General features: G+C 44.5%; 1 protein-coding gene across 1 annotated transcript; it reads right to left on the reverse strand.

The window, feature by feature from the left end:
• Positions 1-14,990: 14,990 nt before the first annotated feature.
• LOC308286154 (uncharacterized protein) lies at positions 14,991-58,602 on the reverse strand (the record flags this gene model as incomplete). Its single annotated transcript, XM_080727110.1, has 12 exons — positions 56,417-58,602; positions 46,802-46,889; positions 41,718-41,819; positions 40,971-41,036; positions 36,297-36,325; positions 34,491-34,628; positions 31,285-31,371; positions 28,016-28,090; positions 23,916-24,022; positions 20,775-20,946; positions 15,860-16,137; positions 14,991-15,531 (listed from the first exon to the last, which is right to left on the reverse strand). The coding sequence occupies exons 1-12, from the start codon at positions 56,612-56,614 to the stop codon at positions 14,991-14,993; spliced, it is 1,881 nt and encodes a 626-aa protein (XP_080583236.1). The 5' UTR covers positions 56,615-58,602.
• Between the last annotated feature and the right edge of the window lie 13,487 nt (positions 58,603-72,089).

Below are 72,089 nucleotides of genomic sequence, written 5' to 3' on the forward strand. Positions count from 1 at the left end.
TTAAATGCTCCCCTTAGTCCCCTATAAATCACTTGTGAAACTTTGCAAGAAAGAAACGTGTGTAAATCCGTTGATAGAAGTGCAGCAGCAGCTCCGACCACAAGGAAGCACAAAGTAGCCTACACTGTGAAAAACGTTGTGCCTTCTCGTTCTGACCACGAGACTGAGTACACTGTCAAAAATATTTTGTGAATTACGTTTTTTTTTTTGTTTTTTATAAATAAATAGGCTACAAATAAAATAAACATGCAGCTGTTAATATTATGGGCTCATTGGGCTGTTTGCAGACAAATACATTTACTGCACCCAGCATTTAGCTTGTCAGAGTGGTCTTGTTGGAGCGCCTCAGCCTCGGCTGCAGAGATCATGTGCAACTTCTTCCAGAGAGATTGATTGATTGATTGATTGATTGATTGATTGAAGACTTTATTAGAAGTTTGCATAGGAAAAAGAGGTTTCATGACAGTACAGTTCACTGGTACAAGATCAACTAAAAGGAGATCCTAGTAAGCTTTTCGCCTTATTTACCCAGGAAACCTTTATGTACCTCATATAACATTGAATGACAGACAGACAGAACTCCATCATCATTTGAAAAAGGGCTCCTGCCCCCATCCTTGCAGGGGGGCCCGCGATTTTCAGGGACGCCACTAATTTTGAATGCCTTCGGCAGACTTAAAATGAGCCATTTTAATCGCGATTAATCGCGATTAACTCCAGGATTGAGTGCGATTAATCGCGATTAAAAAAAATTAATCGTTGCCCACCTCTAATATATATATATCAGTATATATATATCAGTATATATACAGTAGGTATATATATATCAGTATATATATATTAGGTCTGGTCTAACCTGAGCGTCCCCAGCGTGCAGCGTTCCTCCCGGTCCGGTGAACAGCAGCAGGCGGTCTGACCATATATGGTCCAGGAAGTCGAACAGGACCTTCTGGTTCTCCTCGGCTCCGATGAAGCGGTTCCACTTGTCCGTCTTGACGCGCAGCACGCAGAACGCCTGCTCCCGCACGAAGTCCACACGCTCGTCTGCTAGGGCCACGCCCCCCTGGGGGGAGGAAGGAGGGGTCATTTGATTGGTCACGGTAGGGAAACAATAAATTCATCCATCCATCCATCCATCTTCAACCGCTTATCCAGAATCGGGTCGCGGGGGTAACAGTTCCAACTGAGACCTCCAGATTTCCTTATCCTGAGCAACTTCCTCCACTCCCTCAGGGAGTATACCGAGGCGTTCCCAGGCCAGTTTGGAGATATAATCCTTCCATCTGGTCTTTGGTCTGCCACGGGGTCTCCTCCCAGTGGGACGTGCATCGAGGACCTTCCTAGGAAGGCGCTCGGGGGGCATCCGTAATAGATGCCCCAACCACCTAAGCTGACTCCTTTCCAAGTTTAGGAGCAGCGGTTCTACTCCAAGTCTCTCTCGGGTGACTGAACTTCTCACCCTATCTCTAAGGGAGATACCAGCCACCCGTCTGAGAAAACTCATTTCGTCCGCTTGTACCCGAGACCTTATACTTTCGGTCATGACCCACACTTCATGACCATAGGTGAGAGTGGGAACGAAGATTGCTCGAAAGACAGAGAGCTTTGCCTTACGGCTCAACTCTTTTTTCTTCACTAAATTCTGCGAAGTAAATCGTTACCAAGAAATGTCTTCACCAATGTGTTTCTAAAGGTGTGTAATAATAATAATATATAATAATATAATAATAATAATGTAATAATATGTACCATTAAAAAGGTTGAAATTCAACTCCCGGGGGAAACTTACAGGAGCTATTAGTCGACCTTTTTTTTGAAAAACGGATGCTAAAATAAAAATAATGTTTCAAAAATATTTTATGAAAAAATGAGCTTCATATATGTGTTTCTGTTAAAAAATGACCACGCAAAGCGTACAATAATGATAAAATAATCATTTTGGGCATCGTCAGCAGGCTGACACTTTGTTCACATTCTTGTCTATGTTAGACTAGGACTTACTACGGGGCACCCTACACATGCAAGCTCTGGTTAAAGACATTGCGCACGCACGCACGCACGCACGCACGCACGCACGCACGCACACACACACACACACACACACACACACACACACACACACACACACACACACACACACACACACACACACACACACACACACACACACACACACACACACACACACACACACACACACACACACACACAGCTATGTCCAATTCTAAGGCTTGCGAGGCGTTGTGAGCATGTAGATGTGATATTTTCACAATGTTCGCCTCTTGCTTACTTAATATTTGACAGTTTGGCCAGTCCTGTGGAATATTCGACTATTCGAATACTTTGAGGTCAAATAATTTGAATTCTAAATACTTATGGGTACAGATAGCACCTTCTCCTCCAAATGGATGGACTGCCTATAATGGAGGAGATTGAGCAATATGTTGCAAGCTGCTTTCTATCTGCAAAGTGTTTGTTTCATAAAAACCCAGCGTAGACATGTTATGACTATCTGTCAATGTGGCAGAGAGAGTCGCAGCCCCAGCCTGAAGCCTCAAAAGTCTAGTATCTGCCCTCGTTCCATAGGGATATCCCTTAATGGTTAAGATATTGGACTTGAAGCCGGGCTGGGAGGTTCAGATCACCTCCATTACATCAATAAATCCGAGAAGACATGTTTTTTTTTCTAAGTGTTGAACTTCGGAAGCGCTCGTCTTCTATTACGCAGCGTCCCGCTGCCTCCTGCATTATGTGACATTTAGAACCAGCTGGTACACAGGACCGCTGAGTGACTTCCCACGAGCGCTTCCAAACTCCAGCACTTAGAAAGAATAATCACCTGAACTGAATTTCTTGATAGAAAGTAACTCATTACATGTCTATGCTGGGTTTTTATGAAACAAACAATTTGCAGATAGAAAGAGGACACTACCACTAGCCTATGGACATGCCCAGGCTGCCACATATAAAGACAACAAGCTGACAGTTGTAACCCATCTGAGTGATAGATAGATAGATAGATAGATAGATAGATAGATAGATAGATAGATAGATAGATAGATAAAGAGTACTGTAGTGTACAGTCCAAAGAGCAAAAAAAGAAAGAAATATAAACATAAAGTGTTGAAAAGCTATTGCAAAAAAGAAAATATACATAAAGTGACCACGAAACATTCAACGCTCATAAGTGACACGTCACACACACAAAAAAGCTATACTCAAAGCATAACTTAACAAACAGTGCCAAACAAAAAAAGTGCACATAACAGTCACTGCTAGTCAATGCAACACAAGTCCATATCAACAGAGCAATAGTACTCAGTTCAACCAACACAACCCAATAGTGCAGGGCCAGAAAATAAGTGACCAAAGTCAGTGCAAATGGTTTGTACTGCAGCTGATACTTCAGCTGCTTAGTGAGGAGGGCTTCCTCCAGGCTAAAATCTAAAGTACTGCCTATTCCAGTCACACACGCACACACACACACATACACACACACACACACACACACACACACACACACACACACACACACACACACACACACACACACACACACACACACACACACACACAGTAAACAGTTCATTATAACCTGTTAAAGGTGTTCTGATCTCCTCTGCAGGATTGAACTGGCAAACAGACCCAGACTGAACCATTCCACTTAAGTAGGGGTGGAAGGTGCCAAGTAGTGCAGAGGAGGAGGGGTGTTTTACAATGTCACTATTTCTATTGTCTCCAGTGGCGTCAGTTCAGAAAAAGCTAAGGTATGGCAACATGACTGGTGTCTTACCAGTCATGTTGCCATACCTTAGCAACACAGGCATGAGACATTCATTTTAAGAAGTACATACATTTTTCCCCCCGTTTCTATGGCTTCTTAGGCTGGATATGGCAGCCTGGAACGGTTGTTCAAGTGCAACTAAACTTGGCATGTTAGTAAACGTGCCACAATTAACAATAATGCATTGCACCTGTGCAGCTGACCTGTGGAACCTGGGAATATACCATTTTGTCAAGTTATTTTGTAGTTATTTTACTGTCATTTAACTTAAATTTAACGACATAATAACCAGAACAGATAGACAAAGAGATATTCATGGATTTATATTTAAAAAGTAACTTTTATTTTCCCCCCTGGACTCTGGATTGACGCCCCTGCAAATGATGTTGAGTGTAAAATGCTGTATAAATGTTATACAGTGTAGCCTATGACATCTTTTACTTTACAAAACATTTTTTTTTCTCCCAAAAGCAAAACTACACCGCATCAAGGGTTTTATTTGGTAGGCCCTAAAAGTATGTCCTTGAGCGCAGGGTGAATTATTTAGGGTTAAAACTGAATCCGGTTTGATCTTTCCGGACAAATTGTAGTCCTTTGAGAACTACAACCCAGGGGGGTCCAGGGGGGGGAATAAAAGTTACTTTTAAATTGTGTGGTCAAAAATAAAATGAACAACCGTTCCAGGCTGCCATATCCAGCCCAAGAAACAGTAGAAACCTGGGTAAAATTACAAAAGTATTTTTTTTTTCACACATTGTGAAAATTTTCACAATAGAACCGTGTTATCCAAAATGTAATGCCTATTTTCCATAAGGACTCCCATCTTTGCCATAGCTTTTGCTGAACTGATGCCATTGATACAGCCTGACGTTAAGTGGTTTCTGCCCCCGACCGGATCAAACCCTGATAAAAGAGTCATTATTAAACATTCATTCATTCATACCTTTAACGATGGTTCCTGTGTAACTCCTCCTCCTCCTCCTGCACTGCCCGCTCCTCTCCTGGTGGTGGTGCTGTTGAGGCGAGTCTCAGCCATGATGGCTGGGCTGGGGGGGACACAGTACAATGAACAGGTTTTACTGGAGACACACAGTACAATTAACAGGTTTCACTGGAAACATACAGTACAATTAACAGGTTTCACTGGAGACATACAGTACAATTAACAGGTTTCACTGGAGACATACAGTACAATTAACAGGTTTCACTGGAGACACACAGTACAATGAACAGGTTTCACTGGAGACATACGGTACAATTAACAGGTTTCACTGTTAGTATTAACTATAGAGACATACGGTACATTTAACCTTGTACGTCCAAAGCCGTTCGTTTTGTATTTATCATTCATTTATCAGTCATTATGTAGAACTTACCTTGACCGTTAAAACAATGTTTTTAGTAAACAGTAAAAGAGTTTTCTACTTCTACCTTCACAGCAAGGCATAAATATTGGATGGTATTTACTAGGCCTCCATTTAAGGTCACATGCGGGGGGGGGGGGGGGGGGGGTCAACTTACCACACTGGGTCATGTGACCTCGCTGTCTCCTAAATAAGTCATGAGGTGTAAACTGTGTCAAGTGTACAAGTGTACAGGTGAGACTTAAATTCGTGATGTCCCGATACCACTTTTTTTCTGACCAAGTACAAGTACGAGTACTTAATTTGAGTACTTGCCGATACCGAATACCGATACTGTAAGTTACGTTTCTGTACAAGTGCTTAAATAGTGTGTGGCGCTCCAAAATAAAATGCTTTAAATAATGATGTTGTCATGGTTAGAGTGACAGAAGGTGAAAACACTGTTCATTAGTTTAACACACACAAAACCGTGTCTTAGGACTTTTGATATGTTGTTACCAACATATTTATGAAACTAAATGGTATCTGGCGCTGCCCTGAGCAATATGGGACGAGTACAGCAGAATAGGCTGGTATCGGGGCGAGTACCGATACTGCAAGTACCGATACCGCATCCCTAATTTAACCCATTTAGGCCTGAACACATTATGACGCAATATTTTATGCTTTAAATATAAAAAAAATAGCAGGCACCTAGTGCCGCGCTGCGAGCTTGTAGATCTGCTATTTTTTTTAAATCGTGAAAATTAGAATTTTGATCCGATTCTCTAAGTGTCTTTTGAATCCTTCTAAGATTTTTGGAGAAAACCTATGTTTCTTTGTCAGCAATCTGGCCAGCCATCGTCAACGAAAAGGTCCTTTTCGCTTCAACTGGAGCTCAGTTAGTCTGTTCTTGAGAGACTACTGTGTTAGTGGTTCTCAAACCCCCAAAATGATATTTATTTGGCCACGGACCCCCATTTCAAAATATTTAGTCCCAGGGACCACCCAGAAGCAAAATTTGAGTTACAAATCTTCGCTTTGAAAATACATATATTCAAAGATTTGCACACATTTTCAAGACTTTTTTCAAAAATAGCAGATCTACAAGCTCGCAGCGCGGCACTCGGTGCCGCGCTGTGAGCTTGTATATCTGCTATTTTTCAATAGTTACTGGTTTCATTTTATGCTCTCAAGAGTAAAATTATCGTTAATCATGCATTACTTAATTTACAAGAACTATAAGAAATAATTATTTGATAAACGTTTGCCTGTCATCTCTCCTATGGCACCAACATCAATACAATATTACATCAACATCCTACAGCATGGAATTGTGATTAAAATCTTATTCAACAACATCAAAATATTCTAAGTTTTGGGTCTGAGAGGCTAAATGTCATCAAATGGTGAATAAATAATGATGGACTTTGATGTGAAAAGGTAGAAAACCTTTGGATTAGACTGTAGATGATACTGTACATCTACAGTCTAATCCAGGGGTCTGCAACACAAAATGTTGAAAGAGCCATATTGGACCAAAAAAAGAAAAAACAAATCTGTCTGGAGCTGCAAAAAATTAAAAGCCTTATATAAGCCTTATAATGAAGGCAACACATGCTGTAAGTGTCTATATTAGCTATATTAGCCTACTATCAAAATGACTAAGTAGGCTACAAATACATAATGAGCATTCATGATTAAATGTTTATTTTCCCTGCCTGCAGCGCATCCTGGAGAGAATGTTGAAATGTAATATTTATTCCAGACATTTTTACAGCATTGGAAAACGTTAAGAATGTTTGTGTCATGTCTGTCCTCCTACAGAAACCATATTAAAACAAACAAATATATATTTTTCCATTTTCATACATTTTTGAAAAAGCTCCAGGGAGCCACTAGGGTGGCGCTAAAGAGCCGCATGCGGCTCTAGAGCCGCGGGTTGCTGACCCCCGATCTAATCCAATGGTCACTGTGTGATCCTGATGTAGCCTAGCACACCTGAGTGTGCTAGGCTAGTGTGTGTGCGTGTGTGTGTGTGCGCGTGCGTGCGGTGGGTCTTTTTTTCTTCTTTTTTGATTGATCGATTGGAAGAATTTATTAGAAATAGAATAGAAACAAGTACAGTTTCATGACAGTACAAATCACTGGTACAAGGTCAACTAAAAGGAGATCCTAGAAAGCCGAAGCTTATTTCCACAGGAACCACACTTTAAGTATCTCATATAACATTGAAAGACAGACGGATAGAACATAGTACTTTATCGACTAGGATAATATCAGTTTCAAAAGCAGAAAAAGTAACGCAGAAAAGGTTCTCACCGTCTGCCAGGTCAACTCAAAATGTCCAGTTTAAACAACGAGATGTTCTTCTGTAGGATCAGAGCCTGATCACTGGGACAACCAGCATGAGAGGAGATCTACTGGGAGGAGATCCACACAGACAGACGGACAGACGGACAGAGGGGTCACCTGACACCTGCGTGCACAAGGACCCGGGCAGGGACGTGCTGGCCATTGGGAAAAGCGGGACAACTCCCGAACGGCCGGTTCATTCCTGGCAGGTCCAGGACGGGCCATTAGGAAAGAATTTAACTGTTTGCACAAAAGTAGTGAAAACAGCAGATCTACAAGCACACAATGCCTCGCACCGCGAGGCGTTGTGTGCTTGTAGATCGGCTGTTTTCACTAGTTTAAATCATTTTTAAAATGATAAATTCAAAACAAGCGGTTTTGGACATACAAGGTTTCCACCCGACAACAACGAAATATAACTCATGTACAGTAATTGGCCCACTGGCTTGTCACTTGTCATGATCTGAAATGGCAAATCTTTGAGTAGCAGCAGCGCTATAGAGAGAGATCTCTCTCTATAGCGCGCAATGAGGGCCTCTCCAACTCTTTTTCCCGGGCTGAATCAGGGGCCCAGCACGTCCCTGGACCCGGGCATGGATGCCTTCAGTTTCCCTGGATAATAGCTCTGTGTGTGTGTGTGTGTGTGTGTGTGTGTGTGTGTGTGTGTGTGTGTGTGTGTGTGTGTGTGCGTGCGTGCGTGCGTGCGTGCGTGCGTGCGTGCGTGCGTGCGTGCGTGCGCGTGCGTGCGCGTGTGTGCGTGTGTGTGTGTGTGTGTGCGTGCGTGTGCATGGGGCGTCACAAGGGGGGAGAAAGTGGGACAGAGGTGGAGGGGCCCTAGTAACGTTAACTATTGAAAAATAGCAGATATACAAGCTGGTGCCGCGCTGTAGATCTGCTATTTTTGAAAAGTCGTGAAAATGTGTGCAAATTTTTGATATATATTTTTAAGCAACTATTTGTAACTGTTTTGCTTCTGGGTGGTCCCTGGAACTAAATATTTTGAGATGGGGGTCCGTGGCCAAATACATATCATCTTGGGGGTCCTTGACATGAAAACGTTTGAGCACCACTTGACATGGAAACATAGGTTTCTTGCACACATTTTAATTTTTTTCAAAAAATAGCAGATCTTTATCTGCTGTTTTTCAATAGTTAACATTCATGGGGGGCCCGCAGTGAATCCTTGTACCCAGGGCCCAGAATTTGGTGTGACGCCCCTGTGTGTGTGTGTGTGTGTGTGTGTGTGTGTGTGTGTGTGTGTGTGTGTGTGTGTGTGTGTGTGTGTGTGTGTGTGTGTGTGTGTGTGTGTGTGTGTGTCATTGATACCAGGGTGTAACTCTACACAGTGTAACATGATCCTCTGTGCAGAGTTCAGTCACCGTCATCACCATGGTGACCACTGGTCAACATGAACAGACCATAATACCAGGGGTTTTCAAAGTGGGTGACGGGGCACCCTGGGGTGACGGGGCACCCTGGGGTGCTGCGACGGCAGTCCAGGGGTGCCACGAGATCATTTGATAATATTTGGAATTTATTTGGACACTTGGAAAAATATTTAGTGTCATTTTAAACTTGAAGTACAAAGTTAGTTTCAGTCAGTTCTAACCAAAATGGCTGTTATCTCAGCGTTTTCCTCACAACATAATCACTAAAATATCGTCACTGTCGGGCAGAAACCTTGTATCTCCAAGTTTCAAATGTGTACGTACGGTTACTGAGGTAAATTAAAGTCTATGAGTTCAACTATTTCTTAACCTTGTTGCTCGGAGAGGAGATATTAAGAAGCAGAGTAGCAGGCAATCAGGAACGCAGACAGGCAAAGATGGTTTTGAGATGATTGCAGGTTGGTTTATTTGTAGTAGATGCATGGAGCTTAGAGCACAGAGGGCAGCAGCCCTCCGGCGTCTGGCCGGAGAAGACACAAATACATTATTTTGCTCAGGTTTTAAACACTTTCAGAGTTAACTGAGACAGATTCTGTAATTCCATTGGCTCAGAGACCCAGACATGTCGATTCTCCTTTGAGATTAGATTTAGCATATTGTACCCAATTGGCCTTCTGTCTAAACAACAGGTTACCAACACCTCCGTGGGCCACTGGCCCCCCGCTCCTAGATTAACAAAGGGAATGTTAATGATGGCAGGGTTAGGGTTAGGGTTAGGGTTAACCCTAACCCTAACCCTATGCCTCAATAGATGGGACAGGCAGGCAGCTCAACTCCAGACTGTAAAACATCATTTGATGAGGTTGTCGAACAATATACAGTAATTCATGGCCATATTTGGTGAATATGAGTTTGACAGGATACCGCATTACACATTTGCGCCTCGTGTCTACCTACTCCTCTCAGCTAGTGTATATAATACCACGGTAACCACTCGCCTCTTGTGGCTTATTGCTTTATTATACTACCACATTCAGTGGTGCTTTGGGATTTGCTTTTCCGGGCGGACGGTCATTTATTGACGTCACGTGCACGCGCGTGCACGTGCCTCTAGAGGCTATTTAGATAGAAAGGATGTCAGCAGATCTAATGGTGGGAAAACAATAGTTTTCTAGTCTTAATTACATTTGCATTGTTACTTAAGATTTTATGTTCCACTTTCTTTTAATTCATTTAGAAAATACAACGCTGCAGTAGGCTAGAGAAACAAAGTTTGCCTTGAACGAATCTCAAACACTAAATGGAGCCATGTATGAGGACACACACACATCGACACATGCACATGCAGTCACAGCTGTAAACCTAGGTGTTAAAGTAGGCTATATCCATATGAATAGAGGGGGCTTGTTTACGCTCACACATTCACCACTAGAAACCTGTTATGCAAAGTAGTAGCCACTGATTAAAGTATTGCTTGTAGTTATCGCGGGGTGGGGGGGTTGTCGCGGCTCTCGCAGGGGGGGGGGGGGGGGGGTATGCACGCGTTTACACGGTCGTGCACCGTTCGGTGCCGTCCGTGTGGGAATTTTTCGACCACACGGCGTCCGGTTGCGTCCGGCCTCCAAAGCGCTACTGACCACATTACTACCTATTGATCCTATGCACAACATATCTTGATGCACAACATAATAGTCTACTAGATGGAAACCGACACGGCCAACAAACAGCAGGAGGTCATCAACACAAACAGTAGAACGCTGTTGGAAATGACCAATAAATAACAGACTGCACGTAATCAATGTGTATCTTTTTCTTTTTTTATTGAAAAATGATAAAACGTACAGAGAGAGAGAGAGAGGAGAGAGAGAGAGAGAGAGAGAGAGAGAGAGAAAGAGAGAGAGAGAGAAAGAGAGAGAGAGAGAGAGAGAGAGAGAGAGAGAGAGAGAGAGAGAGAGAGAGAGAAAGAGAGAGAGAGAGAAAGAGAGAGAGAGAGAGAGAAAGAGAGAGAGAGAGAGAAGAGAGAGAGAGAGAGAGAGAGAGAGAGAGAGAGAGAGAGAGAGAGAAATGCCAATGAAAAACAAAAGACAGAATTCACACGGTGGATCACAGTTAGAATTTATCAATTCAAAGCTTATTGTTTTTTTTGGACAAATTATTAGATCCATAATAATAATGTTGTAAAACATTCCACAAGCTAAATAATAACTACGCTTCCAAGTGAAATTTCAGAATTACCACCACGTCTCCATTTCTAAAACGGTTGGAAAATAGTTGATCTACAAGCTCTCATGCTTGTAGATCAACTATTCACACTATTTGTTTGTGGGCAGAAAAAGAGAAATGATTGAAAACGTTCGCCTGTAATGTTATTCCCACAACAGGGATGAAAGTGTTTAATAAATGATCGGTTGCATTAAACAATAAAACTGTTATTTAAATTAGAACATGTAGAAGGACGGGCATCGATTGCAGATCAAATCAGATTATTCTGTTATTAACCAGAGTCAATATGCATACAGTAACTGAATGTGAGGTTAAATGTTAACACTTTGGGGCGGTAATTGCCTAAATGAGCTTTGAGTTTCATAACAGTGTCATACCTCATAACGTTACACTGCACTAACCCTAACCCTCATAACGTTACACTGCACTAACCCTAACCCTCATAACGTTACACTGCACTAACCCTAACCCTAACCCTACCTCATAACGTTACACTACTCCACTCTGAACCTCTTCAGCCCTAGCATTCATACTGCTGAGGCTTAACACTCGGGTGACTGAAAAAAAAATCACTTCCACTCTGACTGCATTTATCAGTCAAATTGACAGGTAAATTCTCTCCCTCCCTCCCTGCTGCCAGCGGGGGTTCTATTGTCTTCCAAATGTGAATTAGCATTTCAATTCACCTCTCAAATGGGGAGCGCAAAAAGGTGTGAAATTCTCTCCTTGCTTCTGGGAGGGGGAGGAATGGGTGAGACCTGTCTTTATGACCGATAACTAACAGTCAGAGTGGTATAATGGTATATTATTTCATACTTAGGAAATGTTTCAGAAGGAGGAAAAAAGGGAAATGTCTGAGACCTTCACAGGGAGAGTTATTGCACTTTGCGATCTCAAAATCGGTCAAAATGACCTGTTAGTCACCCATGTGTTAAACCTAGCATTCATCTGCTGAGGGAATGCGTACACATCCATGAAAACAAACCCATCTAGCTTGTAGACGGCCATTTTCAGCCAAGATGTTTAGTCCCAGTGGCCTTCAAGGTTTTATTTTTATTTTTTTCAGGCCAAGAAAGGTCAACTAAGTGTTGTTAGATAAAGCACATGGTTGTGACAGCATGCCCAAGCATCTTCACAGTAGGTCACACGCACCAAAACAAATGGAGTCTGTAACATGAGGACAATGAATCTAAAGTACCTCTTATGTTGACCTCTGTGTGACGCTGTTGTGTGTTTTTATATTTTCTATGTATTTGTGTGTGTGTGTGTGTGTGTGTGTGTGTGTGTGTGTGTGTGTGTGTGTGTGTGTGTGTGTGTGTGTGTGTGTGTGTGTGTGTGTGTGCGTGCGTGCGTGTGTGTGTGTGTGTGTGTGTATTCACACTATTTTTTGATTAGTTGGTGAAATGTTAACACGTTGACCGCCATAGTTTTAATCAAGATTCCAGATAGATATGAATTATGATACATAATTGTATGATTTGTGTATGAGGCTCATATGACCATATAAGTTATATATTATGAACTGAACTTACAGTATAGGAGACCATATTTTTGGTGGTACTGTGAGTTCAGGCTACTGATTACAGGTCATGGCTACGAAATCAGGTTTTGGTTATACTGTATGTCACTAGTGGAAAGTTACCAACACTCTACGTGTCTGTCTTCTTGTTATGATCTGGGAACGAATCAATGAGTCCCACTGTCATGTACTGTATTCCTTATATACTGTATGTTAACTTCCATTTTGGAAGAGAGAGAATTATCAAGCTGCCACTAAGATGGTATGCTCACTGTTTGTCTGACTCTCTTCAAATACAGCCATTTATTGATTGTCCTTTGGCTCGTCTCTGTCTTATTTTGGTTATGGATTTTACCCATATCCATATTTATTTAACTTATTCATAATGTATTCCATCAAGATAACCTGCCAAGGCTTTTTTCCTATAGTTTTGATGAGGGTTGCTGGTCGCGTCCGACGAACCAGAAATACAACCGCGATTATCCGTGCGTAAGTTATGGTCCATAGGATCGCATGTTTTGACCAAACATGCGATGTATGAAAAATAATCTGAGACCCAGATATATCCATGTTTCTGTTGCCATGATGAATACCAGTGAATGGACTGCTGGATATCCTCCTGACTACATTATTTAGCGAGGCATCATGGAACCAAATGGACCCTCTGTTTCCTCTCACCCGCGGTAGATCGCTGGCTATTGGTTACCATGGTAACCAGTTAACACGTTCCTGGACGTGTTAGCGGCCCTGTGGCACTCGATCCACGGGGGGGGGAATCGTTAAAAAGATCTGTGAACATCTTAGACATGTCTTCATACCAGGTTAAAAGGATCTGTGAACATCTTAGGCAGGTTAAAACATCAATGTCATCTTCTTCGGCATGTCATGAATCATCTTAGGCATGTCTTCATACCAGGTTAAAACGATCTGTGAACATCTTAGACATGTCTTAATACCAGGTTAAAACATCAATGCAAATCAGCCGCATCGTCAGCATGCCTTGGTGAAGCCTAGCAGAGCTCCACACAGGGGCGTCACAAAGGGTAGGAAAGTGGGACTGAGTCACCAGGGCCCAAGGTGGAGGGGCCCTAGTAACTTTAGCTATTGAGAAATAGCAGATATACAAGCTCACAGCGCGGCACCGAGTGCCGCGCTGCGAGCTTGTAGATCTGCTATTTTTGAAAAGTCGTGACAATTTGCACAAATCTTTGAATGTATGTATTTTTTAAGTGAACTTTTGTAACTCAAATTTTGCTTCTGGGGGGTCCCTGGAACTAAATATTTTGAGATGGGGGGTCCTTCACATGAAAAAGTTTGAGCATCACTGACATGAAAACATAGGTTTCTTGGCACACATTTTCACATTTTCAAAAATAGCAGATCTACAAGCTCGCAGCGTGGCACTCGGTGCCGCGCTGTGAGCTTGTATATCTGCTATTTTTCAATAGTTAACATTCATGGGGGGCCCGCAGTGAATCCTTGTACCCAGGGCCCAGAACTTAGTGTGACGCCCCTGGCACCACAACCCTTGTAGCGGCTCTGGTAGCCACTAGGCTGGTAGCCACTGCCACTCTGGTAGCCACTCCCACTCCGCTAGGCTCCGCCCAGGACTCTATGGGGCCTTTTCCACCTGCAAAGAACAAGGTTCAGGTTCTTCCTCCCGCCTATGGGATGAACCAGAGGTTCTTCCTCCCGCCTATGGGATGAACCAGAGGTTCTTCCTCCCGCCTATGGGATGAACCAGAGGTGAGCTTTCCCACCAAGAACCGGAGTTGGTTCTGAACCGTAAAAGTTGGTTCAGAACAGGAACCACAAAATCCTTGGTTCCTCTGGATCAATCTGGTTCAATCTGGTTCAATCTGGTTCAATCTGGTTCAATCTGGTTCAATCTGGTGGAAACTCAAGCCGGTTCGCAAGAGCGAAACAAGGTTCCAAGAAAGTTGAACCGGCACTGGTTCTTTGCCGGTGGAAAATGCCCCAAAGTGAAACCAAACTTTACGGTAAAGAGCTGTTAATTATACATAGTGTGTGATGTCATTCCCCGCTAATGGTTTTTAACTCGTCAAATTGTCCAAGGTCGAGTGACTCGACACATCTCGTGATTCCAACAAAAACAAAATGGTTTACTCGTGTTTAATCATCGGTAATAACGCCAAAGTAATCTAAAATGAGTTACTTTTCTCAGAAGGTAATCCTGTACGGTAACCAGTTACTTTTCAGAGTAGCGTCACCATGGTAACCACTCTGTGTCCTCCTAGTCGGTGTCATCAGACCAGCCCATCTCCATGGTAACCAAGGTTACCATGGTAACAACTCCTAGTCGCTGTCATCAGACCAGCCCATCTCCAAGGTTACCAAGGTTACCATGGTAACAACTCCTAGTCGCTGTCATCAGACCAGCCCATCTCCATGGCCTCCAAGGCCGCTGCCACCTTGACCTTGGCTCCCATTCGCTGCGTGACGCTCCGGCTGCTCTGCTGCGTGGAGTTCTGATTGGACGAGGCCCGCAGCACGCTCACCTGGACCCCGCCCACCTGACCCTGACCTCGGCTGACCTTCTGGCTGACCACCTCGGCGCTGAGGTCGCGACCCCTGGAGGTCGAGGTGGAGGAGGTCATCGATGACGACGACCCCTGGACCACCTGATGACCCCTGACCTGCTGAACTTGACCCCTGAACTTGTCCATGTCCAGGTCCGCCCCCATGTCCCCCAACGAGGTCATCATGTCCCCGAAGCCCCCCAACGGGGACAGACCGCTCTGGAGACCCTTCAGCATGTTGTTGAAGGGTCCCTCCGTGTCCCCCTCCTCCTCCTCATCCTCTTGTTCGTCGTCCTCGTCTTCATCGTCCGGCCCGAAGCCCCCCGGGAACCCCTTGGTCCTGAAAGGGTTCTCAGGGTGGGGGTCCTCTGTGAACCCCCTCAGGACAAGGGCGTTCTGGGGGTTGTCTTGGGAGAAGCCCCCTCCCCTTAGGATGGTGGTCACCCTGCTCCTCTGGACGCCCCGCCCCCGCCCCCCCGACCACCCCCTCCCCTTGGTGGTGGGCGGGAACCTCCCAGGAGGTGCTCTCCTGGCGCTCCACCACCCCCCCTCCCCCCGGGAAGCTGTGCAGGGTCACCTGGACCCTCCTCCCCCGGCCGTCGTTGGCGTTGTCCAGCTGGTGGAAGCCTCCTCCTCCTCCTCCTCCTCCTCCTCCTTCATCTTCTTCTTTTTCTTCTTCCTCCTCCTCCTCTTCGTCGTCGTCTTGCTGCTCGTGTCCGAAGCCCCCCTGGAAGCCCCCCCCTCCCCTCAGCATGAGGTGGAGCCCCCCCGCCCCCATGGAGCCCCCCCCCCGGTCGGTGCAGGAGGTGCCGCCGCCGCTCGTCCCCCGCTGCTCGGTGTCGCCGTTGCTCAGCGTCCGCAGCAGGCAGCTGACCCCCGCGCTGCTCAGACCCGCGCTGCTGCTGACCGCTGTGGAGCTGTTGGACTCCTGGGAGTGGGAGCGGAAGAACGAACCGCTAGAACCAATGGACATGGGCGAGAAGAACTGAGGGAGGGAGAGAGAGAGGGAGAGAGAGAGAGAGAGAGAGAGAGAGAGAGAGAGAGAGAGAGAGAGTTATGTGTCTTTTTACATTTAACAATTCCTTTTATTTGTCGTCAGTGGTCTAAGCCCAGAAACCAAGTTTAAAGTCAGGTTTGCTATGTTAAGAAATGTTTATTCGTTGGCTTTTTTTGGAGATTAGTAAAACTATACATTTTTGAAATCTTCAGAGCATGGGGAATCCAAAAATCTTTGTTGGCATTTGCACAGACGCCTGCAAAGCCGCCATTTCGGACATTCAAAATGGCCGACATAAAATACACAATTTGTGCTATCTTGGCCTCTAGACAACATAGAAACTTAATTAAACATGCCAATCCTATGTTTTCTGGGTCAAGGAATCGAATGATAAATGATGTGTGTAAAATATTTTGGACCCCCACCCCCTTTTTGGGGGTTATCTATTTTGGGACCTCCCAGAACAGTACGCCAGCCAGTTAATGTCAGAGTTTTATAATAGTAGAGTTGTTTTGTAGGTTTTAAAACATCCTGAGTTCATTTATTATACATTTAAAGCAGCCAGAATAACCTTTCTGATGTTTGGTTGGGGTCTTTCCTCACATGGGACCCCCAGATGGACCCCTGAGCCTATCTCAGTATTCGCTCTCCTGCTCCAGAACAATGTTAAATTAGATCATAACTGAACCATAAAAGTTGTTGTAGCTGGGCTTTGAAAACAAAAATGAGTAGTAGCAAATACCAGGGGTCTTCCACGGGGGTCCGGGACCCCTGGGGGATCCTCAGAGTTACTACAGGGGGCCTGCCAAATCTTAATGGGATCTTTTTTTTTTGTAACATTTGAAACTTTGAATGTTTTTTATGTATCCAGGGTTTATGTATTGTACTTTGTTGGTTTATTAGTATTCTCAGTATTATTTATAAAATGTTTGTGTTACAGTTATGGTTGATAGCTGTTACAGGGATTGCAATAATGAAAGTATTGCAACTTCTCACTTTGAGTTTGCAGAACAACGTGTCCATTTATTGCCCTGCACTCACACAACACCCCATCGTCACCCCAAAAGCTGCACCCTATCTTCCTAAAGAGCTCATGGTCAATTATGCCCAGAGATTCACTACAATACATGTCCTCCTCCCTAATAATGTTGACAGTCTCCACCATAGCATTTGCAGGGAGGAGTGCAAGGCAGGTTATTGAGCAGCTGCACTGCCCTTGCAACCTGCTTCTTGCAGCCACATTTGATGAGCTCAAGTACTTCCTATATTTATGAGTTAAAGAGAAGGATCTCAACGGAAATAAGCCTTGCCTTACCCAAGTTTCCTTTTAGTTGACCTTGTATCAGTGAACTGTACTGTCATGTACAACCTCTAACCTCTAATAAATACTTCAATCAATCAACAAAAAAAGGAGCAGGGGGAGGGCAAGCCTCCCATAACCTCCACTCTCTAAATTCCATTTCTTCAATTGATGGAAGCTCAGGGCAATGTTTCAGGTATGACAAAGTAGGCATCTTAATACAATACCTGGGACATGAACATGATTTTGAGGAAATGCACACATATGAAGAGGCTGATACCCTGATTCCTCATCAAGTCCTTGCCTCTGCTGCTTATGGTGCTTTGCGAGACATATGTGTTTGGTCAACCGACACTGATGTCCCCCTGCTGTTACTGAAATTTGCAACAGTCAAAGGTACAAAAAAAAAAGAAAAAGGAAATAGATATATTCAAGCAAGTTCGAGTTATTGGATGTCACAAATGTCAAGGGTTCCTTGGCTTACAGTATACAATTTTCTGGTGCCAGTCATTGGAGCATTTTGCATGCCATGTTTACAATTCAAAAGGTCCAACAACAACCCTGCGATTACTCGGATGGGAACTATTTCTGTCATAGTACTTGGAGGGTGAGATGCTACCTCCAACTCATGCTGCACTGATAACATATATCCCCCTTGTCAGCAAGTCACAATGCAGGATGAATCATACCTGACAAATAGCCCTGAGCTTCCACCAATCGAAGAAAATAGGTGGAATTTAGAGAGTGGAGGGTGTGTCCCAGTCAGGGGTATTGCTCTCCCTGCTCAAAAAAGCCTGCCTTTCACTATATGCTATGGTGGAGACTGTGTCAACACTATTAGGTTGGACATTGAAGAGGACAATGATGAAGACGAATAGATCCTGCATTTCTGAAATTACTGTATTGTAGTGAATCTCTTTGGGCATAATTGACCATGGGCTCTTTAAGAGGATAGGGTGAGGGTTCTGGGGTGACAATAACAAAGAGTTGTGTGTGTGTTGTGTTGTAAGTGCGAGTCCATTGCAATAAATGGACACGTTGTTCTGCAGTGAGAAGTTGTAATACTTTCATTATTGCAATCCCTGCAGTAACAGCTATCAACCATAACACAAATGTTATAAATAATACTGAGAATACTAATAAACCATCAAAGAACAATACATAAACCCAGGATACATAAAAAAAACATTCAAAGTTTCAAATGCAAAAAAAAAGATCCCATCAAGATTTGGCAGGCACCCTGTAGTAACTCTGAGGATCCCCCAGGGGTCCCGGACCCCCGTGGAAGACCCCTGGTATGTGCTACAACTCATTTTTGTTTTCAGAGCCCAGCTACAACAATCTTTATGGTTCAGTTATGATCTAATTTAACATTGTTCTGGAGCAGAGCGATTACTGAGATAGGCTCAGGGGTCCATCTGGGGGTCCCATATGAGGAACTCCGGTTGTTTTAAAACCTACAAAACAACTCTAATATCATGAAAATCCGACATTAACTGGCTGGCGTACTGTTCTGGGAGGTCCCAAAATAGATAACCCCCAGAAAGGGGGTGGGGGTTCAAAATATTTTACACCCATCATTTACTCATTCGATTGCTTGACCCAGAAAACATAGGATTGGCATGTTTAATTAAGTTTCTATGTTGTCTAGAAGCCAAGATAGCACAAATTGTGTATTTTATGTTGGCCATTTTGAACGTCCAAAATGGCGGCTTTACAGGTGTCTGTGCAAATGCCAACAAAGATTTTTTGGATTCCCCATGCTCTGAAGATTTCAAAAATGTATAGTTTTACTAATCTCCAAAAAAAGCCAACAAAAATACATAGTGAAACTGACTAACAGTAGCATGCTGTGAACTGGAATTATGGATGTTTAAAGCCCAAAAAAATGGGCAGCAATTAAAGCCTGTCCCTATTGATGGTCTAAGTCCAGAAACCAAGTTTGGAGACGGTAGCATGCTGCAAACTGGAATTATGGCTGTTTAAAGCCCAGCCAATAGAAAGACAGAGGGGGTGGGGCTTCAGCAATTACAGCTCCTCCCTTTTGGTGGTATATGTCTAGAAACCAAATTTGGAGATGGTACCATGCTGCATACTTGACTTATCGGTGTTTAAAGCCCAGCCAATAGGAAGACAGAGGGGGCGGGGCTTCAGCAATTACAGCTTGTCCCTATTGGTATTCTAAGTCCAGAAACCAAGTTTGGAGACGGTAGCATGCTGTGAACTGGAGTTATGGATGTTTAAAGCCCAGCCAATAGGAAGACAGAGGGGACAGGGCTTCAGCAATTACAGCTCCTCCCTATTGGTGGTGTAAGTCTAGAAACCAAGTTGGGAGATGGTACCATGCTGTGTACTTGAGTTATGGATGTTTAAAGCCCAGCCAATAGGAAGACAGAGGGGGCGGGGCTTCAGAAATTAAAGCTTGTCCCTATTGGTATAATAAAGTTATACCATGTAACTTTTTTTATAAAACAAATCTTAAAATTGTCCTAACTGTTAAATCGCTAACGTTTTAGAACACCCACTCCGTTATTTTCAGCTTCTAAAGCCTTCTCTTTATATGTTTTCTATGATCCTTGCCGGGGTCCGGATTTCGCGGTAAAATTACGTCATCACACTACCGGCCAATCACAGCGAGGGTTATACACTGCCGGCCAATCACAGCGCATCTTGAAGTGGGGTCGCTATGGCGGCCATATTTGTAGTCGCCCGTGTGTCTCTATACTCAAAAGGTAATCTCGCCGACCAGGCAGGGTGAAGTAGTCCGTTTCTCCGGAATGCCTGAACGCACAGGCATTCCGGAACCAGGGTTTGCTATAGGGCTACTGACCACCAGTTGAACATCTTACACAGTATAGCTTTAAGTCCAGAAACCAAGTTTGGAAACGGTACCATGCTGCGTACTTGAGTTATGGATGTTTAAAGCCCAGCCAATAGGAAGACAGAGGGGGCGGGGCTTCAGCAATTACAGCTCCTCCCTATTGGTGGTCTAAGTCCAGTAACCAAGTTTGGAGACGGTAGCATGCTGTGAACTGGAGTTATGGATGTTTAAAGCCCAGCCAATAGGAAGACAGGACTGGAACAACTCTGGTTGGGAACAACGTTTGAGACATTCTACTCACAGGGGACATGTTGGAGGACATGTTGGGGACATGTTGGAGGACATGTTGGGGACATGTTGGAGGACATGTTGGGGACATGTTGGAGGACATGGTGGGGACATGTTGGAGACATTCTACTCACAGGGGACATGGTGGAGGACATGTTGGGGACATTGTACTCACAGGGGACATGGTGGAGGACATGTTGGGGACATTGTACTCACAGGGGACATGGTGGAGGACATGTTGGACCTGAAGGAGGAGGGAGTCTCTCTCTCCATCAGTCTCTCCTCCCAGAGTTTCAGCCTCCTCTCCCTCTCCTCCAGCTCCTTCTCCTTGGAGTACAGCTCTCTCTCCAACCTCCGCAGGCGCTCCAGGGTGGCCTCGATCTCACACCTGCACACGGGAGACACACACATGCATGCTTGGGGTGGGCAATATAATGGACATGGCAATGCATCACGATAGTTTATTTGCCAATCCTGTATCGATACTTCAGGCTGTAGTATCGTGATACTTTGGGGAAAATAAAATATGTTCCCATGCATAGGAACCAATGGTAGAAGTCCGGTCCTGACACTTCCGCTGCCTCTAGATGTCGCTGTACTATAGTAGCTACTTCCCCTTCCCACGGTTCAGTGAGTGAGGTCTCTCGCTCGAACGACAAAAACAATATTAGAGCAGCGCCTTCAGCTTCTAAAGCTGATATTTCGCAATAGTATCACAATAGTATCGTATCGCAAAGATTCACAATATATTGTGATACTACTATAGTCTGGTAGGACTTGCCTTGAAACATGGCTCTGCAGATTGTTGTAGTTTGTTGTTTGGTTTCTATTCCAAATGTTTTGAAGGGGGGAGTGGTATCCAATTCATTCCCTTTGGTTTCATGCCTCTAGCAAGCAAGCCAGCTTGTGATTTCCATGGGGAATGAATTGGACAACGTTCTCCTCCCCTGATCCCTCAAGGACAAGGAGAGGGCAGGTGATTCTAATGTGTGAAGGAAGCCTCAGATTCTGGGCTGGGACAGCTTCTGGCCCGTGGGGATATCAAGGTTTTTACATAGACTGTAAAAAATATGGATGGTGGGAAGCCACTGGTTTCTATGCTGTGCAAATGAAGCTTTTTTTGGCCCTTGTATGGGTGGGTGACGCCATCATTGTAAAAATCAACATTCATTCATTGGTAGAAATGATACCATCTCGAATGCTAATGTCTGCCAACGGTCACGTGGAACCGCAGGGATACATGGGACATTGTTTGAGCTTGCCGAAAATAAAGCACACGAAGAAGAATCATCACAAGCCTATGATCACAAGCCCCTCCTACAGCATACCCTGCCATAACATCAATTATAACATAAATGACACAAAATGCATAATGGTGATTGAAACGTGGCTTTAAACTAGCGTCAGGAACCATAAAGTATTTATGACAATGTTTATTAAGGTAAGAAAATCAAATGTAAAAGTTGGGGGAAATGAATGGAATCCTATGGAGAACATGTTGCTTCTGGTGCCAGAACAACACAACTAGCGGCCAATCATAGGAACTTTTAGTTCTGTGTTTGATTCATATTAAATCGGGACAACTGGGTTTTTTATCAAGTTCTTCTCGCCCCACTTAATGAGGGGGGAGTAGAGCATTTGGAACTTCTAGGAACTCAGATTAGATCAGACCCATAGTAGTCTGATCTAATCTGGGGTGGCATAGCTCAGGGGTAGAGAAACCGTTATCAGAGCACGAAGGGTCCCCAGTTCGAATCCGGGCTTCCTCTGAGTTAATGTGGAAGAGTCCTTGAGCAAGACTCTGAACCCCACATGTGAAGGAAGTTTCCCCATAGACTTTTACAAAAATATTTATAACAATTATGTTAAGCCTCGAACCAAGCCATCCAGGATGGAGGTGAATCATGACCACACAACCTTTGATCCTATGTGAAAACATATGTTAATATTACATTATTTGATAAACTACTTTTAATAACTACCCTTTGTTTAGCGATTTTCAAAATGTTCTTTTCATAGAAACAAAGGTCTCATGTTCATGATTCACTGCCATCCTGGATGGCTTGGTTCGAGGCTTAACATAAATGTTATAAACATTTTAGTAAAAGTCTATGGGGAAAAAGAATGGTGACCCCAGTAAACCACTTCCACTGCTCTATATGGCTGCTGAAAATCATTGAAAATAATTATACTTTTCATCACCACCAGAGGGCTCTGCTGAGTCACTTACTATGCCATCAGCCCAGAAAGTCAACTCTACACTCTCTCTCTCTCTCTCTCTCTCTCTCTCTCTCTCTCTCTCTCTCTCTCTCTCTCTCTCTCTCTCTCTCGTCCAAGACTTTCCACAGACTCTCACAGAAAGTGTCTTCAGAATTGATTGCCTTGTTGTACCCATGTTAAACATACATAGAATGTCTCACCCCCCCCCCCCCCCCCTCTCTCTCTCTCTCTCTCTCTCTATCTCCAGTGGTGTCAGTTCAGAAAAAGGTATGGCAACATGACTGGTGTCTTGCACGCGCGCCTTCATGTTGCCATACATGATGATACATTTATTTTAAGAATTACATTTTATTTTTTCCCCCCGTTTCTACGGTTTCTTGGGCTGGATATGGCAGGCTGGAACGGTTGTTCAAGTGCAGCTAAATTGCAAAATGTTAGTAAACGTGAGCATGTTGTAAAATTTAACAACATAATAACCAGCACAGATAGACAAAGCGACATTCATAGATTTATATTTAAAAGTAACTTTTATTTTCCCCCCAGGGTATGGCAGCTGCATACCCCTGCCATACCCAATTGACGCCCCTGTCTATCTCTCTCTCTCTCTCTCTCTCTCTCTCTCTCTCTCTCTCTCTCTCTCTCTCTCTCTCTCTCTCTCTCTCTCTCAGTATATTTCACATCCACGCAGCACATATCTGTTATGACTCTCCTCTCCTCAAATCCTCTTTTTATCCTTTCTATTCACCCCCATGAACTTTATACCAGGGGTCTTCAATAAGGGGGTCCGGGACCCCTAGGGGGTCCTCAGAGTTACTACAGGGGGTCCTTCAAATCTTTGTTTGATAGAAACTTTTTTTCTCCTTTTTTTATATTAACCACTTGAACCCTAACGTCCATATTCTGAGAACTTTAGCCAAAAATAGCAGATCTACAATGCGGTGTGAGCTTGTAGATTGGATATTTTTGGCAAAAAAGGTTTGGTGTAGAGGGGGAAAAGAGCAGACTAAGTACAGAGTGAAAGGTCAAGTTTATTAAGTATTGACGGTTCAAGTGGTTAAATATCTGAAAACACAAAGTGCGTGTGTGTGTGTGTGTGTGTGTGTGTGTGTGTGTGTGTGTGTGTGTGTGTGTGTGTACCTCCACTGGTCCTTGTGGTGAAGGAAGGAATTACACTGGTCAGGCAGTCTGCTGTCGTTGCTCATGGCTTCTAGAGTGGACAGGACCTGTTTGAACTGAGGACGCTCCTACACACACACACACACACACACACACACACGCGCACACACGCACACACGGACACACGCACACACGCTCACACGCGCACGCACGCACGCATGCACGCACGCACGCACGCACGCACGCACGCACGCACACACGCACACATACACACATACACACACACACGCACATTTAATCATTTTTGTAAGTCCACATAAGAGATACAATACAAGGACACAAATATTACAAGGTGTTGTAAATAATGTACAGTCAGCAAATCCTGGACAAATATCCAATAACCACACACCCTTCAAGGGTACAAGTAACAGCCTCTCCGCCAGTGGCGTCAGTTCAGAAAAAGCTAAGGTGTGGCAACATGACTGGTGTCTGGCGCCTTTGCGCGCGTGCAAGACACCAGTCATGTTGCCATACCTTAGCAACAGGCATGATACATTTATTTCAAGAAGTACATTTCATTTTTTTCCCCCGTTTCTATGGTTTCTTAGGCTGGATATGGCAGCCTGGAACGGTTGTTCAAGTGCAACTAAACTTGGCATGTTAGTAAACGTGCCACAATTAACAACAATGCATTGCACCTGTGCAGCTGACCTGCGGAACCTGGGAATATACCATTCTGGCAAGATGGGGAGAATATAATTATAATACCTTGTTAAAGTGACCATTTTGTAAAATGTAGCATTTGTAGTTATTTTTGCTGTAATTTAACACCATAATAACCAGCACAGATAGACAAAGAGACATTCATGGATTTATATTTAAAGGTAACTTTTATTCCCCCCCTGGACCTAATTGACGCCATCTCCACCATAGTTGGCGACTACAGATAGTAGAAGAGATTGCAACCTATGTACAAGTCCTATAACAACTTTACTCCAACATAAAAAAGCCACTAAAGACTAAGCTCAGAACCTCCCAAAACAAACTGATTCCACTACTCTTCGACCTGGGACCCATGACCCATGTTTCTCCCACACATGTTGCTACCCTAAGATGGCTCAGCGTTGAAGACAGGGTTAAACAACTAAAAATGGGATTGACTTTCAAAAATAGTTAACGCAAATCTGCCCTCCATCCCCTCAGTACCAGCATATCTGACCAAACATCTCCAAAAAGTTAGCCACACCCACAGCCACAACACCAGAGGGAGCAACACAACAATCTGATAACACAAACTCATAAGACAAATATGGGTCAATTCTTTCAGTCAGCTCCTATTCGTCATACGCAGACAGAGACAGAGTACAGCATCTTGCAATGGGCGTTGTGTACAAGATACAAGATACACTACACCTCCAAGATACCCATGTACCTGACTAAATACTGGTGTACAAGATACACTACACCACCAAGATACCCATGTACCTGACTAAATACTGGTGTACAAGATACACTACACCACTAAGATACCCATGTACCTGACTAAATACTGGTGTACAAGATACACTACACAACTAAGATACCCATGTACCTGACTAAATACTGGTGTACAAGATACACTACACCACTAAGATACCCATGTACCTGACTAAATACTGGTCTACAAGATACACTACACCTCCAAGATACCCATGTACCTGACTAAATACTGGTCTACAAGATACACTACACCACTAAGATACCCATGTACCTGACTAAATACTGGTCTACAAGATACACTACACCTCCAAGATACCCGTGTCTGACAACCTACTTCCTAAATGTCAAGGATGTTCACGATCACAACACCAGAGGCAGCTCCACTAATCATCATCAACGTAGATTTAACACTAAACAAGGCTATAACTCGTTCTCCTGCTATACCATCAACATGTGGAACGCCCTTCCACGAGCCTTAAAGGAGAGCAAATCCCTAGCCTCCTTCAAAATCGGTATGAAAAGTCACCTTCAGGCGGCTGCTTCTCGTAAATAGACTAAGCCCCCATGCTTCCACACCCCCCACCCCTTTTTTTCTGCCTTTGTATTTGATGTTATGCTTTTTCTGCTTTTGAAACTGATATTATCCTAGATAAAGTACTATGTTCTATCCGTCTGTCTTTCAATGTTAAATGAGATACTTAAAGTGTGGTTCCTGTGGAAATAAGCCCCGGCTTTCTAGGATCTCCTTTTAGTTGACCTTGTACCAGGCCAGTCTGGAGATATAATCCCTCCATCTGGTCTTTGGTTTGCCACGGGGTCTCCTCCCAGTGGGACGTGCATCGAGGACCTTCCTCGGAAGGCGCTCGGGGGGCATCCGTACTAGATGCCCCAACCACCTAAGCTGACTCCTTTCCAAGTGAAGGAGCAGCGGTTCTACTCCAAGTCTCTCTCGGGTGACTGAACTTCTCACCCTATCTCTAAGGGAGATACCAGCCACCCTTCTGAGAAAACTCATTTCGTCCGCTTGTACCCGAGACCTTATACTTTCGGTCATGACCCACACTTCATGACCATAGGTGAGAGTAGGAACACTTTGATTGATTGATTGAAGACTTTATTAGAAGTATAGTAAAAGGTACAGTTTCATGATGGTACAGTTCACTGGTACAAGGTCAACTAAAAGGAGATCCCAGGAAAGCACTTATTTACACAGGAAACCATTGAAGTATCTCATATAACATTGAATGACAGACAGATAGAACACAGTACTATGCAGATAGAGTATGTAGATATAGTAAAAAAATAATAATAATAAAATAAACGGTGCAAAAAATATATACAGTAGTTAAATACAGGGTAGGGTTGGGCTAGGTTTGTTATTGCCAGTTGCGAACGGCTGCTGCCTGTAAGTGTTTTTTCAGGGCGATTTTAAAGGATGCTAGGGAACCACACTCTTTTAAGGCCTTCAGTAGGGCGTTCCACATTGTGGTTGTATAGCAGAAGGTCAGGTGAGAGTAGGAACGAAGGTTGCTCGGTACAAACAGAGAGCTTTGTCTTCCGGCTCAACTCTTTATTCATTTGTTACAATAAATGTGACCCAGCATAGCAGAGGGGCAGTCGATTCGGAAAGCACAGCTTTAGACCAGCCCTGAAATTACTTTTTTTTTTTTCTAAAATGTGATAAAGCCACTAAAGCATTTCATAAATATCAGGCTACATTTCACTTAAACGCCAGAGCTTAACTCTGCATGTAAATAAGACTTTTTTAAATTAATGTGAAGAGAAACCTCACATTTTGCAGGTTACATTTCATCTAAAAGGCTGAATTTCTCAGATCTAGTATTGCTGCATGGCATAACTCTATAAGCTATATCTACAAAACTGTTGGGTCAATCTTCACAACCAATATATCATTTTTTAGCTAGGAATTTTAGCTATTCCCAGCTTTCAAATGAAATGAAAAAATGAAAATGAAAAAAGAAAAAAAAATCAATGTTCGGACACCAATGGTTAAAGCTATACTGTGTAAGTTGCTCAACTAGTGGTCAGTAGCGGTATTGCTTTTTTCGGCCGTTTTTCGGCCGGAGTCGTCGCAGACCACCGCCGCGGACCACCGGAGCGGCGCCAGCAAACCACCGCGACCGATAGTAATCCGTGGAGGGGTAGAACGCATGGTAGAACGTAATTTTCTGGCCAGGATTTGTGGATTAAGAGGTTAAAATCCTTCACCATGGTAAACACTGTAGCCAAGCGGAGGCGCTTCCTGGAGACCAGAGCAGATAAGCTGTGATTGGCCGGTAGTGTACCATGTGTGCATGATCGGCGATGTGATTGGGCAACGTATACACAACGTATACAGATGATGCAGATTACGTCATTTTGGCGCGAAATCCCGCCCCTGTCACTGCTAAGAAGAAAACATATAAAGAGAAGGCTTCAGAAGCTGAAAATAACGGAGTGGGTGTTCTAAAACTTTAGCGATTTAACAGTTAGGACAATTTTAAGATTTGTTTTATAAAGAAAGTTACATGGTACAACTTTAAATCTACTTTGAGGTGAGTTTTCCTGACTGAAACTACAGTGAGAGCTCTGGTAACAACAGTGTTGTCTTACCTTAGGATTAAACTACAGTGTTGTCTTACCTTAGGATCCGCCTGCCAACATTTACGCATGAGTTCTGCAAAACTGGCCGGACAGCTGCTGGGGATGGTCAGCCTCTGCACGCACACACGCACACACACACACACACGCGCGCACGCACGCACGCACACACGCACACACGCACACACGCACACGCACACGCACACGCACACACACACACACGCACACGCACACACACACACACACACGAAAAAGATCAAAATAACATTCTGTATAGCAGGTAAACAATGGGTGTTTGTCAGTAGCATAATGATACTGGGGGTCACTGCCCTAAAACATGCACACTGCTGCTCACCATAGTAAATGGGTATTCAACAGGGGGTCCTGGACCCCTAGGGGGTCCTCAGAGTTACTACAGGGGGTCCTCCAAATCTTTGTGAGATTTGGAGGACCCCTTCCTAAACCACTTCCATACGGAATGGCAAGAAGACTTTTCCCCACTCTTTCCCATTTCAAGTGAGTGTGTCTAATGCAATGCAGTGCAGCAGTTCCAAAGCCCCCTCAAGTACATTTTGTTTTGGGGAGATCCTGTTGAGCTGCTCATTTTAAAAGTAGCTCAGAGTTTACAGTTTACAGTTTAGGCATTTAGCAGACGCTTTTAATCCAAAGCGACTTACACTAAGCAGATAAAATATCACAATAATAAACAAGATAATATGTCAGTACATCAACAGCAATATAACAAATGCAAATGGATATCTATCTAGAAAAACAATATAATCCGTAAAGAAAAAAAAGGTTTCTAAAAAACCTAAAAACAAAATGCTAACTAGCTTCATGTATGGACATTGATTTTTCCAGTAGTGCTAAGGGTTTAGGTGGAGTCTGAAAAGGTGAGTCTTCAGTCCACGGCGCACAAGTCAAAGAAGTGTGGGCAGTCTGGGCACCCCCGCTGTTCTCAACCTTGTTTCTGCATGGGCACACTTTTCATGTCCCAAGAATCCATGGTCACACCAACATGATACGGGAGTGTAAATATCTTCACTGTCGGGAAAAAACCTTGTATCTCCAAGTTTCAAGTTTGTACGTTTCTTCACAAAGTAAAGACCTGCTTCATCACACAAGGCTGTCGCACAACAGTAGTGAAAACAGCAGATCTACAAGCAGATCTGTGTGCTTGTAGATCTGCTGTTTTCACTAGTTTAAATCATTTTTAAAATGATAAATACAGTACTGGCTTTTCAAGCAGTTTCAAGGGGCACACTTGACCCTTCTCAGGGGCACACCAAAGGTCCCCAGGACCAGTGGTTGAGAAACACTGCTATAGTGGACGCTATACAAGTAGTTCACAGCATAGCAGCCATGCTAAAAGGCTAACAGGCTAACAGACACATAGCGCAGTGTGAAGCACAGCCCATGGAAACACTTTTCTCTGGAGATTAAATCCTAAAATATCTGTCTGTGCAACGGAGAGAGAGAGAGAGAGAGAGAGAGAGAGAGAGAGAGAGAGAGAGAGAGAGAGAGAGACAGAGAGAGACAGAGAGAGAGAGAGAGAGAGAGAGAGAGAGAGAGAGAGAGAGAGAGAGAGAGAGAGAACGTTTATTTATAGTGAGAGAATTTGGAGTTTAGCCAAGACACTGTTGTAGGAATCATGTTCTCTCTGTGTGTGTGTGTGTGTGTGTGTGTGTGTGTGTGTGTGTGTGTGTGTGTGTGTGTGTGTGTGTGTGTGTGTGTGTGTGTGCGTGCGTGCGTGCGTGCGTGCGTGCGTGCGTGCGTGCGTGCGTGCGTGCGTGCGTGCGTGCGTTCATTCAGGGGGGATCTGGGCAGGGGTCCACCACACACACACACACACACACACACACACACACACACACACACACGCACACACACACACACACACACACACGCACACGCACACACACACACACACACACACACACACACACACGCACACACACACACACACACACACACACACACACACACACACACACACACACACACACACAGAGCAGAGGACCAGGCCTTACATAGAGAACAGAGTTGACATCATGTGACTATAAATACTGCTTCAGTGGAAAGCATGAGATCACAATGTGTGTGTGTGTGTGTGTGCATGCGCATGCGTGTGTGTGCGCACGTGCATGTGAGTGTGTGTAGATATGAGTGTGTAATCTCTGTGTAGAACAAAAGAAAATGCCTCTGGTGATAAAACCTGCATGCCGCTTATTTGCATACTGATTTGCATACCCGCCCCCCAATACTGATTGGTGCCCCACAACTTCGAAATCCATGGACAGTAGGCCTACCTCTTGTTTCACCAACCACCAGCCAGACAGTGTGTGTGTGTGTGTGGTAGGTTAGGGGGGTAGGTGCAGGCCTACCACTTGTTCAGTGTGTGTGTGTTTTGGGGAAGGGGTGCGACCGCGGTTTTCCCGGTGAACCTGAGCGCAACGGTGGGGGCCGATGAGCAAGGAGGGTTGCGAGCTTATGAGAAACAACTAAAATAAGACCTTAAAACCTGGCGAAAACAGTTGCGTGCATTAGCACAAGATTAGATGAGGATAAAGGAACCGCGATCTTACCACATGTGAATAATTGTGGTTGTAAACGATAACACAGACAATATAAATCCTTAGTCTAGTAAAGGGAAGAAGAGGTTATCATCATGGCCCCAAATAACTTTTAAATATCTTGCAATTGGCGACGAGTCTCTTAAGAAATCAGCAAGAGTGCCTCTCAAATCTCAATACATAAAGCTATATTATAACCTCTCCATCATCTGCAGTAATCAGTGGTGTGTTCCCCACACTCATCGGCCCCCACCGTTGCACTCAGGTTCACCGGAAAAACCGCAGTCGCGGAAGGGGTAGGTTAGGGGGGTTGGGTGTTTGGGTGAAGGGTTAGGTTAGGGCAGGGGTCGACAACCCAAAATGTTGAAAGAGCCATATTGGACAAAAGAAACTAAAAACAAATCTGTCTGGAGCCGCGAAAAATTATAAAAGTCTTATACATCGTCGTTGTCGGGTGGAAACCTTGTATGTCCAAAACTTTGTTTTGAATTAATCATTTTACAAAATGAACTAAACTAGTGAAAACAGCCGATCTACAAGCACACAACGCCTTGCACCGCGAGGCGTTGTGTGCTTGTAGATCTGCTGTTTTCACTACTTTTGTGCGTCAGTCTTGTATGATGAAGCAGGGCTTTACTTTGCACCACCAGCCAGGCAGTGTGTGTGTGTGGTAGGTTAGGGGGGTGGGTGAAGGGTGTAGGGGGTAGGGTGTAGGGGGTAGGGAGGTGTAGGCCTACCTCCTGTTTCTCCACCACCAGCCAGGCCACCTGCAGGCCCTCAAAGCCTTTGAAAGGAACCTCCCTGGTCAGCATCTCCCACAGCACCTGCCAGGGTCACAGGTCAAAGGTCATAAAGGTTATTCCATCTCCCACAGCACCTGCCCGGGGTCAAAGGTCAAAGGTCATAAAGGTTATTCCATCTCCCACATCACCTGCCCAGGGTCACAGGTCAAAGGTCATAAAGGTTATTCCAACTCCTACCAGATAGAACTTATAGTCCATGGGTCAGACGACGAGAAGTCGCTGTCTGAAAGGTGTCAAAGGTTACCATGCATTTTAGAAAAGCTCTATAGCTGTAGATTATATTTTGGTATGATAACCCTTTCTGAGACACAGCTACATTGGTGTTATCAGTTGCTAGAGCAGGGGTTAGGGTTAGGGTCAATTGGGTATGGCAGGGGTATGCAGCTGCCATACCCTGGGTCCAAGTTACTTTTAAATATAAATCCATGAATGTCTCTTTGTCTATCTGTGCTGGTTATTATGGTGTTAAATTACAGTAAAATAACTACAAATGCAAATGTATCAAAATGGTCACTTTAACAAGGTATAATAATTGTATTCTCCCCATCTTGACAGAATGGTATATTCCCAGGTTCTGCAAGTCAGCTGCACAGGTGCAATGCATTATTGTTAATTGTGGCACATTTACTAACATGCCAAGTTTAGCTGCACTTGAACAACCGTTCCAGGCTGCCATATCCAGCCCAAGAAACCCTAAAAACCTGTGTAAAAAACTGACAAAACTAAATTTTTTCAGACATTGTGAAAATAGCCGATCTACATGTAGATCTGCTATTTTCACGATAGAACCGTGTTATCCAAAATGTAATGCCTTTTTTCCATTTGGACTCCCATCTTTGCCATACCCTAGCTTTTGCTGAACTGACGCCACTGCACTAGAGTCGGTGTCCCATTAACTTTATTATACAAGGAAAAAAAGCTAATAATTAATCTGCTTAAAGTAGCATATGTGGGGTCAAACTAGGGTTTGTCATTATTCTGAATCCATTGCAAGCATTTGTTTTGCACGAAAAAACATTCCTTGGACTAAAACGGCTCCCACAACAGTGTGAAAAGTGTTGACTCATCACTTAACCATAGTCTTGTGGGAAGGCCCCAGATTCATTTTTTGGGACACCAACTCTAGTGGCTGATAACACCACTTTATGCATGGTAACCTTTGCCACCTTTCGGATAGCGACGTCTCGTATGGCCCATGGACTATTATTGACCTGCATACCAGGTCTATGACAGACATCCCAAGTCTCCCGGATGTTGCGCGAGTCTCCCTGAAATCAGCGTCTCCTCCCGGACACCCGCGAGTGGAGCTGAACCTCCCGGAAATCCCGGCCGCTCCCGCAAATGCTTGCCATATCCGGCTGGATCCAGTCGGAAAAAAACATGTGCAACCCGCGATGCGTTCTGATTCGTCGTCGAACTGTCAATCTGGCAAATGAATGATTGTAAGTCGCTGTGGGAGATGTGGGCGTCTAAAAGTGACCAACCAGATGGAGACTGGGTTCTCCTCTCGAGAGTCGAGACTCAAGCGCGAGAATATAATCAGCTCGTATTATATGACAGGTTTTTGACAGTAAAATCCGAGACAAAACCTGCATGCGTGCTGCGCGCATGTGCACAGGGGACCTCCCGGAAATGTTGATCGCCAACTTGGGATGTCTGCTATGAGCTCATTAATACCTCATATTGGACATTATCACCCAGGAGGCAGCCCAGCTCCTCATCCAGACATCTGTCATATCATACTGTACATACTGTATATAGGAGTCAGCCCAGCTCCTCATCCAGACATCTGTCATATCATATATACTGTACATACTGTATATAGGAGTCAGCCCAGCTCCTCATCCAGACATCTGTCATATCATATATACTGTACATACTGTATATAGGAGTCAGCCCAGCTCCTCATCCAGACATCTGTCATATCATATATACTGTACATACTGTATATAGGAGTCAGCCCAGCTCCTCATCCAGACATCTGTCATATCATATATACTGTACATACTGTATATAGGAGTCAGCCCAGCTCCTCATCCAGACATCTGTCATATCATATATACTGTACATACTGTATATAGGAGTCAGCCCAGCTCCTCATCCAGACATCTGTCATATCATATATACTGTACATACTGTATATAGGAGTCAGCCCAGCTCCTCATCCAGACATCTGTCATATCATATATACTGTACATACTGTATATAGGAGTCAGCCCAGCTCCTCATCCAGACATCTGTCATATCATATATACTGTACATACTGTATATAGGAGGCAGCCCAGCTCCTCATCCAGACATCTGTCATATCATATATACAGTACATACTGTATATAGGAGGCAGCCCAGCCTATCAAAGCTTGACTATTGTAACTCTCTCCTCACTGGTCTCCCGGCATGTGCACTTAAACCTCTCCAACTGATCCAAAATGCCGCGGCACGACTGGTCTTCAACCAGCTTAAGTTCTCACATGTCTCTCCCCTTCTCCACTCCCTCCACTGGCTCCCGGTTGCGGCCCGCACGGAATACAAAACTCTGATGCTGACCTTCAAAGCAGCCAAAGGTAGTTTTTTCTAGATATATATTCATTCACATTTGTTATATTGCTGTTGATGTACTGACAATTAATCTTGTTTATTATTGTGATGTTTATTTGCTTATTGTAAGTCGCTTTGGATTAAAAGCGTCTGCTAAATGCCTAAACTGTAAACTGTATCACAGTTGACATAAAATTGTGCATTTATGCTGTACACGCACGCACGCGCACACACACACGCACGCACGCACGCACGCACGCACGCACGCACGCACGCACGCACGCACGCACGCACGCACGCACGCACGCACGCACGCACGCACGCACGCACGCACGCACGCACGCACGCACGCACGCACGCACGCACGCACGCACGCACGCACGCACGCACGCACGCACGCACGCACGCACGCACGCACGCACGCACACACACACACACACACACACACACACACACACACACACACACACACACACACACACACACACACACACACACACACACACACACACACACACACACACACACACACACACACACACACACACACACACACACACACACACACACACACACACACACACACACACTGTAGGACTCACCACTCCGTAGGAGTAGGTGTCGCAGGTCTCAGACACCGGCAGGCTCTGGATGACCTCTGGCGCCATCCATGGAAACGTTCCTACCACCGTCATGTGGGTGGTGTGGGAGAGGAACTTAGACGCTCCGAAATCACAGATCTATAAACACATGATGAGACAGGAACTTAGACGCTCCGAAATCACAGATCTATAAACACATGATGAGACAGGAACTTAGACGCTCCGAAATCACAGATCTATAAAACACATGATGAGACAGGAACTTAGAGGCTCCGAAATCACAGATCTATAAACACATGATGAGACAGGAACTTAGAGGCTCCGAAATCACAGATCTATAAACACATGATGAGACAGGAACTTAGACGCTCCGAAATCACAGATCTATAAACACATGATGAGACAGGAACTTAGAGGCTCCAAAATCACAGATCTATAAACACATGATGAGACAGGAACTTAGACGCTCCGAAATCACAGATCTATAAACACATGATGAGACAGGAACTTAGAGGCTCCAAAATCACAGATCTATAAACACATGTGAGACAGGAACTTAGAGGCCCCGAAATCACAGATCTATAAAAGACATGATGAGACAGGAACTTAGAGGCTCCAAAATCACAGATCTATAAAAGACATGATGAGACAGGAACTTAGAGGCTCCAAAATCACAGATCTACAAAACACCATGAGAGACAGGAACTTAGAGGCTCCAAAATCACAGATCTATAAAAGACATGATGAGACAGGAACTTAGAGGCTCCAAAATCACAGATCTACAAAACACCATGAGAGACAGGAACTTAGAGGCTCCGAAATCACAGATCTACAAACACATGACAGGACCTTAGAGGCTCCGAAATCACAGATCTATAAAAAACATGACAGGAACTTAGAGGGTCCGAAAGGGTTCAGATTGGTTGACCTGTCTGTCAATCCTTTTAGCCCCGGTCGGCTGGTTCATGCACCAATGAGCTGCGAGTGACAGAGCTTCTTACAGATAAAATAATAGTTTTGGAGGCAGACTGCGGCTCCTAGAAGCACCACAGAGACTAGATATGTTTAGGGAGCATTGTTAGCCGTCTGAATATAATAAAAGAAATAAAAGAAATAATAAAACATAAGCAATTGCATAATTCCTGTTTATGTGAGCATAAAACTACTTATAGTAACTTTAACTGGTAACACGCTAAAAGCAAGGAGACAGAGAGGAACTAGAACTACACTCTGTTGAGGTGCCAACTTGCTACCATGTATGGCCTACGTGTGCGCCAGCAGAGCGCGCCATGAGGTGTGCAAGGGGCGTCAATTGGGTATGGCAACCCTAACCCAAAACCTGGGTCCAGGGGGGAAGATAAAAGTTAGTTCTAAATATAAATCCATGAATGTCTCTTTGTCTATATGTGCTGGTTATTATGTTGGTAAATTACAGTAAAATAACTACAAATGCTAAATTTAACAAAAATGGTCACTTTAACAAGGTATTATAATTGTATTATAGTATATATAATTATATATTATATGTACTTCTTCTTAAAATGTATCATACCTGTTGCTAAGGTATGGCAACATGACTGGTGTCTTGCGCGCGTGCAAGACACCAGTCATGTTGCCATACCTTATCTTTTTCTGAACTGACGCCACTGAGGTGCGTTCACCACTGACATCACCAGGAATGCTGGTCCCTCATTGGCTGTTAATGATGACGTTGCCTGAACTGGTGGTCCCTGATTGGGCCACGGGCTTAAAGACACACAGACAATATAATAATAATCTAAAAGCAAGGATAGAACAGTGTCTTACCTTCAACACTCTGTCTGCAGTCATCACCACTGAAACGAAGCACAGAACAGCAGGTCAGCTCACTGTTTCCTACCAACGTCCTAGACTAAAGACAGCTCAGTGTTTCCTACCAACGTCCTAGACTAAAGACAGCTCAGTGTTTCCTACCAACGTCCTAGACTAAAGACAGCTCAGTGTTTCCTACCAACGTCCTAGTCTAAAGACAGCTCAGTGTTTCCTACCAACGTCCTAGTCTAAAGACAGGTCAGCTCAGTGTTTCCTACCAACGTCCTAGACTAAAGACAGCTCAGTGTTTCCTACCAACGTCCTAGTCTAAAGACAGCTCAGTGTTTCCTACCAACGTCCTAGTCTAAAGACAGGTCAGCTCAGTGTTTCCTACCAACGTCCTAGTCTAAAGACAGCTCAGTGTTTCCTACCAACGTCCTAGTCTAAAGACAGGTCAGCTCAGTGTTTCCTACCAAGGTCCTAGACTAAAGACAGCTCAGTGTTTCCTACCAACGTCCTAGTCTAAAGACAGCTCAGTGTTTCCTACCAACGTCCTAGTCTAAAGACAGGTCAGCTCAGTGTTTCCTACCAACGTCCTAGACTAAAGACAGCTCAGTGTTTCCTACCAACGTCCTAGTCTAAAGACAGGTCAGCTCAGTGTTTCCTACCAACGTCCTAGACTAAAGACAGCTCAGTGTTTCCTACCAACGTCCTAGGTAAGTCTGCTAAGTCTGTGCAACCTTGTGTAGCGGTTGGTGTTAGCATTAGCGTTATTAACATTAGCATTTTTTTGCAAAAACTTTAACATTATTGTTCTTCATATGACACCACCCACATGTCTGTACGACAAACGGTTCACGAGAAAACAGGTCACTTCCTGTTTGGTGAGGGGCACTTCCTGTTTGGCGAAATAGGCCCCAATTAAGTTTAAGGACTCTTAATCTTGTCATTTGACGCAACCCGCGTGTCTGTATGACAAACGGTTCACGAGATCAAGGGTCACTTCCTGTTTGGTGAGGGGCACTTCCTGTTTGGCAAAATAGGCCCCAATTAAGGTCATGGACGATTAATGAATTAAAGCTGCAAGCAGCGATGACCGGGCCCTCGCAGCTCTACCCACGTCACAAGGCCAGCAGCCAATCAGAAACCAAACAGGAAGTCAGCCATTTCGACTAATTAGTGGCGTTTTGGCGCATTTTTGGCCGTTATCACGGGTCGCACTTTAACGACAGTTTTGTGAGAAAAAAAAGTTTTTTGAGAAAAAAAAAAGTTTTTTGAGAAAAAAAAAATTGAAAAAAAAAATTGAGAAAAAATTTTTTTTGAGGAAAAAACATTTTGAGAAAAAAAAATTTGAGAAAAAAAAATTTTGAGAAAAAAAAATTTGAGAAAAAAAATTTTTTTGAGAAAAAAAAAATTGAGAAAAAAAAATTTGAGAAAAAAAAATTTGAGAAAAAAAATTGAGAAAAAAATGTTTGAGAAAAAAAAATTTTGAGAAAAAAAAATTGAGAAAAAAAAATTGAGAAAAAAAAATTTTTGAGAAAAAAAAATTTGAGAAAAAAAAATTTGAGAAAAAAAAAATTTGAGAAAAAAAAAATCTTTGAGAAAAAAAAAATTTGAGGAAAAAAAAATGTATGACACCAGCCGCGAGTCTGTACGACAAACGGTTCATGAATTATAGAGGCACTTCCTGTTTGGTGAAGGGCACTTCCTGTTATAGAGGGGGCGGGGCTTAATCAATTACAGCTCATCCCTATTGGTCGGAAAAAGACCAAAGTTGTGTGAGCATTTTACATTTTAAATGACGTTGCTAGGCAAAAGTATGGCAGAGTTATTTGGCGCCAAAGTTTCTGGGGTTTTTTCGGAGTCCCCCATTCAAAGTCAATGGAGTTTTTGGGCGTCGTTTTTTGCGAATTACGTCGCAATGGTAACGCGGATCGGAAAGAAAAGTAATAGCACACCATTCCCGGCCGAGCCGCACTTTTTGATGTATATATTGCGGCGGTGGCGTAAATTGTGCGGCAGTTATTACGTGCTGAAGTTTCCCCCATTCTAAGTCAATGGGGTTTTTGGGCGTCGTTTTTTGCGAATTACGTCGCAATGGTAACGCGGATCGGAAAGAAAAGTAATAGCACACCATTCCCGGCCGAGCCGCACGTTTTGATGTATATATTGCGGCGGTGGCGTAAATTGTGCGGCAGTTATTACGTGCCGAAATTTGTGGGATCATTATTAAGTGTGCCTGCTATGCAATAGCAGAACACTTATTGTAATCCGCCATACTTAAGTCAGTCAGTCAGTCAGTCAGTAAGTAATGTTCTTGCCTGCTATGCAATAGCAGAACACTTATTGTAATCCGCCATACTTAAGTCAGTCAGTCAGTCAGTCAGTAAGTAATGTTCTTGCAAATTTCTGCTCGTAATAACTGCCGCACAATTTACGCCACCGCCGCAATATATACATCAAAACGTGCGGCTCGGCCGGGAATGGTGTGCTATTACTTTTCTTTCCGATCCGCGTTACCATTGCAACGTAATTCGCAAAAAACGACGCCAAAAAACCCCATTGACTTAGAATGGGGGAAACTTCGGCACGTAATAACTGCCGCACAATTTACGCCACCCCCGCAATATATACATCAAAATGTGCGGCTCGGCCGGGAATGGTGTGCTATTACTTTTCTTTCCGATCCGCGATACGATTGCGATGTAATTCGCAAAAAACGACGCCCAAAAACCCCATTGACTTAGAATGGGGGACTCTGAAAAAAACCCAGAAACCTTGGCGCCACATAACTCTGCCATACTTTTGCCTAGCAACGTGATTTAAACTTTAAAATGCACACACAACTTTGGTCTTTTTCCGGCCAATAGGGATGAGCTGTAATTGATTAAGCCCCGCCCCCTCTGTAACAGGAAGTGTCCTTCGCCAAACAGGAAGTGCCTCTATAACTCATGAACCGTTTGTCGTACAGACTCGCGGCTGGTATCATAATTCTTTTTTTTTCTCAAATTTTTTTTTTCTCAAATTTTTTTTCTCAAAAATGTTTTTTTCTCAAAAAAATTTTTTCTCAAATTTTTTTTTTCTCAATTTTTTTTTTCTCAATTTTTTTTTCTCAACATTTTTTTTCTCAAAAAAAATTTTTTTCTCAAATTTTTTTTTTTCTCAAATTTTTTTTTTCTCAAAATTTTTTTTTTCTCAAATTTTTTTTTCTCAAAATTTTTTTTCTCAATTTTTTTTTCTCAAAATTTTTTTTCTCAAAATTTTTTTTTCTCAAAAAATTTTTTTTCCTCAAAATTTTTTTTTCTCAAAAAACAATTTTTTTCTCACAAAACAATTTTTTTCTCACAAAACAATTTTTTCTCAAAAAAACTGTCGTTAAAGTGCGACCCGTGATAACGGCCAAAAATGCGCCAAAACGCCACTAATTAGTCGAAATGGCTGTGGGTGGTGTCATATGAAGAACCATAATGTTAAAGCTTATGCAAAAAATGCTAATGTTAAAAAATGTAACGCTAATGCTAACACCAACCGCTACACAAGGTTGCACAGACTTAGCGAGCTGCAGGCACACTTAAAATTTCTTGGAATGGAAGTATGGCGGATTACAATAAGTGTTCTGCTATTGCATAGCAGGCACACTTAATTATAATACATGGTCTAGACTGTAGGTTATGAACAGTTATTTAACTATTATTATACAACAGGTAGTCGGGCTCTCAATGGAAAACAGGCTCTCCAACCGTGCATATAACGAGCACAGATGCACGGTCTCTCATCAAGTAAAGAAATCAGCTGCGTTGGTCACGAAAGACCGCAAGCGCTCCTCTCTCCCCACACTATGCTAGGTGGCTAGGCTAGCGGTTTTCATGTGACGTTCAGGGACACAGTAGCTAAATGTGGCATTAAAAAATTACAAATTCCTATCGAATATCTTAATTACAATGAAATTAAGTTGACATATTTTTTTTAAGGGCAAGTTGGCAACAGTTGTATAATTGCAATATTACACTCGAGGGTGTGGGATAACTGAATTATTTGCACGACAGTGATGCGGTCAGGAACGAGCCGTAGGCGAGTTCCGCCGAGCATCACTCTCGTGTAATATTGCTTAAATAATAATTATAGTAGGCTGTGGGTTGTGAACATCTTATAATGAAGATGTATTTGTTTCCCCGACATAAAAAGGGGAAATAAATATATTATGGGTTAGGGTGTTAATTTGTGTTAATTTAAACATGGGTATCGTATCACACATCGATCCCTGTGGTCTAAGTTTTACCGTTGCGTGACTTCAGGTCTCTGTGGATGACTTTAACCTACCGTTGCGTGACTTCAGGTCTCTGTGGATGACTTTAACCTACCGTTGCGTGACTTGAGGTCTCTGTGGATGACTTTAACCTACCGTTGCGTGACTTGAGGTCTCTGTGGATGACTTTAATCTACCGTTGCGTGACTTGAGGTCTCTGTGGATGACTTTAATCTACCGTTGCGTGACTTGAGGTCTCTGTGGATGACTTTAACCTACCGTTGCGTGACTTGAGGTCTCTGTGGATGACTTTAACCTACCGTTGCGTGACTTCAGGTCTCTGTGGATGACTTTAACCTACCGTTGCGTGACTTGAGGTCTCTGTGGATGACTTTAACCTACCGTTGCGTGACTTCAGGTCTCTGTGGATGACTTTAACCTACCGTTGCGTGACTTCAGGTCTCTGTGGATGACTTTGACCGGAGCCTCGGCATGAAGGTAATGGATTCCTGGAAACACAACAAAACAAGACAGGTTATGATAAACGTCAACAAGTCTTAGTAAACAAGACTTGCCTGGCTCCGCCCATAGACCCGCCCACTCCCTGAGCGGACGGTCTGGTGTTGTCATATGACGCTTAACTTGATATGGTTATCTTGGCGTACCAGCCAATGAAATCAATGCAAGACGGGGGAGGGGGTGGGTCTAAATTTTGAAAATCAACAGAAACAGTGGAGGGGGGGGAGCTCAGCCAAAGCTCTTAATTGCTCCCTTTGAACTTCAAAGGGGGTTGTGCACACCTCGTTAGCATCAAAGACAACAACCTGTTTGAAGCCTGTCGTAGAGGGGAGGGGGAGGGGGGAATGTTTTGTGTACACACAAGTCAAACACAACCCCTCCCACCAGATCTCTTGTGATTGGAAATTTCACATTTCAAATCCCCTCCCCTTTGAAATCTCTTGTCAATGGGACAATGTCAGACTCAAGCTCAGCGCAGAGTCTGAAATCAGGCTAAAACAAGACAGGTTCTAAAATGAACGTCAACGAGTCTTAAACATCCTAAAAGTGTAGTTAAGGGTGTAAAGGGTGTAGGCCTATATTTGTACATTTAGCGATGTGCAGGGACCAGATTTAGGGTGTAGTGTGTAGGGTGTAAACATGGTTTAGGGTGTAAAGGGTGTAATGTGTACCTTTAGCGATGTGCATCGACCAGGTCATGATCTGTTCCATATCCATCTCTTCACTCTTCTCACTGGAGAGATACTCATAGAGGGACCCCCCACTGGCATACTCTGTAATGTAATAGATTACATTATAATACTCATAAAGGGACCCCCCACTGGTATACTCTGTAATGTAATAGATTACATTATAATACTCATAGAGGGACCCTCCACTGGCATACTCTGTAATGTAATAGATTACATTATAATACTCATACAGGGACCCCCCACTGGCATACTCTGTAATGTAATAGATTACATTATAATACTCATACTCTGTAATGTAATAGATTACATTATAATACTCATAGAGGGACCCCCCACTGGCATACTCTGTAATGTAATAGATTACATTATAATACTCATACAGGGACCCCCCACTGGCATACTCTGTAAAGTAATAGATTACATTATAATAAAACTCATAGCGACATGTATATGGGTATGAATCTACTAAAGGTTGGTATACACAATTGACCGAATTCATGTTATGCAACTTCGTGGTGCTGACCTCACGTTTTGAAGGGTAAACCCTGCTAAAAGCCCATAGAGTTAACACAGAAATCACACATTTAATGCAATTTCCTAATAGTGAAGTATAAAATACGGCTAGCATGATCAAGAACACAAGATAGAAAAGGCACAAAGCATTATAATTTACTTTACCGTTCGAAATAATGATGTGTTGGCTTTAAGTCCAGCAATTTCTTTGTTAGTTTACCCTTCTAAACTGACGTCAGCACCAGGAAGTTGCTGAGAAATTTGCTGAGTGGGCGGGCCGTGAATAGGATCTATAAACACTAGAAACCAGACAATCTAAAGCCAACAACTACGTTTCCCATGAGCACCGCTGCCTGGTAGTAAAAGTGTAGTTTCAGCCTTTTCCCCGGCATAATTAAATCTCCCCCCCCTCCCCCTCCCAGTTTCCGCAGGTCAGCTGCACAGGTGCAATACATTATTGTTAATTGTGACACGTTTACTAACATGCCAAGTTTAGCTGCACTTGAACAACCGCAGGTTTACCCTTCAAAACGTGACGTCAGCACCAGGAAGTTGCTTCTATGACAGGTTATGTGTGTTGACCAATCAGCGGTGTTCTGGGTCACCATGGTGACCAATCAGAGGAGTTCTAGGTCACATGGTGACAGGGTCATACCAAAGATATTTAATTAATGAAGATAGCTCATCCGCATTGGGTCCACTAGAGTGCGACATGGTACACAAATCCTACAAATAGACTCCTAAGTGGGCGCCGGCTCTGACGGCAAATCTCGCGCACGTCCTGTTTACTGGTGCTATAGATCCCGCGAGAGTGTGTGGGTGCTATTGGCTGGGACAGCTAAAGAGCAATAATAAAGTTGATTTTCTCAGTTGTGTCGCTGAAAAAAGCCACTTTAGTATGACAATTTTGTTAATATTATGTGGCTTGTGATGATCTGGTCCAATATTTAGTTCAGTGACCATAGCTTCTGAACTATTATTTTGCTCTGTGTTCACGTTAGCTCTCCCATTGTAAATGAATAGACTCCAAACATGCTTCCGCCTCCTAAAAAGGTATCTATCTACCCTACGTCACACAGAAACGGGAAGTACAGGTCTTTTGCACCCTCTTGCTATCGCCCTCTTGGGTCATACTTCCGACACCTGGATGTGTTTCTGTTCATTTTCCTCCTCCATTCATCACTCTGACAGCTGTGTGTGTTCCCCATCCCCAACACTGTATCTATTATTACATTCCTCTTAGAGCCGCATCCCACTTCCAAGCCCATTCACGCCCACTTCACATCCACTTCAACTCATAGCTAGATCAGACGTAGGTCAGATGTAGGTAGGGAGAACATAGGGAATACCGCCCATAACTCTATCATTGGCCCCCCCCGTTGCCATGGTGACCGGTGATTGGCTCATATTCCCAGCTATGGGACCGGCGGATCCAATTTCAACCGAGGGGGGCGTAGCCAGAACACACACACACACACACACACACACACACACACACACACACACACACACACACTTTCCACTTTTCTCTTTCACCTCAATCGCAGTAACATCCGTATACACCACGTCATCGTCATTCTCAAACATTTTTTTTTCTCAAATTTTTTTTTTTTTTTTTGAGAAAAACATTTTTTTTCTCAAATTTTTTTTTCTCAAATTTTTCTCAAAATTTTTTTTTGCTCAAAAAACTTTTTTCTGAAAAACATTTTTTCTCAAAAATTCTTTTTTTCTCAAAAATTCTTTTTTCTCAAATTTCTTTTTTTCTCAAAAAACTTTTTTTTCTCAAAAAACTTTTTTTTCTCAAAAAACTTTTTTTTCTCAAAAAACTTTTTTTTCTCAAAACAACCATCAGATCGTGGCCACCCTGTACCTCAGGGATTTGTTTTCGACGAATATTTACTCCTATAGACGCAACGCGACGACCTAGAGGGGAGGCCGGCGTAGCCGGCCGACCTTCTAGTGCGTTACGTTAGTCCAGAGTCCCCAAACCTTTTTGTCTCAGGGCACCCCATGAATATTGTTTTAATCCGAGGCACCCCTACATTATAATCTATAAAATATACTAAACTAGTGAATGCGAGGCGTTGTGTGCTTGTAGATCTGCTGTTTTCACTAGTTTTGTGCGACAGTCTTGTATGATGAAGCAGGGCTTTGCTTTACCAAAAGACGTACACATTTGAAACTTGGAGATACGAGGTTTCTGCCCGACAGTGACGATATTTTAGTGATTATGTTGCGAGGAAAACGTTGAGATAACAGCCATTTTGGTTAGAACTGACTGAAAATAACTTTGTACTTCAAGTTTAAAATGATGCTAAATATTTTTGTGTCCAAGTGTCCAAATAAATTCCAAATATTATCAAATGATCTCGCGGCACCCCTGGACTGACGTCACGGCACCCCAGGGTGCCCCGTCACCCACTGTGAAAACCCCTGCGTTAGTCTATCATAACTAGACCAGGTCAACCTGGTTGTGCCAGACCCCCTGTCTGTCATCATCATTTATGACATCATGCTTTTTGTAGACATGTCATCATCATGTCATCATCATATATACCCTTTATATAGAAAACCCGGACCGACATTTGCTTATGTAGGCCTACCCATTTCATGGGTCTGGCAATCATACTGATATAGTTAGCTTCAACAGCAGGCAGCTCAGACAGACAGACAGACAGACAGACATGAAATCACTTCCAGGTCATGTTACCAATGTTCTGCCAGAGATATGGACCCATGTGTGTGTGTGTGTGTGTGTGTTTTATAATGTCAGGCTACATTATAAAACACACACGTGCGTGCGCGTACACACACACAAACACACACACACACACACACACACACACACACACACACACACACACACACACACACACACACACACACACACACACACACGATCCAAAAATATCATACTGTAGCTATAAGTGAATCTAATTGCAAGCTTACAACGTGTTGCAACGTGGTTGATGCTTAAGCAGTATTACACCAGAGGGTGTGCGTTGTCACGGTTATCTGGCACGACTGTCGAAGGGGAGTTCCACCATATGATGCTTTGTAGCATGATATTGCATCATCTATTGCATCATATGATGCAAAAAGCATCATATGACCAGTTGTTGCATGCTGAAATACTAAAATATCTAAAACCACAGATTGAACACAAACAATAAAATAAGATCTGGTTGTACAAGAGGTGGTCCTTTAAGCATGGCAATGGTTCTACTTCTTTTGGTATGACGGTGTTGCGCGGTGTGACGAGCACATGTTATAAACGGGGTCCGCTCAATATGCCGACAAGCCGCTGTTCCGACTAGCGTCGGCAGGTTCGTTACTCGTCGCGGTTACCGAGGTTAGATTTAGGGTTAGGCTTAGAGTTAGGGTTAGTTTTGGTGTCGGAATACCGGCCGTTGGCATATTGATGCGGACCACGTTATAAATGATCTAAAACGGGTTTTCAAAGTGGGTGACGGGGCACCCTGGGGTGACGGGGCACCCTGGGGTGCCGTGACGGCAGTCCAGGGGTGCCGCGAGATAATTTGATGATTTATGGAATTTAGTTGGACACTATAATATTTAGTATCATTTTAAACTTGAAGAACAAAGCCATTTTCAGTCAGTTCTAACCAAAATGGCTGTTATCTCAACGTTTTCCTCACAACATAATCACTAAAATATCGTCACTGTCGGACAGAAACCTCGTATCTCCAAGTTTCAAATGTGTACGTCTTTTGGTAAAGCAAAGCCCTGCTTCATCATACAAGACTGTCGCACAAAACTAGTGAAAACAGCAGATCTACAAGCACGTGCTTGTAGATCTGCTGTTTTCACTAGTTTAGTACATTTTATAGATGATAAATACAAAACAAACGGTTTTGGACATACAAGGTTTCCACCCAACAACGACGATATGCTATAAATATAAGGTGCTGGGAGTGAAAATTATAATGTAGGGGTGCCTCGGATTAAAACAATATTGATGGGGTGACCTGAGACAAAAAAGTTTGTAGATCAACAGTTGAACACGCAACACCTTTAATAGGGACAAAGTACAAGCCCAGTTTTACCGTAATTCCTCCAACAGACGTGCATGGTTCTTTACCGTATATGACACCATATGGCTGCTGGCGTGAGATTTTTAGAAGCTACAAATGAGTGACAGTATAAAAATGTACCGCTCCACTTCCAACTGAGGTTAGATTTTTATCTTTATCTTTTATCTTGCCCAGTGGGAATGACCTTCTGACCTTCTGACCTTCTGACCCCTATGGGAGAAAAACTGAAAATCTCTTTTCCTAAAGTGGCCTGGAAAACACTGACCCCCCCAAAGGCCCCTACCCCCCCTCCCCCCCCTGGAAAACATTGACCCCCCCCAAAGGCCCCTACCCCCCTATAAAACACTGCCCCCCACAATTTCCCCCAAGGGACTGTTTTGGACCACACAGGATGATCACACACGCACGCACGCACGCACGCACGCACGCACGCACGCACGCACGCACGCACGCATGCACGCGCACACGCACACGCACACGCACACACACACCTACCTGTGACGATGCCATAGTTGGGCGCCTCCAGAACGGCTCCATAAAACTGGATGATGTTCTTATGACTCAACACACTGAGGATCTCTGCCTGGTAGAGAGACATAGAGACACACAGGGAGAGAGAGAGAGAGAGAGAGAGAGAGAGAGAGAGAGGGAGAGAGAAAGAGAGAGAGAGAGAGACAGACAGAGAGAGAGAGAGAGAGAGAGAGAGAGAGAGAGACATACAGTAAACGGTAGTGACATATTGACCTAAACGCTGGAATAACGTCACAGTGTTGACACTCGGGAGAGTGTTTTCTGCTGGTGATTCAGTCCAAGTGTATCAAAGGGTGCGTTCGGAAATGCGCACCGGGTGTGTGCTCAGTGTAGTGAGTGCCTAAACCCAACCCTAATCCTAACCCTAACCTCAGTAAAACTATGCCTAAACCCAACCCTAATCCTAACCCTAACCTCAGTAAAACTATGCCTAAACCCAACCCTAATCCTAACCCTAACCTCAGTAAAACTATGCCTAAACCCAACCCTAACCCTAACCTTAACCTCAGTAAAACTATGCCTAAACCCAACCCTAAACCTAACCCTAACCTCAGTAAAACTATGCCTAAACCCAACCCTAACCCTAACCCTAACCTTAACCTCAGTAAAACTATGCCTAAACCTAACCCTAATCCTAACCTTAACCTCAGTAAAACTATAACCCTAACCCTAACCTTAACCTCAGTAAGACTATGCCTAAACCTAACCATAACCCATAACCCTAACCACACCCGGTGCGCATTTACGAACGCACCCTTTGATACACTCGGACTGAATCACCAGCAGAAAACACTTTCCCGTTGACACTCATCAGCTGCTCCAGTGTGGAGGTTCAAAGGTAAGGAGTAAAGCTGCTCTAGGCAGAGACGTTATGCCTAATCCTCACTGCACGTGAGCGAGAGACGCAACGCCATGTCTTTGAGACTCGGACATTGCGTTGCGACGTAGCCTGAACCTACCTAATAAATAAATGATAATTGGATATGGATTACAAGGCCCAAACCAGACCCTTTTTTCACAGAAACACAGAGTTCAAAGTTCAACATGGGTGAACTTTGACCTGGAATTAACCAATAGCAAAGGAGCACTGAAGTCGACCCCTGGCAGCCATTTGGCTTGTAGTTCTCTTTCAGCCAACCAACCACTGCACATGGAAGCAGCCATTTGGCTTGTAGTCCTCTTTCAGCCAACCAGCCACACCACATGGAAGCAGCCATTTGGCTTGTAGTCCTCTTTCAGCCAACCAGCCACACCACATGGAAGCAGCCATTTGGCTTGTAGTTCTCTTTCAGCCAACCAACCACTCCACATGGAAGCAGCCATTTGGCTTGTAGTTCTCTTTCAGCCAACCAGCCACTCCACATGGAAGCAGCCATTTGGCTTGTAGTTCTCTTTCAGCCAACCAACCACTGCACATGGAAGCAGCCATTTGGCTTGTAGTTCTCTTTCAGCCAGCCAACCACTGCACATGGAAGCAGCCATTTGGCTTGTAGTTCTCTTTCAGCCAGCCAGCCACTCCACATGGAAGCAGCCATTTGGCTTGTAGTTCTCTTTCAGCCAACCAGCCACTGCACATGGAAGCAGCCATTTGGCTTGTAGTTCTCTTTCAGCCAACCAGCCACTCCACATGGAAGCAGCCATTTGGCTTGTAGTTCTCTTTCAGGCCAACCAGCCACTCCACATGGAAGCAGCCATTTGGCTTGTAGTTCTCTTTCAGCCAACCAGCCACTGCACATGGAAGCAGCCATTTGGCTTGTAGTTCTCTTTCAGCCAACCAGCCACTCCACATGGAAGCAGCCATTTGGCTTGTAGTCCTCTTTCAGCCAACCAGCCACTCCACATGGAAGCAGCCATTTGGCTTGTAGTTCTCTTTCAGCCAACCAGCCACTCCACATGGAAGCAGCCATTTGGCTTGTAGTTCTCTTTCAGCCAACCAGCCACTCCACATGGAAGCAGCCATTTGGCTTGTAGTTCTCTTTCAGCCAACCAGCCACTCCACATGGAAGCAGCCATTTGGCTTGTAGTTCTCTTTCAGCCAACCAGCCACTCCACATGGAAGCAGCCATTTGGCGAAGCAGCCATTTGGCTTGTAGTTCTCTTTCAGCCAGCCAACCACTCCACATGTACGTCAAGCACAATCTACATAGGGTGACCACCTCCAAGCAGGCCCAATGCAGGACACACCGCCGCATCCACCATTATTTAGCCTACAAGCAACTTTACATAAAAACAAGCTCAACGTGGCTCATAATAATCAGACATGGCAACACTCACCATGCGTTGTTCCTCCACTCAGTCAGTCAGTGAGACTAGCGGGTGGCTGACACTCTGACTGGGGGCTACGCTATGTTTGGCTTTGTTGCTTGCTAACGCTGCCTGCTATGGCCAGTCTAAAAACAGTCTGTAATGATGTATGGGACCAACAACAACAAGCAGACTTCTCCTGGACTTGTTCTCCATGTTACAACAACTACAGTGCGTGCGCACGGTGCGCTCCGCACTGCACAGCTTAGCGACTAGCGAGAGAGAGAGAGAGAGAGAGAGAGAGAGAGAGAGAGAGAGAGAGAGAGACTGATCTCGTCTCTGTGCGGTATGAGAGAATGAAGACCTATGCTTCACATGAGCGTCACATATTGTGAAGACAAATCTCCCCCAATTTTTTTTTTTTTTTTTTTTCTCCATGTCTTTGATTCGCGGGACATCAGTGCAGTATGGGTGGTCACCCTAAATCTACATGTCATATTAATTCAAGTTAACCTGACACCCAGGGGTCAGCAACCTTTTTGAAATGAAGTGCCATGTTTTTATTTTCAAGATAGTCAGTGTGTCAACATGTCCATCCATCCATCCATCTTCAACCGCTTATCCGGGTCGCGGGGGTAACAGTTCCAACTGAGACCTCCAGATTTCCTTATCCTGAGCAACTTCCTCCACTCCCTCAGGGAGTATACCGAGGCGTTCCCAAGCCAGTTTGGAGATATAATCCTTCCATCTGGTCTTTGGTCTGCCACGGGGTCTCCTCCCAGTGGGACGTGCATCGAGGACCTTCCTAGGAAGGCGCTCGGGGGGCATCCGTACTAGATGCCCCAACCACCTAAGCTGACTCCTTTCCAAGTGTAGGAGCAGCGGTTCTACTCCAAGTCTCTCTCGGGTGACTGAACTTCTCACCCTATCTCTAAGGGAGATACCAGCCACCCGTCTGAGGAAACCCTTTTTGTCCGCTTGCACCCGCGACCTTATACTTTCTGTCATGACCCACACTTCATGACCAACATGTCAACATACATTTTAACGACACGCCATCAAAAATTGTTATAATGATCATTAGACTCAGAGCAATAACCCACCCATCTCCCAGATTCCCTCCCCAGTCAGAGTTCACAGTTGTAATGAATGTAGAATGATGTGCAGGATTTAATTTGCTGTAAATTATGGGTGACTTCATTTAAAGTTGCTATATGCAGTTTTCTGCTGACATAAGCAGGAACAAGGCAATTGCTTATATTTATTTTTTATTTGTATTTTATTATATTCAGATGTCTAAAAATGCTCCCTAAAAAAATCTAGTCTCTGTGGTGCTTCTAGGAGCCTCAGTCTGCCTCCAAAACTATTATTTCATCTGTAAGAAGCTCTGTCACTAGCAGCTCATTGGTGCATGAACCAGCCGACCGGGGCTAAAAGGATTGACAGACAAGTCAACCAATCCAAACAAGAACAAGAGGCGGTCCAGATTGGTCTGCTTATTTGGCAGGCTGCCAAATAAGCAGACCAATGACATAACTTCTCGCATATAAAAATAATAGTTTTGGAGGCAGATTGTGGCCCCAGGATGTGTCACAGAGACAACATTTCTTTAGGAAGCATGGTTAGCCGCCTGAATATAATAAAATTAAAATTAAAATTTTAAATAAGCTATTGCCTTTTCCTGCTTATGTCAGCAGAAAACAGCTTATAGCAACTGTAATTAACTAAATTTAGAAACATATTCATTTTTAAATATAAATCCTCTCTCTCACACGTCTGCCAGTGTGCCAGTGACCACCCTCCGCTGTGCCCATGTTGGTACCGTGTCTAAGGTTGCCTGGCCCTGTTTCTGACCCTTCCTTATGATTAGTTACCTTATCATACTCATGGTGTCACTGGCCCTGCTTCTGACCCTTCCTTATGATTAGTTACCTTATCATACTCATGGTGTCACTCAACTGGCCCTGCTCCAGACCCTTCCTTATGATTAGTTACCTTATCATACTCATGGTGTCACTCAACTGGCCCTGCTCCAGACCCTTCCTTATGATTAGTTACCTTATCATACTCATAGTGTCACTCAACTGGCCCTGCTCCTGACCCTTCCTTATGATTAGTTACCTTAACATACTTAAGGTGTCACTCAACTGAATACCAACCTCATAACAGAGGATCTGTTAAGCTGCAAACCTCAACCACCGCTGATAAGACAAGGAACTTTAACACCTTGAATATCTTTATCAGCCTTGTGGTTTTTTGGACACTGCATGCTTCTACAAATGTTGCCCTAAAATCACACAAATCGGTACACAGTATGTCTACAGTCAGGTCATCAACATGGATCTGTCCCATATAGCGCCACCATCAGGACAATTTTTTCAAACACATATTTGGACACTGCTCCTATACATGCCCACACATTGCCCTAAAATCACGCGGTGGTTTTTAACATTGGACTGAATAGACTGGGGGGGGGGGGGGCACTCTCTCTGTTTTGAAAGACTATGTCAACTAGATCCAGCAGACCAACCAGACCCAGGACCCCCCACCCAATCAAACATCAAACTCCCACATGGCCCCCAGGTTGGGGCCATGCATGCCCCCAGGTTGGGGCCCCAGGTTGGGGCCATGCATGCCCCCAGGTTGGGACCATGCATGCACCCAGGTTGGGACCATGCATGCACCCAGGTTGGGACCATGCATGCACCCAGGTTGGGGCCATGCATGCCCCCAGGTTGGGGCCATGCATGCCCCCAGGTTGGGACCATGCATGCCCCCAGGTTGGGACCATGCATGCCCCCAGGTTGGGGCCATGCATGCCCCCAGGTTGGGGCCATGCATGCACCCAGGTTGGGGCCATGCATGCACCCAGGTTGGGGCCATGCATGCACCCAGGTTGGGACCATGCATGCACCCAGGTTGGGGCCATGCATGCCCCCAGGTTGGGGCCATGCATGCCCCCAGGTTGGGGCCATGCATGCACCCAGGTTGGGGCCATGCATGCACCCAGGTTGGGACCATGCATGCACCCAACCTGGGTGCATGCATGGCCCCAACCTGGGTGCATGCATGCCCCCAGGTTGGGGCCATGCATGCCCCCAGGTTGGGGCCATGCATGCACCCAGGTTGGGGCCATGCATGCAAGTGGCTAAATATGTATTTTTAGACACAATAAGCCCATTCCCAAGATGCACCGCAATCTTTCATGGGCAGATGTGACTTATGGGGGCTGGTGTAAATAGTAACAAAGAAATTGTCAGCTTATAGTGTCTAAAAAGACATGTTTAGCCACACACACATGCCCCCAACCACTGAAATCATAATACTAAAATCACTAAAACAATGGATCTAATTCTAATTACAATATAAAATATGAACCCTTGTTGTAAAAAAAACAAAAACAAAGTTGTCCTTTAAGTCAACTCCTGATATCTGCAACTAAGGCCGCAACCCAAGCCAGATTCAATTAGGGTGACCAGATGTCCCCCTTTGCGAGGGACAGTCCCACATTTCCATGACTCGTCCCCCAAATTGAGACTCTGTCCCACATTGTGACTGGCAGGTGTTGATATACAGTAGGTGCACTGATTGTTGCTGAAGCTCTTTAACGTGAGCTCACAGCAAGCTAGACTGGACCACACTGGACTAATGGAATACATTATAGGGCAGAGTATTCCATTGTAATGTAAATCTCTCTTAATAAAATAACATGAGAAGTATCCCCTATAGCAAATTAATAGGCAGTATTAGGGCTATGGTCGAAGATGACATCAAAGCATAAGCATTTATTAGCAACCTAAGTAATAATTTGCTATTAACCCCCCGCCCGCCTGTCCCACATTGTCCCACACAAGTGGTACTTCAGTCCCTCAAATGAACAGTTTGGATCTGGTCAATACTGTGTACCCGTTCTGAATGAGTTTAAGTCAACTCCTGATATCTGCAGCTGAGGCCGCAAGCCAAGCCAGACATGATTTTCAAATGTCCACAAAGAGTCCCAGGTTGTCCTGAGTTGAAAGCGTCACCATGGTGACAACATGCTCATTAATCATCTGTCACAACGCGGGTCACAGCCCCTCTATATCAGGAGCACACCGTTGCCTAGCAACACAACCTCACACCTTGTCGTCAGATACTTTCAACCACACAACAAATAGAAACAAGGTTGGAAGGGTTGGTTGGTTCAGCACTAAAACCAGTTGTTGTTTTTACCATGGATAAACTCACCTCATGGAAGGGTTGGTTGGTTCAGCACTAAAACCAGTTGTTGTTGTTTCTATGGATATCTGTTAGTTTTAGTTCTTATTTTGATCAAAGGCCCGCATATTGAACATCAAGTCTCCAGGTTTTCTTCATAATATGTCTCACACCAGGGACGTGCTGGGCCCCTGATTCAGCCCAGGAAAAAGAGTTGTAGAGGCCCTCATTGCAGCGCTATAGAGAGAGATCTCTCTCTAAACTTGGAGATACGAGTTTTCTGCCCGACAGTGACGATTTACTTTGTTGGCCACCCAGCCCCCAAAATGGAACGAAGGCCGACATTTAATTTTTTGAGCGGTGCTAACCGCTCCTATAGACCGCTTTTTAACCAAAACTATGATGTCACAAATGATGATGACGTGAGTTCGCTAGACCAATGAAACACTTCGATCTCACCACATCTGTCCATGATGTCATAGTCATAGAGGCACCCGATTGGTTCACCCTGATTTAGAACGCGTTTAGGCCGCGTAAAATACGTCATAAAAAATTATTGAGCGGTGCTAACCTTGAATTTCAAAATTATATTAGATGAATATCACTTATAAGCGATAAAATAACCACACTTTTAGACAGACTGTGGAAAATCTTACAGGTTATAAATGATAGGCAGCTAATACAAGTTTAAAATACAAATGAACAGACTTTGAAAAACTAAAATATTCATCTTCTGGCCTCTCTGGAGGCATCTCTGGAGGTAAATAAGGTCACTTATCATTACACTATGACACTCTTACAAGTTACAATCCGTAGCTTGGTCAACTAACTAATGAGAAATGACGATAAAGACTTATGTAGTCTGAGCAGACCTCTAGACTGACATCATACACAACAAAAAGAATATTGCCATGCATGCCTATCAACACTGATTTGCGCAGAAATTAGTTTGCACCGCTCACTTCGCACAGGTGCGATTTTTTTCCTAATGGCCGGCCTGGACCGGCCGGGAATGAACCGGCCATTCGGGAGTTGTCCCGCTTTTCCCAATGGCCAGACGTCCCTGTCTGACACTGATTTATTATGACACTATGTATGACACATTAGCAGGCCATCAGTAGCCTAGAGCAGGGCTTTTCAAAGTGGGTGACGGGGCAACCTGGGGTGACGGGGCACCCTGGGGTGACGGGTGACGGGGCACCCTGGGGTGTATAAAGTTGTTTTCAGTCAGTTCTAACCAAAATGGCTGTTATCTCAACGTTTTCCTCGCCACATGATCACTAAAATATCATCACTGTCGGGCAGAAACCTCGTATCTCCAAGTTTCAAATGATGATGATGCGAGGCGTTGTGTGCTTGTAGATCTGACCTGCACGGCACTGTGCAGCTGCAGGTGCGAGGTTTAGAAGCGTTGTAGTCTAGGCCTACTATACTATTGTACTATACTGCCTAGGCCCTAGATAGAAAAAAACTTACAAAAAAAAAAAAAAAAAAGAAAAAAACGACCTCCTGTCTCGACGGGATCATCACCTTATCGTGGTGAGGCGGTTTGCGTGTCTCCATGACCCCAGAGCTATGTCGGCAGGAGTCTTGTACTCCTGGCAGGGTTACCCAAGTCGAAAAGGTCAAAGAAATAGAGACTAGACAAAGAGTGATCCCACGTGCTATTATATCTACCATGCATTTTAGCCGCGTATGCCGCTGTGCATTGAAATCCGCTCTGTTGAGTTACTACATTACTACATTACGCCATCTTGATTTTATTTATTTATTTTTTGGCCAGATGGTTTTCTGAAAAGAGCAATGCCTAAGGAGTATCTGTGCCAATGTTGGTGCTTGTATCCGCAAGTGAACCTGTAATATGCACTTTATCTGGTGCAAGTGAACGATTCACCTGTAATATGCACTTTATCTGGTGCAAGTGAACGATTCACCTGTAATATGCACTTTATCTGGTGCAAGTGAACGATTCACCTGTAATATGCACTTTATCTGCCTCGCTACCTATAGAGCAGTGAACGATTCACCTGTAATATGCACTTTATCTGGTGCAAGTGAACGATTCACCTGTAATATGCACTTTATCTGGTGCAAGTGAACGATTCACCTGTAATATACACTTTATCTGGTGCAAGTGAACGATTCACCTGTAATATGCACTTTATCTGCCTCGCTACCTATAGAGCAGTGAACGATTCACCTGTAATATGCACTTCATCTGTGCTTGTATCCGCAAGTCAACGATTCACCTGTAATATGCACTTTATCTGCCTCGCTACCTATAGAGCTGGTGCTTGTATCGGCAAGTGAACGATTCACCTGTAATATGCACTTTATCTGCCTCGCTACCTATAGAGCTGGTGTTTGTATCCGCAAGTGAACGATTCACCTGTAATATGCACTTTATCTGATTCACCTGTAATATGCACTTTATCTGGTGCAAGTGAACGATTCACCTGTAATATGCACTTTATCTGCCTCGCTACCTATAGAGCTGTGGTTCTCAACCTGTGGGTTGGGACCCCCAGGGGGTCCCCACATTATTTTGGGCGGTCCCCAGATGATTAACTCAATGTGCAACATTGTTTTCTCACTAAAAGGTAAACAAACCAACATAAAGTTTAAGCGTATAGAGGGTATCTGCACATTTCTAAAGTGACAATTTAAGGACTTTTTAATATCTATAAAATGACAAATTAAACATTGTCCAAATCGTCAAATATATAGAGGCAGAAATTGTGAAAATAGCAGATCTACAAGCTCACAACGCCTCGCAACGCCTCTAACACAATAGAACCGTGTTACACAAAATGTAATGCCTCAGATGTGCTATCAGATGTGAGCTTGTAGATCGAGTTTGTGTGTGTGTGTGTGTGTGTGTGTGTGTGTGTGTGTGTGTGTGTGTGTGTGTGTGTGTGTGTGTGTGTGCGCGCGCGTGTGCGCGTGTGTGCGTATGTGTGTGCCCTCTCTCTCTCTCTCTCACACACACACACACAAACACACACACACACACACACACACACACACACACACACACACACACACACACACACACACACACACACACACACACACACACACACACACACACACACAAACACACACACACACCCAGCATTAACCCCGTCCTCTCCTCACCTCCTTGTCTATCTTGAGCAGCTTCTTGACGGCGACCTCGCGGTCCTGGGACCTCCACGTCGCTCGGTACACCGAGCCGAAGCTTCCTCCTCCACAGTTCTCATGGAACAGCAGGTCTTCATGGCTGATCCTCACAAACGAGCCCCCCCCACCAGAGGAGCCCCCCGAAGAAGAACAACAGACCCCCAGGGACGCCATGGCATGCTGACCCCGCGCCCTCCCCCGACCACTCGGCCTACTGCGTCCTCCTCGGTACCCTTCAGCTCACAACCCAGGCATTTAGCAGACGAGACTTGCAATAAGCAACCGAAAACAACCTAAAACCTATAAGTGAACTGAAACTCTCTCCCTGCCGTTCAATCTGAAACACACTGTCTCTAGTCTAAACAACCTAAAACCTATAAGTGAACTGAAACTCTCTCCCTGCCGTTCAATCTGAAACACACTGTCTCTAGTCTAGAGTGAACTGAAACTCTCTCCCTGCCGTTCAATCTGAAACACACTGTCTCTAGTCTAGAGTATAAGTGAACTGAAACTCTCTCCCTGCCGTTCAATCTGAAACACACTGTCTCTAGTCTAGAGTATAAGTGAACTGAAACTCTCTCCCTGCCGTTCAATCTGAAACACACTGTCTCTAGTCTAAAACAACCTAAAACCTATAAGTGAACTGAAACTCTCTCCCTGCCGTTCAATCTGAAACACACTGTCTCTAGTCTAAAACAACCTAAAACCTTTAAGTGAACTGAAACTCTCTCCCTGCCGTTCTAAAACCTATAAGTGAACTGAAACTCTCTCCCTGCCGTTCAATCTGAAACACACTGTGTCTAGTCTAGAGTGCCTTTGGACCCTTCAGCTCACAACCCAGGCATTTAGCAGACGAGACTTGCAATAAGCAACCGAAAACAACCTAAAACCTATAAGTGAACTGAAACTCTCTCCCTGCCGTTCAATCTGAAACACACTGTCTCTAGTCTAAACAACCTAAAACCTATAAGTGAACTGAAACTCTCTCCCTGCCGTTCAATCTGAAACACACTGTCTCTAGTCTAGAGTGAACTGAAACTCTCTCCCTGCCGTTCAATCTGAAACACACTGTCTCTAGTCTAGAGTATAAGTGAACTGAAACTCTCTCCCTGCCGTTCAATCTGAAACACACTGTCTCTAGTCTAAAACAACCTAAAACCTATAAGTGAACTGAAACTCTCTCCCTGCCGTTCAATCTGAAACACACTGTCTCTAGTCTAAAACAACCTAAAACCTTTAAGTGAACTGAAACTCTCTCCCTGCCGTTCTAAAACCTATAAGTGAACTGAAACTCTCTCCCTGCCGTTCAATCTGAAACACACTGTGTCTAGTCTAGAGTGCCTTTGGACCCTTCAGCTCACAACCCAGGCATTTAGCAGACGAGACTTGCAATAAGCAACCGAAAACAACCTAAAACCTTTAAGTGAACTGAAACTCTCTCCCTACCGTTCAATCTGAAACAACCTAAAACCTATAAGTGAACTGAAACTCTCTCCCTGCCGTTCAATCTGAAACACACTGTCTCTAAAACCTATAAGTGAACTGAAACTCTCTCCCTGCCGTTCTAAAACCTATAAGTGAACTGAAACTCTCTCCCTGCCGTTCTAAAACCTATAAGTGAACTGAAACTCTCTCCCTGCCGTTCAATCTGAAACACACTGTCTCTAGTCTAGAGTGCCTTTGGACCCTTCAGCTCACAACCCAGGCATTTAGCAGACGAGACTTGCAATAAGCAACCGAAAACAACCGAAAACAACCGAAAACCTACGTGAACTAAAACTCTCTACGGTGCACAGACTGTCCCTGCCCTTCAATCTAAAAAGATTGCCTTTCTACCTAAGCTTCAATTCAAAACTTAGGCCTTCAGTAGAAGCTCTTAAACCAGAGATTTACAATAAGCAAGGTAAAACAACCGAAAACCCAAGCGAACGGAAACTCTCTGCTGTCCACAGACGGTCCCTATCCTTCTATCTAAAACTCTCTCTGTTGTCGAGGGTCCCTTCTAAACTCCTAGAATGTCAAACTGACTGTCTACACATACGGTAGAGCTATAGACCCTAACCTAACCTTTACATACAGTAGACCTATAGACCCTAACCTTTACACAGCAGAAGCAGACAGCTGGACGATATTCCTTCCAAGCAGAAGGTCTGACGAGAGAGGTTCCCAGAAACACTGACTGACTGACAGAGAGAATAAACTAGAATGTACCAGAGGGAACCAGAGAGAGAGAGAGAGAGAGAGAGAGAGAGAGAGAGAGAGAGAGAGAGAGACAGAGAGAGAGAGAGAGAGAGAGAGAGAGACACAGAGAGAGAGAGAGAGAGAGAGTAAAGTTTGTTGTTGAGTCAATAGAAGTCACTTGTCAGGTCTGGTGCGCGGCAGTGCCTCACTGTGGCCGTTCACAGGAACTACAGGAGCTTAGGGTAATGCACACGCATGCACACGCGCACACACACACACACACTCAGATGACACAGTGTGTGTGTGTGTGTGTGTGTGTGTGTGTGTGTGTGTGTGTGTGTGTGTGTGTGTGTGTGTGTGTGTGTGTGTGCGCGTGCGTCCAGTCAGAGTCAGTGTTCATATATGGTCGCAAACATCTGTGGCATGTGGTGTTCTGTTCCTGGACTGAATGACTGCTGCTATATAAAGATACACACACACACTGACACATGCACGCGCACACACACACACACACACACACACACACACACACACACACACACACACACACACACACACACACACACACACACACAGTGGAGGGGGGGTGGACAGAAGTCCCCTCATAAAGGTTCTTCTAGTGCATTGTCAACGCTGCGACAGAAATATCAGATCTACAAGCACACTGGGGGGGGGGGTGAGTCAGACTGACAGGAACCACCTCAGTGACATCATCACGCCGGACAGACAGGGTGACGTCATGACAGACAGACAGGGTGACGTCATGACAGACAGACAGAACTGAGTCATTCTGTCTGTGTGTGTGTGTGTGTGTGTGTGTGCGTGCGTGCGTGCGTGCGTGTGCGTGCGTGCGTGCGTGCGTGTTTGCGTGTGTGTGTGTGTGTGTGTGTGTGTGTGTGTGTGGTTGTGTGTACGCGTGTGTGTGTGTGTGTGTGTGTGTGACACATACCTGAACCCTCTCAAGTCTCCCAGCGGTGAAAGGGTTAACATGTTTATTTATGTATTTATTTATTCTTATTCCCTGAAACCCCGCCTTCTCACAGACCACTGAAACTCTCTGTTTACACCGTCAGTCAAATCCATCCAGATTGGAATCTGATTGGTTTAAATGAGTCTAACAGGTCACATGACTCTTTTGAACCATTCCGATTCCAATCTGGATGTGCCACAACCAGATCGTAGCCAGGCTTACTCGTCTCCGAAGAGAAAAGCCTGGTGACAATAGAAGGCAGAAAGCGTTCAACTTCCGCCGAAGGAATTTCACCGGAAGCTGTATTTTTTTCACTGTGCGGTGTTCCTGCAAACGTATTCCCTGCACGAAATTAGCTGGTCTACGTCTCCTGCTCCGTCGGTTGCGCTCGCAATAAACAATATACAAATAAAAACATTGATTCAAGCAATGTTACACCTATTAAGAGTGAGTTAAGAGCTACAATCTATTTTAGTTTTTTCGCTGGGGAATGTAAACAGACCTGCACCGCATGACGTAACGTCCGTTAAACGCAGACTTCCGCTAGAAATCTTGGAACACACCGGAAGGCATATTGTCTACAGGGTGGATTTGGCTGCAAGAGTACATTCTGCTTGTGTTTGAAATGACAGTGAGATACTTGTTGCACTAACTAGCATTGACTGTTAGTGTTATGGTCACTTTGATTTGGACACTGTATTATATTGATAGTTGTATTTAAGGACACTTGATGTAACTTGCTCTTTACTGTACTCTGTTCTTGTTTTTCTTTTTATCTTTTTCATACTTCTCTGTAACTTTGTAAATAACCTTATACTGCTGTGCTGCCTCTGGGCAACTGATTTTCCCCCTTGGGATAATAAAGATATCTATCTATCTATCTATCTATCTATCTATCTATCTATCTACCTACCTACCTACCTACCTACCTACCTACCTACCTACCTACCTACCTACCTATCTATCTATCTATCTACCTACCTATCTACCTACCTACCTACCTACCTACCTACCTACCTACCTACCTATCTACTATCTACCTACCTGTCTGTCTGTCTGTCTGTCTGTCTGTCTGTCTGTCTGTCTGTCTGTCTGTCTGTCTGTCTGTCTGTCTGTCTGTCTATCTATCTATCTATCTATCTATCTATCTATCTGTCTGTCTAAATTAGTGGTGTGTTGTTCATGAACGAACGGCTCAAACAAACCAGTTCTTTGTGTTGAACTAAATGAACTATCAGGTCACTTCCTCAAAACGACCCGTTCAATCTCTTCACAGCGTTCAGCTGTTTTTGATTGGCTGCTCTCTAGTGGTGTTTTGGGGGTGGTTTATCACCAGTCGAGTCAAAATCAGTGTACATGAAAATATACTGTAACTTTCCTGGTGTTTTTAGCACACAGCCATATTTTGGGTCAGCAGGGAAAGTGTTAAAGTCCCTATTAAGTGATACAGGCTGAGGTGAGTCTTAGCTTTGTTCCACAGGAAACCAAAGGTCGACGAGAAGAGATGTTGTTTGATACGTTGTGTTTTTATTTTCTATGTACAAGGCAGAACGTCACAGACAGGAAACAAACATCAGTTCTCACCAAAACACACTAAAAGGGTTACACAACTCTATTCAGAGACACCTCTATTCAGAGACAACTCTATTCAGAGACACCTCTATTCAGAAGTTTGACTTCCATTATTCTAAATGGAGGTGTCACCTAACCATAACCTAAACCTAGGGACGTGCTGGCCATTGGGAAAGTGGGACAACTCCCGAACGGCAGGTTCATTCCCGGCCGGTCCAGGCCGGCCATTAGGAAAAATAAAAAAATGAAATGTCGGCCTTCGTTCCATTTTGGGGGCTGGGCGGCCAACAAAGTAAATCGTCACTGTCGGGCAGAAACCTTGTATCTCCAAGTTTCAAATGTATAATTTTTTTTTTCGCAAAGCAAAGCCCTGCTTCATCATACAAGGCCGTTGCACAAAAGTAGTGAAAACAGCCGATCTACAAGCACACAACGCCTCGCGGTGCGAGGCATTGTGTGCTTGTAGATCGGCTGTTTTCACTAGTTTAAATCATTTTTTAAAATGATAAATACAAAACAAACGGTTTTGGACATACAAGGTTTCCACCCGACAACGGCGAAATAGAACTCATGTACAGTAATTGGCCCACTGGCTTGTCACTTGTCATGATCTGAAATGGCAAATCTTTGAGTAGCAGCAGCGCTATAGAGAGAGATCTCTCTCTATAGCACGCAATGAGGGCCTCTGCAACTCTTTTTCCTGGGCTGAATCAGGGGCCCAGCACGCCCCTGCCTAAACCCTAACCCTAACCTCAGTGGGGGTATTTCTGAATAGGGGTGTTTTCTAAGTAGGGGTGTTTCTGAATAGGGGTGTTTCTAAGTAGGGGTGTTTCTGAATAGGGGTGTTTCTAAGTAGACTAAAAGACAACAAGCAGCTCCTGAGCTCAAAACAACAAAAACACTGAAGCCGAAGGGTGGTTCATACTCGTATGTCGTACGACCGCGTCGTCGCAGGGCCGGGAAAACTGCAGATCTGTAATAAACTGGACCCTCGTTCCTTCACAGGAGCCTTCATTAGAATCATTTGTAACACCAGCGAAGGAAGTAAGGAGGAGTCCCATGTCTTTACCATGATGTCTGTTGTGCATTGGGCCTGTTGTAGGCTGATCTGCTACAGATATGGACTCAATAATACTGGATGTAAAGATCTGGTCAAATGGTTTGAGGAAGCTGCTACTGACCGCTAAAGACTGGTTCCCACCGGGCAAGATAAAGAGAAAGAGAAAGAGAAAGAGAAAGAGAAAGATGAAGATAAAGATTAAAAATATCTTTCTCAACTGAAGTGGATTGAAGCGGACGCAGCGTCCAGTGTGGACTCTACCATCCACTTCAACTGAGAACCATATATTTTATCTTAACACGATGACTGCCAGGGGCCACAAGGTGCCGCTAGAGTGCCAGCCATTCCTCCATAAGGCTTCATCACGAAGAAGTGGCTTGTGTTTTTTCAGCAAACAGTGTTATGAACGTGAAATGGAGGCCGAGAGCTAACAGTTAGCTATCGGCTATTTATTTTTTTAGAAGCCCGATCGGAGGCTATTTAGCCGCAAAAAAAAACCTTTCCGCTGCACTAGGAAGTAGGAACACAGTTCAGAGAAAATGAGCTCTAAAGATGTGACTTTGTATTGGATTGGGCGGCGCGTTTCGGCGGCGTTACCCGATTACGGGCTGGTGGAAAGAGAGCTCGGTAGGCGGCTTGGATCAAGATTTAGACCGGGGCTTCGTTGAGGCCTCCAATTATTTAATTCATTTTATTAAAGAAACCGAAAATTTTCGGTTTTGGTACCTCAGATACGTCTTTTTACGTTTTTTGGGGGGGGCTCTAAACTTTATTCTAAACCATTTTCAATGGAATAAATAAATGTAGCATGGCTCATTGGAAATCGATGGACGAGCCAGGACCACCCACGTCGCTACTAGCAGCTCAGGGTAAAATAGCAAAAAAAATATTGTATTGGATTGAAAAAAGAACCGAAATTGTTCGGTTTTAGCAACAAAAGAGTTAACACACACTGGTGAGAGCAGGAGAGGACCTGGTGAGACGTAGGAGGAGCCTAGACAGGACTCCACCCACAGAGCTCCGGTGACGTTCAGAACACGGCCAGATCACAGCCCATATGGGGACCAGATGGGGACCATATGGGGGCCAGATCACAGCCCATATGGGGACCAGATGGGGACCATATGGGGGCCAGATCACAGCCCATATGGGGATGATCTGGACGTCATTACCAGGACGTCATATGGACTATAGGATTATTGTTATTGTTTGTAATGTTAGTTGAAATATGAGCATGTAAGGTTATATTCTGGGACATACAGTATCTGACTAGTTATGATATTTATCTGGCCTCGATCGGACCCTCTCTGATTAATCCAGGACGTCCGTTTTGGTGGGCAGGATTTATGTTGGTTGAAATCAGGTGATATTCTAGGCCAGATCTGATTGGTCATGGTTTGACTTGATCTGGACCCAATGGAGACGTCACTGATTGGTCCAGGTCCTGACCGTGGAGACGTCACTGATTGGTCCAGGTCCTGACCGTGGAGACGTCACTGATTGGTCCAGGTCCTGACCGTGGAGACGTCACTGATTGGTCCAGGTCCTGACCGTGGAGACGTCACTGATTGGTCCAGGTCCTGACCGTGGAGACGTCACTGATTGGTCCAGGTCCTGACCGTGCTTGCTGGGTGGTCCTTCCAAGCGCCAGATTTCCTCTCCCAGTCTCGGCAGGAGTGAACGGTCCTGTGTTTCCCTAATAGGACTGACCGTGGGTCGCTACTGGGTCATAAAGTCCACCCTGGTTTGGCCACCTGGACCCTAAACCCCAATGAGTTCAGGCTACATCACTGATGATACGTCCCAGGTTTTTTTTTCGTTATATCTTTTTCTTGGCAAAAGGGTTGATACCCTCCTCCCCCTGGCCGGCCGGGGAGCCTGATGGAGGGGAAAGGAACTGGTTGGAATAACGTGTTCCTTCCACACGCTACGTCCAGCTGGGGAAACTCCCCCCTGTCAGGTGAAAAGAAGCAACTTGGACTCCTCATGCATAGAAGGAAGCATGAGGTCAGTCCGTTGCTCTCCCCAGGTTGGCAGAGGGAGAGCTGAGACCAGGATTACATTAGATGATTGACACTGGGGGAAACAATGGGTTGCAAAATCGGGGGATAAAATGTTAAAATTAAAATATGTATATGTGACTGAGCATGACACTGGGGCAGTCATTTCGGAAGCCACTACTTAAGACCACAGCTGAAATTATTATTATTATTATTATTATTTTCTAAAATGTGATAAAGCCACAAAAGCACGTCATAAATATCAGGCTACATTTCACTTAAACGCCAGAGCTTAACTCTGCATGTAAATAAGACTTTTTTTTAATTAATGTGAGAGATCGGGACATAATTCTGTTGGTCCTCCGAAATTTAGAACTTGAATATCTCAAAAGTAGTATTTCAGCATGGCATCATTCTATAAGCCATATCTTCAAAACGGTTGGGTCAATCTCCACAACCAATATATCATTTTGTAGCTATGATTCCCAGCTTGAAAATGAAAATGCAAAAGAATTCAAAGACTAGCCGTCAGCCGCGCTGGGACACATATATGAATCTTGCCCGGTAGGAATCCCCCTTAAAGGTCAGAGGATCTGGAACTGCTGACCGCTCGTTGCTACAGGAAGACTGAAACCGTCTTCTTACCACGGCACTCTGGGCTATGGGATATAAACAGGCTAGCTATTCCTCCCGGCTATGGGAAGGAAAACTGAACTAAACACGATACCGAGGTCTGGAAACACATTTTCCACTTTCCTACTCGCAAATTCATGGCAGTTTGAGCTCGACTCATATCTGTGATATGAACTCTAACTGCATCAAGGATTTATTTATGATAAAAAGACTTCATCCACACAATAACACTCTATAGCAGGGGTCTTCAACGTGTTCAGGACAAGGACCCCTTAGTTGAGAGAGAGATGAAGCAGCGACCCCTTAGTTGAGAGAGAGATGAAGCAGGGACCCCTTAGCTGAGAGAGAGATGAAGCAGGGACCCCTTAGTTGAGAGAGAGATGAAGCAGGGACCCCTTAGCTGAGAGAGAGATGAAGCAGGGACCCCTTAGTTGAGAGAGAGATGAAGCAGGGACCCCTTAGTTGAGAGAGAGATGAAGCAGGGACCCCTTAGCTGAGAGAGAGATGAAGCAGGGACCCCTTAGTTGAGAGAGAGATGAAGCAGGGACCCCTTAGTTGAGAGAGAGATGAAGCAGGGACCCCTTAGTTGAGAGAGAGATGAAGCAGGGACCCCTTAGTTGAGAGAGAGATGAAGCAGGGACCCCTTAGTTGAGAGAGAGATGAAGCAGGGACCCCTTAGCTGAGAGAGAGATGAAGCAGGGACCCCTTAGTTGAGAGAGAGATGAAGCAGGGACCCCTTAGTTGAGAGAGAGATGAAGCAGGGACCCCTTAGTTGAGAGAGAGATGAAGCAGGGACCCCTTAGTTGAGAGAGAGATGAAGCAGGGACCCCTTAGTTGAGAGAGAGATGAAGCAGGGACCCCTTAGTTGAGAGAGAGATGAAGCAGGGACCCCCATAACCTTTTCATAGATTCCATATAGTTTCATTGTTTGACAGCACAATCATCAGTGTATTTTGGATTCATGTCAATTTGTGTTTTCAGACATTTAACCACTTGAACCGTCAATACTTAATAAACTTGACCTTTCACTCTGTACTTAGTCTGCTCTTTTTCCCCCTCTACACCAAAGCTCTTTGCCGAATATAGCGTATCTACAAGCTCTGTGAGGCGTTGTTAGCTTGTAGATCTGCTATTTTTGGCTAAAGTTCTCAGAATAAGGACACGAGGGTTCAAGTGGTTAATATAAGAAAAGATTTGGAGGACCCCCTGTAGTAACTCTGAGGACCCCCTAGGGGTCCCGGACCCCCTGTTGAAGACCCCTACTCTGGTCTATAATGCGTTGTTAAAGCCACATTTAAAATGCATTATAATGGTGCACTTATAAGGCATTGTAACACTGGTTATAAATGTTATTATAATATGTTATAATAGTGCACTTAAAAGGCATTGTAACACTGGTTATAAATGTTATTATAATATGTTATAATAGTGCACTTATAAGGCATTGTAACACTGGTTATAAATGTTTATTATAATATGTTATAATAGTGCACTTATAAGGCATTGTAACACTGGTTATAAATGTTGGTCATTATGCATAACTACTCATAACAAGGTTTATGAAGTATTATAACGTATAATAATCATTGAATTTATAATGAATGCATTATCAACTCAGTGGAACAGGGCATTGTAACTATAAGAGGAAACACTACTTAAAGTGATAGTTCACCTATTTTTGACATAAAGCTGTGTGAAATACTTGCCAATTAAAATAGTGGTAACAAATGTATTAATTGATTACCAGAGTCTCGTGGTCAGAGTTCTGGTCAGTTTTAGATGAATATAAAGTAGTTCCAGTGATTTGGCTGGGGCTCATGGCCCAATCATTACAAATAGATGAATCCACAAAACTAGCGTCATTTGTATTGTTGACCTATTTTCTACCAAATAGACCAACTTTCGTTCAACTTTGACCCCTCTGTCACATGGTGGCAGGAAGAGCCACTTGAACACCCAGAGGACTAGACTGAGATACTACCAAAGCAAGCAGGACTTTGATCTTTTTTATCTTGTTGCACTTAACTCTCATCTCTGTTATTTGTCTGTCTCTCCAGATTGGAGCCTTGTTTTTGTTTAATTGTATTTTTTGGCCTAGTGTGTGTTGTCAGAACACACTCTGGGACACTCTCTTGGCTAATACCCCTCCCCACTGTCTGATTGGTTCCTGTGATCCTGCCCCTCCTTTGTTGCTGTTCAGCATATAAGAGGACTCAGGTCACAGACACTTCTCACTCATGGTGGCAGGAAGAGCCACTTGAACACCCAGAGGACTACACTGAGATACTACCAAAGCAAGCAGGACTTTGATCTTTTTTATCTTGTTGCACTTAAACCTCCTTTTTTCTCCTAATCCAAGAATCGGACCTGAACTTCTCCAGACACGTCCAGTAAAGGAGCTGCCCCACATGGATTAGTATAACTTTTTACTTGCTCTTAGGACACAAATTATTATATTATTGTCATAATTGTTATATTGTTATTAATTGTTATATTGTTATATTATATTGTTATATTGGCATATTTAAAAAAAAATGTGCTTCCCGACCATTCCTACTCTGCTCTCCTCTCATCGCACTAGACACTATTACACCCAGCACTGTAACACCAATAACCTAATTTACCCACCTCGCTCACCTAGTCAACGCATTACAGTCCAAGGCGGCCTCTGGAACTGCCACTCAGCTGCAAAGAAGAACATGCCTGAATTCATTGTAGGCCAGGCTACTTTGAATTCCCTCCAATTCCTTGCACTGACAGAAACCTGGATAAATGCCAATAACACGGCTACTCCTGCTGCACTCTCTACAGCACATACATTTACACACACTCCGCGTCCCACAGATCGTACTGGGGGCGGCACAGGCATTCTAACATCTCCCAAATGGAAGATCCGTGCGTTAAACCTCTCTCACCTATCTCTGTCCACATTTGAATGTCATGCCATTTCAATAACACAACCTGTCTTTCTCACCATCATTGTGCTCTACCGCCCCCCAGGGACCCTTGGGGATTTTCTGGAAGAACTGGACTCTCTGATCAGCTCATTTCCGGAGGATGGAACACCCCTGATTCTACTGGGTGACTTCAACCTACCAACTGAAGAGAAGTATCTCCCCGTTACATCCCTATTGTCCTCATTTGATCTGTCCCTCACCCCTTCCCCTCCCACCCATAAGGCAGGGAATGTACTGGACCTTGTGTTCACCAGAGCCTGCTCCCCCTCAAACCTCATTGTTACCCCTGTAAAATACTCTGATCACTGCTTCATAACCTTCTCCCTCTCCCTCTCTATCCACAGATCTAAACAGACCCTCCCTCGGACTGTCACCACACGACGCAACCTGAGGACCCTGGATCCCTCCATTCTCTCCTCCTCCATTCTCTCCTCCCTCCCAACCCCAGATATCCTTCCCTCTCTCCCTCCTGACACTCTAACATCTTCCTTTCTCTCCTCTGTCTCCTCAGCCTTCGATCGGCACTGCCCTCTCTCGACCAGGCCAGCACGCCCAAATCCACCGGCTCCGTGCCTATCTGAAACCCTCAGAACTGAGCGAACACCTCTCAGGGGGGCAGAGAGGAAGTGGCACAAGACGAAGCAACCAGAGGACCTATCTCACTTTCACGCACTCCTGTCAGGTTTCTCACTCGCACTCTCCACTGCAAAATCATCATTCTACCACACAAAGATCCAATCATGTACCTCAAACCCTAGGAAACTGTTTAGCACATTCTCCACCCTCCTCAAACCCCCCCCTCCCCCCCCTCCTTCATCCCTCTCAGCAGACGATTTTGTCACCTACTTTGAAAAGAAGGTTGATGATATCAGTAGTTCATTCTCCCATCTCCCCCAGAATACAGTGTCGAAAACACGCAATTGTATCCCTAACATAACATGTCTATCCTCCTTCTCCCCTCTCTCTGCAGATGACGTCATAAAACTAGTGACTTCCTCTAGACCTACCACCTGTGCCCTGGATCCAATCCCTTCTCCACTCTTCCAGACGATCGCACCTGACTTACTCCCCTTCATAACCGCCATCATCAACAGTTCTGTAACTTCAGGCTGTGTCCCAGCTGCCTTCAAGACAGCCAGAGTATCACCACTCCTCAAGAAACCAACTCTTGACGCCTCGGACGTCAAGAACTACAGACCGGTATCCCTCCTCTCATTTCTTTCAAAAACCCTTGAACGTGTGGTCTCTAACCAGCTTTCTCTCCATCTCTCACAGAACAACCTGCTGGACCCCAACCAGTCAGGTTTTAAACCAGCCCATTCCACAGAAACGGCACTCCTAGCAGTCACAGAAGCACTCCATGCTGCCCAGGCTGCATCCCACTCTGCAGTCCTGATTCTTCTGGATCTATCAGCGGCATTCGACACAGTGAATCACCAGCTGCTCCTGGACACCCTTGCTGACCTAGGCATCACCGGGACGGCACTAAAGTGGTTCTCCTCCTACCTGTCGGACCGGACCTACCAGGTCTCATGGAAAGGTTTGCTTTCATCCCCCCGAACCCTCCAAACGGGAGTCCCCCAGGGATCCGTACTTGGCCCTCTGCTGTTCTCCCTGTACACCAAATCCCTTGGTGCTGTAATCTCTGCTCACAATCTTATCATATCACTGCTACGCTGATGACACTCAACTGTTTTTGTCCTTCCCCCCTTCTGCCACCCAGGTGGAAGAGCGCATTGCTGCATGTCTGGCCGACATCTCACAGTGGATGTCAGCCCACCACCTCAAGCTGAACCCGGACAAGACGGAGCTACTCTTCTTCCCAGCTAAGTCTTGCCCCATGCAAGATCTCACTATTTCCATAGATAATGCATTGGTGACTTCAGTTCCGACTGCTAGAAACCTTGGTGTGGTCCTGGACACCCAGCTATCATTTAAGGCACATATTGCATCAGTCACCCGGTCCTGTAGGTTCACACTCTATAACATCCGTAAAATCAGACCGTTCCTCACCCAGGAGGCAGCGCAGCTCCTCATTCAGACATCTGTCATATCAAAACTCGACTATTGTAACTCTCTCCTCACTGGTCTCCCGGCATGTGCACTTAAACCTCTCCAACTGATCCAAAATGCCGCGGCACGACTGGTCTTCAACCAGCCTAAGTTCTCACATGTCTCTCCCCTTCTCCGCAGCCTCCACTGGCTCCCGGTTGCGGCCCGCATGGAATACAAAACACTGATGCTGACCTTCAAAGCAGCCAAAGGTATGGCTCCTCCATACCTCCAAAAGCTGATCAACCCCTACACCCCCACTCGTTCACTTAGATCAGCCAACACAGGGATGCTGACCGAACCCTCGCTAAAAACTCCAGGGCAAAAATCCACTCGTCCGAGACAGTTTGCCCTCTTGGCTCCCAAGTTGTGGAATAAACTCCCTGTCGCACTTAGAACAACGGACTCACTCGCTACCTTTCGCCGTGGACTGAAAACTCACCTTTTCAGACTCCACCTAAACCCTTAGCACTACAGTAAAATCAATGACCATACATGAAGCATTTGTTTGTTAGGTTTCTTTAGAACTTGATTATATTGTGTTTTTCTCTAGATAGATATCCATTTACATTGTTATATTGCTGTTAATGTACTGACCTATTATCTTGTTTATTATTGTGATGTTGTATCTGCTTATTGTAAGTCGCTTTGGATTAAAAGCGTCTGCTAAATGCCTAAACTGTAATGGTACTATTTTTTGTGTCCAGTATCACTACGCCGCTGCAACGTATTTCCCCAAAACAAGGTGCTTTGCAGTCAGCTGATCAGAACGAAACCTCGCTCTATATGGTAGAAATAGGCCAACAATAGAAATTACGCTAGTTTTGTGGATTAATCTATTTTCAATGATTGGGCCACGCCAAATGGCCCCCACCCCATTGGAAATACTTAATATTCATTAGAAACTGACCAGAACTCTGACCACGGGACTCTGGTAATCAATTAATACATTTTTAACCACTGTTTTAATGGCAAGTATTTCACACAACTTTATGTCAAAAATAGGTGAACTAACACTTTAAAGGTCTGCTCTATCCACCTGTTTCCACGGGAATTTACCCTAGAATGATGTGTGTGGGCCGGTAGAACAGCAGACATACAAGCTCACGTCACGTCACGTCACGTCACGTCACGTCACGTCACGTCACAGATGCAACCGTTGTAGTCGGGGGCGTTAGGGATATTTTGCGCCATATCAGTCTAAAAGCGCCACATTTTACACAGATGTATCCCAGGTCTTGCTCTAATGATTTAGCTAGGGCGCCCGAGTCGGCGACCTTCGGGGTCGCCACAACGGCCAAATCAAGTTGGGCTCCCATCGACTTTCTATACAGGAGGAAAATACCCAGAAAAAAATCTGCTTTAAGTAGGATGTGAGGGGTCTAATAAATGGCCCTAGGAAACGCCCACAAAACGATGAAAAGTGATGACTCATCACTTTTCATCACTAAACCATCGTTTTCTGGGGCCATTTGTAGCCCAAGGAATGTTTTTTGTTCAATGGATTCAGCATCATGACAAACCCCTAGTTAGACCCCTCACATCCTACTTAAAGCAGATGTTTTTCACCCCGAAGGTCGCCAACTCGGGTGCCCTAGCTAAATCATTAGAGCAAGCCCTGGGCTACATCTGTGCAAAATTTGGCGCTTTTAGATTAATATAGTCCGAAATGTTCACGTTATCTCCCTAACGCCCCGACTATTGTGAGCTTGTAAATCACACTCGGCTGCGACGCCGGAACTGCGGCCCACCTTCTGCGCAATGCATGATGGGATGTTGGAAACTTGTGGATGACGCATCGTTTTCACATCTAGAGTTCTCAACAGGCCTGAATATTAAGGCCCGGCCCTAACTGGGCCTAACTGGGCCTAACTGGCCCGGCCCGAGGCCCCGCCCAGCCCCACCCCGCCCAGCCCGGCCCGAATAATTAGCATAGGCCGAAACCTCCTAACTCCAAAATGTTCATTTTGGGGGAAATGATCTCAAGTGGAGTTAGGAGGTTTTGACCGAAGGGCTTTTTACTACTTTCCATTGGTTCAATATTATTTTAACCAACACTCAGATGTAAAGGGTGTTCAATAGCCCTGATTTATGACAAAATAATCTAAATTTCGCTTTTGTGCCCACCCAAAAATAACTAAACTATTGGCGGAGCGGTGCGGAGCGGCACGGCACGGCGATGTGCGGCTATCTAGGAAGCAGAGAAAGACACCACAGTTTGATT

This window comes from Nannobrachium achirus (genome assembly GCF_963921795.1).
Source record: "Nannobrachium achirus genome assembly, chromosome: 5".
Taxonomy (NCBI): Eukaryota; Metazoa; Chordata; class Actinopteri; order Myctophiformes; family Myctophidae; genus Nannobrachium; species Nannobrachium achirus.